Below are 72,089 nucleotides of genomic sequence, written 5' to 3'. Positions count from 1 at the left end.
CTATTCAGAAAGTACCCTTTGTTGACATTCCTCAGCCTGCCCACATAGGAAGATCACCTCTCTCTCTATAACAGGAAAGACAAGCTATGCGCGTATTGCTAATAGGTTACCAAGGGAGCTGACCCAACCACAGGAACCCCGGACGCGTTTAATGATGAATGTTATAGTAGGCACTCAGGGACTGCTGTAGACTAGCTTACTCATTGTGCTTATTTGTAACTGAGTCTCAGTTTCTTTCTCTTCAACATGAAATAGTACATTGCTTTCTCCTTTTTTTTTTTAATTGAGTAGGAAATTCTCATAACTGTCTATCAAATGGAACAGACACCTGAAAGCTTTTGTTTTCAAGTGTTATAAAATGTCACAGTTTCCCAGGCGTATAAGGTTTTAATAATTGGTTCTGTAATGTTGCTAAGAACTTCCCCACATTGCACAAATATTGGCAGGTTTCCACACCTTCCTCCCTTTCCTCCACTTAATCGAGATAGCTTCACACTGAGAAAGGACGAAGAGACCACAGTCTTATTTAACAGTACGACAACTTAACCATAAGCCAACACTCATCAGGAACGTTCACTGAAGGTACTACAGCTGGCCACATCACTGTCTGTCTCACCAACTGTGTGAAGGGTAGCCCTCAGATGATGGCTGCTTACACATTACACATTGTATGGGTAGAGCTATTTCCCACCTAGTACACGTTTACTCTAACTCATTCTTTACATTCTTCCCTGGAATAAACATTTTAAGTCCTAACTAAGTAAAAATCTTGCAGTAGCTTGTGATGACATGACTCCTTAGCTAGACATACATGAGTTTACAGGGAAGGACCCAAGTCTATGTTGTAGCCTCATCTCCTGACACTGGTCTCATGTAGTCCATGCAGCATCAGACTAAGCTACTCACTGTGACCGCAGTCTGTTCTCTTTGCCTGATGTTCTTCCCCTCCTTTTGTATTTGGTGAATTTTTGCTTACTTTCAGCTCAAATATTGACACCACTCTGAAGCCTTTCCTTTTTCATGCAGAATTAGTCACTCCCTCATTTCTGTCACCATATATATGCCCCTTATAGCATCACATTGCCATAAATAGTTACTTGCCTGTTCCTCCACCCAAGAGTCAAAATTAGAGCTTATACGTGGTTTGTCCAGCCCCAAGCACAGTGCTTGGATATCATGAAGGCTCCTCAATGTTTAGTGAATGGGTGGCTCCTGTTAGTATTTTTGTTTTAGTGTTATTTCATAAAATACTACTCCCTTATATCTGGAATACTTTTCTTCAAATATTTTATTAAATAAAATAGCATATAATTTGGGATGCCCTTTTTGTCTTAAGAACTTGAAGTTGACACATGGATGTAGAATTATGAAAAAAGAAAGGATGATGAATGATAATTGGCCAATTCCATGACTGTGGATTATACTATACATCCTATGTGGAAAAGCGCCCTCCCTGCAAGTCACATAAGAGGCATCAGTTCTCTAGAGAAGCAATAAAATATCCTTCCCTAGTGTTTAGGAACCTTGAATGTCACAAAGGTCTTCTTATGGGCTAAATGAAATCTTTCTTAATGAAGTTTAATTCTGTTTCTTGGTTCATTCCTCAAGGATAACTGATAGTGGCTGAGTCTTATCAGTCAATTAACAAGTAAGCAAGTGCTATTTATTGAGTTCTTACTACATGGTCACCACTGTAATTACAAAATTGGGAAACCTAAGATGTATAGGACATCATGATTTTCCTGTTGCAGTTTCAATTTTCTTCTGAGATGCTACATGGAAAAATCATTCAACCATTAATCCAAAAATGTTTATTGAGAATCTGATTTGTTCCAGGGACTGGAACAAAGGGACTAGAGTTACAGGAAGAAGACCTGATCTCTGCAAGAAATGCAGAAATAGAGTTTATTCTCTCCCCAAATTTACCCTTCCTATTATGAACACTTGCACTAAAATGTCATAAGTTTTGTTTGAAGCATGGTTGCTGACCATATTCTGTAGCTATAGTAGAGATCATGGGTATTAGAGTAGCATTGATTGCTGCATGTATCAGTTATGTGTTGCCACGATAATACTATATAACAAACACCCGCCAAACTTAGTAGATTAAAGCAATAATGATTTATTATTACTCTCAAATTTATGGGTAAGTTGATTCTGTTGAGCGGGGCACTCTAAGGCTTACCTATGTATCTTTGGTTAGCTGTAGGTTGGCTAGGTGACTCTGCCGACATTGACTGGGCTCTCTTACTTGTCTAGGGTCTCACCTAAGACAAATGACTAGGCTTTGCTTAATGTGTCTCATCCTCCAGCAACCTAGCCTGAGCATGTTGACGTGTTAGCAAGGCAAAGGCAGAAGAGGCAGATGAAGAGAGAAAGAGCAGAAATGTGGAAGGAATTTTTCAAAACTTAACTTGAATCGCATTTATTCCATTGGCCAAAGCAAGTGACTTGGCCAAGCTCAGCATCAGAGTATATACTAATGGGCATAGACACAGAAAGACGTAAAAAATGTGTCCACTAACACCATGAATCTACCACAATAGAGTAGCTAAGGCTTGAGAGGTGGGTTCCAAGCCAAAGTGACCAGAATGCTTATGTTAAAGATTTTCCAATCCTTTACCCCTTCGAATGCAGGAGGTATGGGAGGTTGAGTTGATCTTATTTATACAGATGATGATCTGGTGGATATGACTGAAGAATCACTAATTGCTCATGAGCATCCTTGCAACAAGTGAGTTTTCCGGGCAAAGACAGAGGCTATGGGAGTATGAAGAACCCACCTATATCACAAATCTGTTTTCGAAGTTCATGTCTATAGTTTAGCAATAAAGACATTTCTCTGCTCCAGCTGCTGCCTATATGGTTCTTTTTGGAAGAGCAATTTCCCATTATCACACATAGTTGAGGGGCCATCATGCCTAAAAGGCCTGAGTTACTGGCATTGTTCAAGTTACATACTGTTATGGGTTGAATTGGATCCTCCAAAAAGATATGTTGAAGATCTAACCCTCATTATTTCAGAAGGCTCTCTTATTTGGAAACAGTGTCATTATAGATGCAATTAGTTAAGATGAGATTATACTGGAGTAGGTACGATAGACTCTTATTTCAATATAACTAATGTCCTTATAAGAAGAGGAGAGAGGGATTCCCTGGCGGCGCAGTGGTTGAGAGTCCGCCTGCCGATGCAGGGGACACGGGTTCGTGCCCCGGTCCGGGAAGATCCCACGTGCCGCGGAGCGGCTGGGCCCGTGAGCCATGGCCACTGAGCCCGTGCTTCCGGAGCCTGTGCTCCGCAACGAGAGAGGCCACAGCCGTGAGAGGCCCGCGTACCCAAAAAAAAAAAAAAAAAAAGAAGAGGAGAGAGAACCATAGAGAGGAGAACGCCCTGTGAAGGTACAGAGAAACACAGGGAGAAGACAACCATGAGATGACAGAGGCAGAGGTTGGAGTCAAGGAATACCAAGGATTGCTAATAACCTCCAGAAGCTAGGAGAGGGGCATGGAACAGATTCTCCCTCAGAGGTCTCAGAAGGAGCCAACGCTGCTGACCCTTTGATTTCAGAAATCTAGCCTCCAAAGCTGTGAGAGAATACATTTCTGTTGTTTCAAGCCAACCAGTTTGTGCAAGTGCCTTTGGAATTGGGTCATGGGTAGGATTAGCCCCAGGAGAGCTGTTCTGGGTGAGGTACCAGTGCCCAAAGCTCTCCAGAACTAGAACTCCCAGTTCCTCTTCCTCTTCTGTGACCAACTCTCTAGGTATGGCATAGCTTTGAAAAAATTCTCAAAACTCATGTCTTAGTTAGGCTATTCTCCCAGGATTATTGGAGCCAATTGCTGTGCACCCCTGTTTCTAAGAGACTGCCAAACCCAGCAATCCCAGGGTGACTGACCCATCCTAACTTTACTGTGACATTTTTGGTTACTATTCTGGCTTTAAAAAATCACACATTTATTCTCTGAGCACCCCAGTAGGGCTGCTTGCTAACTACCCATCTAAATAATTTTACCTTGTGAGGCTTTAAGCACGTCCCATGTCCTTCTGCATCCCCTCAAGCACTGTGGGCACTACCGGATGCTTCTGTTCTCTAACTCCTTCAGCCTTTATTACAAGGACCCCCAGGAGCGCCTGCTGGCCCATCTTGTTCTCTCGTTATCATCAGGGATGAGGATTCTTGTTTTACACCCCCTAGAAGAAGCCTTCACTTCTATGTTCCCAAGGTGCCTAGCACACTGTCAGGAGGGTACTGGCGCTCTCCACCGGGTGATGAACTGATTCTTGACCTTTCTGTCAGGCAAGCAGTTGTCATAAATCCATGGAGAAAGTTCTCTGGAGCTTTATTGGTGGTGGTGGCGTGGGGAGATGAATTAAAGGGAGGAAAAGCATTACACAGAGCTGGCAAGGCAGCTGTCTTTATGCTCCAAGTACTATCTGTCCCAGCCATTGACCAAAGGGCCCTGGAATGATTTCCATTAGAGTCACTTCTCAGTGATGTTTGAGAGATACTGGATTCTAACTGGTAAATAGGAGATGGAACATATTGGGGAGTTGGCCCAGGAGACATGTTACCTAGTGTAAGTACTAACTCTTCCTTCTAGTTGTAAAGCACAGCCGCAGAGGGAGGGGGGATGGGGAAGGGATGCTTCCGGCAAGGGGAGGTAGAGGTCTGGGGAAAACAATCCCCCTTTGTTCCAGCAGCAGCCTCTGAATAACCGGAAGCAGTTGAGGGGTCTCTAGGGAGAAAGGAGTTCAATCAGTACGAAGGTATCAAAAGTGAAAAGGTAGAGTAAGACGTGGAGGAACCAACTTCGGCAATTTCTTAGGCTGATCTCTGGTGGGAGACCTGGGGTGTTTCTTTCCCCAGTTTGGTCTGACAGGTGAGCAGGTACGTCTGGATTTCTGCTTCATCCATGAAAGATTTCATATTATAGAAAATATACTACGAATACTTAAATTTTTTTTTTTTTTTTTTTTACAGAGCCCAGGGAGCTTTTCACAGAAGCGATTAAAAAAACCTCTCCAGCTTTGATCCACTCCTTTGCAATGTTTTGGTTTTAAATCAGACACGAGTCCTCTATAAAAATAGCAAGCAAATTTCATAACCACAGATATACATTTTAAAGTGTAAATGTTCCTAAATTATATTTAGACTAAATCAGGATTAGCTTCATGTTTTTAAGTAAAAAAGCCTCCTATAAATTATGAATATATTTTGATTTGGAGTAAGTAAATGACTTTTAAGCAAAGCAAAGTATTTTTATGCCAACATGAAACTTTACTATAAGAAAGGTACTTTTTGGTGCCAATGTTTTTCTTCATGTTTAAGTATGAAGAAATGTTACATCTTTGAAACAGCAGGTAACCCTTGAAGCACTGACACTGCTTAACAAGGGACACATCGAGTCATTTCAGGTTTGGATCGTTTGGAAATAATCTCACGAGGTTAAGGACTCTGGAAGTGAAGGCCTCTGATTTAAAGGGATTTTAGTGTTTGCCCAGGTCTCTGTTTCATGGAAACTGTGGTTTGAAACAACATTACTCAAGCAAGATAGAGAATCTGCAACCTGTAAAACCCAGGTGGATAAGATGCTCCAAATCCTTAAAAGAGCTGTGGTGAGTAACAAGCTCTTGGACATTCAATCATTTTATCCTGTTGATGTCATGTTACCTGGTAACCACCTTAACTATTTAAGTATCTATTTAAGTATCTATATAGATACTTAAATATAGATACTTAATTATCTATTTTCCTAGATACTCCGAGAAATTAGAAAATAACAACGGAACATTTCTTCTATGGTACTATTCAACCATCAGCCAAGAGATTGAAGAAATCTTATTTGAAGACCCTACCCCTAAAACCTCTAAGACCTCTTTATTGCTCCAAGTCTAAAACAACTGTGAAGGAGATCACCAAGAAAATGAACACGTCTTGCTTTAGAAATTATAAATTAAGATGCGAATGCTTACTAGACTGAGAGATGGATTTTTCAGTGACCAGCCCCTTAGCTAATAATATTAAATCACAGATGCTAAGTGGGCAGGCCATTTCCCTCCAAAGGAAGATGGCTCACCAGAAGAATCCCTCCTGGCTATTTTGTAAGCCTCACACAATTCCCTCTGTTTTCCTGACATTTGCTTTTCACACCTCAACCAGCTTCTTGTCTTGTTTAGGATCCCCGTGGAGTCAATGTGAAGGCAGAGTGAGAGGAGGAAGGTGCCCAGTTGTTAGGCAGTGGCCAGTAAGGATGACCTACATTTCTGCTCCCAACGGTTGGGCTTACCAACTTGGAGTGAGACTGTGTAGGTCATTGCAAAGAGTGTAAGACACAGAACTTGTCTACAAGAAAAGAATTTTCAAGAGGCTTTGGGAATAGTTTCTCCTACTGAAAGAAAGGCGCTATCTCTGAAGGAAAGAAAAGAGAAAGCTTTAGAAATAAAGAGTAAATTCCCTTCTATGTGTTTAGATTCTTAAGTCTGCAGGGAAACAAGGCAGCAGGGAGCATCTACACACAGGATGATGAAGAAGGCAAGCAGGGGGAGATTACCACTCATTACACCACTTGACATTAATTAAACGTCTTTTAAATAAAGAAGGTGTTAGATTACTTTTCTATTGCAGGCAATATTTACATTAATTATGCCAAATGCCGAAACTGTTTTCTATAACCAAGTCATCTGCGCTTGTAATCAACTCATGCATTTTGGAGACCAACAGGTTAGGTTAGCAGAGGATGCTAGCAGGCTTTCCTCTGTGCACGTGAAATTAAAACGCGCTGCTTGAGAGAGCTAGTCCTTCGTTTCCACAGCAGATAACCCTCCCGTTTCTTTCTCCCCTGTGGAATCATCGGTGAGCACGATTCTGCTAAAGCACACTGGGGTGAGGACTCAAGTCCTCCACTCTCAGCTTGTGGCCTGGAATGTTATTTCCTGGGGCTGCAACTCTGACCAAGGGCTGATGGTTTACATAAATTGCAGGTGACTCTGGCAGTGTCCTTACTGTTTTATTATTGGTCTCCTGTACCTATTGATTTGCAATGCTTCTAATTTTGCACCTGGTAAGATGGCAATGGATATCATTCCATAGAACCCATGCTCCCCCGCCCCCTCCTCCATCCAGGCACCTAGACCTCCTTCCAGGCACCTGTACCCACCTTATTCCTTCTCCCTGTAGATCTTTGCACATGCCAACTGCTAGACCTGGAAAGCTATTCCTTCCTCACTTTGCCTAGTTTCCTCTATTATATCTTCCCAAAGGCCCATGAATCTTATTTTACAGGACAGCACAATGACAATTATACATTTGTGGTGTGATTATTTGACAAACTCCATTTCTCCTATTAACATATGAGCCTCTCAGGGACAGAAGTGTGTCTATTCTGCTCCACCAACATATCTCAGGATCTCCCATTGATCTCAGAGGGCCTGGCATAAAGAAGGTCTATAAAAATACACGTGGAATAAATTTAATATATGAGTGGAGTGGATGAATGAATGAAAATGAAACCCACACATATTGCATCCATCCAAATTATTCTTCTGCTTATAATATCCACTGGTCTTTTGATATTTTGATTACCTTCTTCCCATCATTTGAGAGAGGCCAAGTCCCAGCTCCTTCATGGTGTGGTTTTTAACTATCAAATCCTCACCTAATCCCTTCTTTCTCCAAATTTCACATATCATGGATATACATGCCTTGCATTTATGGTAGGTTTTCCCCCTACATCTGTAAAATTTGTCTTCCTTAACAGATTGCAGGTTTATGATGACACAGAGATACTTTCTACCACGCTAAGCACAGCGTCTGACACATAGAAGATGCACAAATAAATCTGATCTATTTCTGGAATCATTGAGATTCTATCTCAAGCTATCTGAAGCAATATATTTATGGCTATGAGGATAACTACTCCACTCTTTCAAAAATGGATTGGGTTGGGTTAGGAAAGAAGGATGGGGATAATGGCACAGTGAGAAAGACTGTATCTGTCTAGGTCTAGTCAGGAAAACGTAAACCACACCAGTTATTTTAACAAATACCTGAACACAGGGAATTGGCTAAACAGGTATGAGAGAGCTGAAAAAGTGAAATGGGGGGCACTAGGATAGCACAGAGATAGTAAACACAGACAGCAATTACCATCCTCAGGGTTGGAAACAAAGTGAAAAAGTTGAGACCATTAGGATCTAGAAGCTTGGAGAAGGCGCTCAGTGAAGCTGGGACTCAGAGTCTACAGCTCATCTGGTGCTGGTACACCAGAGAGGTCCCAAGGAGTCTGGTTCTGGGTGTGAGAAGAAGGTTGGAAACTGGAACCAACTGCTCCTGGAACAACCAGCTGCTGCTGGGGCGACGCTGATAAGAACAGGGAGCATCCACTGGTTCCCTCCCCCTCCACCTGCCTTCTAGTCTCATCCCAATGGCAGAACTTAGCAGCTGAGAAAAGAGACATGTACTTTGTCTCAGCTGTAGCATCACACAGTAGAGTATAGATGGGAAGGCTTAGAGCTGAGAGACAACAGCTTCAAAACTGACACAGCAGGTTAGAGGAAGAACGAAAACTCCTGTTACGATAAACTGTCAAGAATGCAGATATTTGGCAAAATATATGTAACACAGTAATCCTTATTTAAGTGATAATTCAGGATTTTTAAAAAAGGACTTTTTATTAGCTAGTTTTAAAATTGATCACTCTGATATGAGAACAACCTAAGAATCCACTGATAGATGAACAGATAAAGAAGATGTGATATATATGTACAATGGAACACAATTCAGCCATAAAAAATGTAATTCTGCAATTTATGACAACATTGATGGACCTTGAGGGTATAATGCTAAGTGAAACAGTCATACGGAGAAAGACAAATACCATGTGATTCCACTCATAAGTGGCATCTAAAACCAAACCAAACCAAACCAAACCAATGAACAAACGAAGTAAAACAAAAACAAACTCATAGGTGCAGCGAACAATTAATGGCTACCAAAGGGAATTGGGGTTTGAGGGGTGGGAAAAATGAAGGAAGGGGGTCAACTGTAGGGTGATGGATGGAAACTAGATTTGTGGTGGTGATTACTGTAATGTATATAGATACTGAACTATAATGCTGTATACCTAGAACTTACATAATACAAAATTTTAATGAAATTGATCACTTCACATAATTATTATTTTGGGACTAGTTTACTACCCTTTCCACAGAATCATAATTAGTAAATTATCTCACCTTGAAGTATCTGAGGAAGAGAAGTTTCTAGTTTCTAGCCCCTCTAAGCCTTCCTGGCCATCCTCTGTTCCTGATGCCCTTCTACCCTCCATCCCTCAACATACTCACCCCAAATCCAATCTCCACCTTTCCCTGCTTTACCCTGTGCCCCAGAAGGTTGACAGCTAGGGACTTAACACCCATACTTTCTTGCCACGTGGATTCCAATTGGATTTGGCCAGTGGTATATATGAGCAGATCAGAGAAGAGGATGAGAGAGACATTGGGATACATTTTCCTGACCTTGAACCTCATTTGGTTGTATTTCTGGCAGTGGCTGCCATCTCTTCTTGATTACCACACCTGTTGTGTGGTCCCTTTCCATGGCTTCAGTACTCACTGGGTTCCAATTATATTATTTCTTCTCCTTAACCTTTTTCTTCTAAAGGTAGCAGTGGCTTTCTTCTCTTGGTTTCTGAGCACCACAAATTCTCTATCCATTCCCTTAGTACTGTCCATGCCTCTATAAGTTTTCCTTTCTTTAAAGTCTTTTGAATCATTGGAATTAGATTCTGTTTACTGGTAAACCTGAGTGATTCATAGGTGCACGGAAGCATCATCTAGGTGCCAGTTGCAACATCAGAAATAATGTATAGGCTTCGTATATTTATTTGTGTGACTCTTGATAAATGTTTGTTTTAATTATTGGAGCATAAGCTACATGAGGGCAGGGATGATGATTGTATCCCTCACTATATTCCCAGCAAATAACACTGCATCACACAGAATAGTAGATAAATATTAGTTAATGAGTGATTTCATCCATTCAATAAGTATTTATTGCATTTATTATATACTATGTACATTAATTAACATTGCACGTACTATAGTGGGGAGGCAAGGGGCTATGTGGAAGAGGTCTCATGATAAAGGAATTGAGAATTATGGTGGAGTAGCTGGCTGTGTTTGGAGTTACTTTGGATGGGTGGTCAGGGAGTGTCTCTTTGTGAAAGGTGATACTTGAACAAAAACTCAAATAAGGAACAAGCAAACTAAATGAAATGAGAGATGAACAGCTTCCACTAAAACCTGCAATAGCCAAGTGTACTACCATGGAAAATCATCAGTTCACAAAGAAAGACAGCAAGAAAAGAGGAAAGAAACAAGGGAACTATAAGACAGCCAGGAAAGAATTAATAAGATGACATTAATAAGCCCTTACCTATCAATAATTACTTTAAATGTAGATGGATTAAATTCTTCAGTCAAAAGGCATAGAGTGGCTGAACATGTTAAAACACAAGACCCAATTATATTCTGCTTACAAGAGATTCATTTCAGCTTTAAGGACTCTCACTGGCTCAAAGTGAAGGAGAGGAAAAATGTATTCCACACAAATGTAAACCAAAAGAGAGCAGGGGTAGCTATATTATATCATATCAGACAAAGTAGACTTGAAGTCAAAAACTGTAAAAAGAGACAATGAAGGTCACTACATAATGATAAAGGATCAATTCACCAGGTGGATATAACAATTAAAAATATATATTTTTTTCTTCTAAGTTTATAAACAAGAGAAGGGTCCTGACTATCTAACTCCTATTCAACATAATCCTGGAAGTCTTAGTCAAAGATATTTGGCAAGAAAGAGAAATAAGTGGCAACCACATCAGAAAGGAAAAAGTAAAATTGTCTGTCTGCAGACACTATGATCTTATATAGAGAAACATTCTGAAGATTCCACAAGAAAACTCTGTCACAACTAATAAACAAATTCAGTAAAGTTGCAGGTTATGAAATCAACATACAAAAATCAGTTGCATTTCTATACACTAGTAATAAATTTTCTATCTGAAAAAGAAATAAAGAAAACCATCCCATTTACAAGAGCATTAAAAATAATAAAATACTTAGGAATAAATTTAACCAAGGAGGTGAAAGACGTGTACATTCAAAACTTTAAGACACTGATGAAAGAAACTGAAGAAGGCACAAATAAATGAAAAGTATCCTGTGTTCATGGATTGGAGGAATTAATATTGTTAAAATGCCCACACTGCCCAAAGGCATCTAGAGATCCAATGCAATCCCTATCAAAATTTCAGCAAAAATTTTCACAGAAATAGAAAAAAAATTACCAAAATTTGTATGAAACCACAAAAGATCCCAAATAGCCAAAGCAATCCTGAGAAGGAGAAACAAAGCAGGAGGCACACACTTCCTGATTTCAATCTTTATTACAAAGCTATAGTATGGTATTGATATAAAAACAATCACACAGACCAATGCAACAGAATCAATAGCCTAGAAATAAAACCATGAATATATGGTCAACTATATGGTCAACTAATAGTTGACATGGGGGCCAAGAATATTCGATGGGGAAAGTTGATAATTGGTGTTAGTAAAACTGAATATTCACAGGCAAAAGAATGAAATTGGACTCCTATCTTTCATCATTCACAAAAAATTAACTGGAAACGGATGAAAGACTTAAATGTAAAACCTAAAACCATAAAACTCCTATAACAAAACACAGGGAAAAATACCTTGACATTGGTCTTGACAATGATTTCTTTGATAAGCACAAAGCAAAATCAAGTGAGGCTGCAACAAACTACAAAGTGAATGCACAGCAAAAGAAATAGTCAACAAAATGAAAAGATAACCTATAGAATTGGAGAAAATATTTGTAAATCATCTATTTGATAAGGGGTTAATCTTCAAAATATATAAGGAATTTGTACAACTCCGTAGCAGAAGAACAATCTGATGAAAAATGGGCAGAGGTTTTGAACAGACATTTTTCCAAGAAAGGCATACAAATGGCCAACAGGTACATGAAAAGATGTTTGACATCACTAATTGTCAAGGAAATGCAAATCAAACCCCAAATGAGCTATCACTGCACACCTGTTACAATGTTATCACCAAAAAGAACAAACATAACAAGTGTTGGTGAGGGTGTGGAGAAACGGGAACCCGTGTGCACTGTTGGTGGGAATGTAAACTGCTACGTTCACTATGAAAAAAGAGTATGGCGTTTCCTCCAAAAACTAAAAATAGAACTACTATATGATCCAGCAGTCCCACCTGTGGGTATACATACTGAGGAAATGAAATCACTATTTAAAGAGATATCTACACCACCACGTTCATTGCAGCATTATTCAAAATAGCTAAGACATGGAAACAACCTAAGTGTCTGTCACGGATGAATGAATAAAGAAGATGTACTATGTGTGTGTGTATGTGTATATATACACACAATGGAATATTATTCAGCCATAAGAGAGAAGGAAATCTTGCCGTTTGTGACAACATGATTAGAACTTGAGGGCATTATGCTAAGCAAGCAAGTCAAACAGAGGAAGAAAAATAGCGTATGTCCTCTTTTATATGTGGAATCTAAGAAAGCAGAAACCATAGAAATAGAAAGTGGAATGGTGGTTGCCAGGGACTGAGCTGGTGGAGGAATTGGAGCGATGTTGGTCAAGGTGTAGACCCTCCAGCTATAATATGAATAAGTTCTAAGATGAAAAAGGCATGCTGACTTTAGTTAATAATACTGTATAATATACTTGAAAGTTGCTAAGACTGTAGATCTTAAATGCTATAAACACACACCAAAGAAGTGGTAATTATGTGAGGTGATAGAGGTGTTGACCCATGTTATTGCGGTGTTTCACAACATATATGTGGATCAAATCATCACACTGTACACCTTAAACTTACATGTTATACGTCAATTATTTTTCAGTAGAGCTGGAGAAATATAATTCTTTTTTTTTTTTTTTTTTTTGCTGTACGCGGGCCTCTCACTGTTGTGGACTCTCCCGTTGTGGAGCACAGGCTCAGCGGCCATGGCTCACGGGCCCAGCCGCTCCGTGGCATGTGGGATCTTCCCGGACCGGGGCATGAACCCATGTCCCCTGCATCGGCAGGCGGACTCTCAACCACTGTGCCACCAGGGAAGCCCAGAAGTATAAATATAAAGCAAATGATTATGCATTTCTTTTACAGAAAACAATATATTTGATGGTTCCTGACAGGAGTAAGAGAACAGAATCGACATTAAGAACCTTAAAAAAAAAAAAACAACCAACCAATGAAAAAAAACCTGCAATGGCAAGATATTATGCTAGGCATTGGTATTGAAAAAGTACAAGAAATTCATGGCTAGTAACATAAACAGCAATTAGTATTAAAATGGCAAAGGCAAAGGTTATTACTAAATACTCAATAAGTGATGCAGACGATGTACGCTAGAAGAGTCTGAAGAAGGTAAGAATGTTGGAGAAATAATTGAGGCAGAGATATAACTCAAGCTTGACATTGCATTTAGATATACATATAGGAGAAGGATATCATCAGGAAAGTAAGAACTCCAGCAAAGATCTAGAAGTTGAGATGCTGTTGTTGTAGAGAGAGAGTGAAGAAAAACAGAAGGGCAGGTATACAGAGACAGGAAAATCACATGCCCTCGACTTAATTATGCATAATCATTCTTAGAAGTAGAATGTGGAGGAATACTTTGTGGTAGGATTGACAACTCTGCCTCAGTTCTTTTTTTGTCTTAATCCTAGTCATATTATTCTAGCTCACCCTTGGGCAAGTATATCTTGTGATCTAGAATAGCAAAGAGAAGGAAGAACCAGAGGAAGGAACCAAACCAGTGTCAAGAAAGTATGTAAGATCAAAACAAGGAAACCAAGCGGAAGGAGCAGGCTTCAACATTGAACACAAAGACAAGAAGTTCCAGAGCCAGGTTGCAATGGATGCTGCGGCATGCTTTCCAGATATTTAACCTTTTACTCCTAAAAGTAGCAGTGGCTTTTCCATATATATATATATATATATATATATATATTTTCATGAATCCCTTGAATGTGGGCTTGTTTGAAACGTACTTCTGGTCCTCTTCAGAAAAAGGATCTTCTATAAACCCTAATTGCCACTTTTGCATGGTTTTTTGTTTGCCAGGACCTGCGGGTTTCTATGTCTCCTGGGATATCCTGAGTGTGACGTAACATACTTCCCAAATTAGCCGTAAACAACCCAACCAGCCCTAGGCCTTCCAAGATTGTGGGTGAAATTTAAACCTGAGCATCACAGTCAGAATTAGAGCCAGAATATACTGAGTGTTATAAATTCTCCTATCCACAATATTGTTTCAGACTTTGCAAAATGGTATCTGATTTCATCATATGTCTTCCCACAGTGACAGTGATGTAAGGCTCTACATACCAGAATGAAAGGTAGACTGGATTTTAGAACTAGATAGAGAAAAAGCTTCATTGTATTTAGGGCATAAATCACAAGTGTGGTCTAAGTATTGATAATGCATCAGTTTATTTTATAATAAATAAAAAATGCTTAGAGGTGATGGAGTGCTTTTCATCCAGAGAGCATTTTATGAACATTGACTAATTTATCATTATTTGCAAGCCAATTAATTTTCACTACCCCAAGGTAGAAATTGTAATTACACCAGACTGGCAGACGGGAAAAAAGAAATTGGGGAGAGAATAAAAAAAAATTGTGAGTTTGATAGTCCTGAATTACATGGATATTTACTGTTCAATTTAAATACCATACAATAAAATTTGCAGTGGATATTTTGGTAAGACACTATTTCAGGTCTTACCTGAAATAGGTAAGGTCCCCAACATACTCTCATCTTCCCTTCCTCCTTCACTTTTTAATTTTATTTATTTTTTATTTTTGCAGCATGCAGGCCTCTCACTGTTGTGGCCTCTCCCGTTGCGGAGCACAGGCTCCGGACGCGCAGGCTCAGCAGCCATGGCTCACGGGCTGAGCCACTCCGCGGCATGTGGGATCTTCCTGGACCAGAGCACGAACCCGTGTCCCCTGCATCGGCAGGCGGACTCTCAACCACTGCGCCACCAGGGAAGCACTTCATTTATTTATTTACTCAATTAATCCCTTTAACAAATGTTTCTTGAGAACTGTGTTAGGTATTAAAAATATAAACTTACGTACGATATATTAGTAGTTCTTAAGAAGCTCACGGTCCTCTAAACGAAACAAGTATGTAAGCAAATAATGGCCAAGTGGTGTTGTAGGGACTATCAGATAAGCAAGAAGTGACTTACCAAATTGAAACAGGGAATTGAGGACAGTAAAATCTTCCCAGGTAAAGATGTTGCTTCCACTGAGTCTTGAGGGATGACTGATATTTATTATACAGATATGGTGGCAAAGGGTAGCCCAGACAGAAGAAACGTTATGCTTGAAAATTCAGATGTATGAAAGATCACAAACTTTTAAGGGGACACAAGCAATTCTTAAGGGCTATGATACAAGTATAGGTTGAAGGTGCAGGAGGATATAAAATTAGAAGGTAGACAGGAACAATATCATTGTAGCATGTGAGTTAGATGTTAACCTGAAGGCAAATGGGATGTAATATTATTATTTCAGAGTCTTTCAAAAATTCTGGTCCAGTAATCTGAAGCAGGATTTGAGAATCTATGTTTTAAACAAAAACCCCTAATTCTTCAGATGCAGGTGACCTTCGGCTATGCTTTGAGAAATCGATATAGGTGATGGTGACTTATTGAAGGAACTTCTGTAAGAAAACATAATCAGATTTATATTCTAGAACAATAATTCTGATAGTAATGTGAAGGATGGATTAGGAGAGGCTGCAAATGAGGCAAAAGTTGAGAGGGGAGACTGAAATCTACTTTAACTGTTCAAGAAGGAAAGAGGGCAGTTTGATCTAACGTAGCTGAGAGGGTTTAGGAAGGAGAGGTTAATTTTGAGGATATTTAGGAAGAGGATTGGGGATTGATTTAAGGTGAGGGGATGGAGAAAAAAGAGTTTAGGATTACTCCTAAGTTTTTAAAAAACAAGGTGATACAATCGTTCTGGAAGGAGAGAACATTTCCACTTATACTTACTGCCTCCTAAGTCTGTGCTTGAAGAAAACAAATTTGTGTTTAAAACTTAGATGTGCTCATGATCTGTGTGGGGCAAAATTAATGGCTACAATGGGCTGCAATTCCACCACTTGAATAATAAGAAAGATGAAGTCATTTTTTTTGTTGGATTGTAAAAGGGAGACACCAGAGTCAGGGCGACTAGTTAGTTGGCTGTTAGGATTATCAGTGAGGTTATGAATGTCATTGTAATAAACAATAGGAGGGGAATCAAATTTTTAAAATATTTCAAAAGAAGAACTGACAGGGTTTTACCGCTAGTTAAAGATGGTTAATGAGGGAGATGAAAGAGAAAATTAATATTTCAAGCCAAATATTGGAAAGAAGTTGAAGTTGATGATGAAACAGAGTAATTGATAAAGAGGAGAGTGGGATAAAGGGTGGGTGAGCAGCTGGGGTTAATTTTGGGTTCAAATAATGACCTTGAGCTGTTAGTGGGGTATTCAAGGGAATGAAGACTGAATAGGCACTTGAAGCTACTGAACCGGATCTCAGATGAAAGGTTTATGTACCAGTTGCACTGACCTCAGGCTCTAATCATGACACTGCTTCAGGATGAGAAGCTGGAATTACTACCAGTTACTGTACAGTGGCCAGCTAGTCTGTGGGTTTGTCAGAGGACACAGTTATTTACAACACTGGAAAATCTGCCTCCTGTTGATTTCCTTCCAATTGCTGAAATAAGAATAGTGTAGAATATTAATCAAGAATATGTGTGTAATATTCTTGGAGGTGAATCCTTTCTTGTTCTTATATAGAAAGTCTGTAACTCAGAGTTCTTTTTCTTTTGTATTCCACCAGCAGCAGTAACTAAATAACTGTCTTCAAAAACATATGTGTTTAGATGAGTTCTTCAGGGTGAAAGTTAACCTCAAACCTACAGGAATAAACCTCAAATGATTTCCTGTTTCAAATGAAAGAAAGGGTTGAGAGACTTATCTAAGCACAGGTCATTTAGAGTGGACTTACATACCAATATAAACATAGTTTTAACCACTTCTAATTTCTTTGCTTAAAAAATTCATATTCATCCTTATGCCAAGTTAAATTGTCTATCCTATATAGATTGAAAATGATAAAGAATGCTGCCAGAATCTAATTACTGATTATGGGACTTAGGACAAGCAGTTATAGGAAAGGCTATTTCGTAGTTACTTTATTTATTTATTTATTTTTCCAGAAGGAAGGAAACTTACTCCATTCTCAACCTGGTGAAACATTTACAATGCAAATGCATTGGTACTGTGGGTTTGCTAGTGATAAAATCTTCTCTAGTGAATTCCAATTATTCTTTTCCAGGCTATTTTGAAAGAACTGTAAGTCTGTTTCATGGTCTCCATGTTTTCAAAGTGGTTTCCACTAATTTATTTCAATCCAAATTAGAACTTTTTGACCTGGCTTTAGCTCTTTCAGACAATCAAGGGGCATAATTGCGAATACTTCAATTAGCAAATGAAAACAAATTACTGTAGATTTTAAAACTCACTTGTTTGTTATCTAAAGAATTTCTATGAATAAGCCATGAAAGGAATTTCTAAAAACATTTACAAGCTGAGCAAGTGCTACATGCTTGTTCTCTGATGACATCTTGACCCCAAAACTGCAATGGGAAAGCAATTTACCAATAAGAACCTATAGATCACTGTCTATAATCATGGGCTTGAAACCAGAGAACCCTCCTTTATGTGTATTAGAGTAATTTTGTTGAATGAATGAATGGATGAATGAATGAATCTTCCCCATTTCTTATTTAAAGAATTTACTAAAACTTTTTTGAATTTTATTTTGCTGTTTATACATTTCTGTACAAATCCCTAAATTAGTGAGAAAGCAATGATGCTACAAATCCCTATTTTACATTTCATATCACAGTGTAAACCACCTTCGCATACATGATCTCATTTGTACTTTAACTAGGCGCAAGATAGTCAATGGTACAAATACCACACTAGTGAATTTGTGTTTCAGATATGTTCCATATGCTTCACAGAAATCTTAATTCAGACTGATTACATATGTGCACTCCAGCATTAATCATTAGGCCATTAATCTTAATAACTTTGCTGTGTTGTTACTGCATGTCAAGTAGATAAAAAATGGTGACGACCACTTAATATAGGATAGCATGCTGCTCACCATGTCGTTTGGGCTCTGTCTCACGTAATCTTATAGTTGTGAATTCATATTGGAGGTTCTCATCATTTGAAAGAGAAAGAAACGATGGGTAACCCATTATTTGTATACCTGTAACTATATGAGCAATGATAAATTTTAATAGGATCATCCTTGGTATATTAGCTAAATATAAGGAATGAAATTTACTGGAAATTACCTATAGATAACTCTTGATTAGACTCAAAAGATGTTACAGTTTTTGCAATATTCCTGGACACAGACTACTACAAAGCAATGTGCTAAGCATGATGGGAAATATAAACTAGAACAAACCCCTTGATATTCTCGAGGTATTTACTCTGTGTCTATATAAACTTTAATTTTAGTGATAACTGTTTTTCTTATCTTGGGGCCCATGGGTTATCCTCAGGGATCTGTAAAATCTTGAACTTGTGTGAAAATTTGTGTTTATATATAAAAACAGTTTTCTGAGATGAGTACTGTTTCATCAATTCGCCAAAGTTTTCTTAATCTCAAAGGGGTTGAGAACTACTGAACTAGATATATAATTTCCTTCATAAAATATAAGAAATGACTTTCATACCTGTAATGAATATATAAATATGAATCTAAAGTAATTCAAATAACAAATACCAGGATTTTCTGTTGAATAATACTTCTGTCAAAGTAAGAAAACTCACAGTCTCAATTTTCTTTCCAGTTTTAGCTCTCGCTTGTTATGTGTTTACTGTTCTGGCTGCAGCACTCACTGTAACAGTTTCACAAATCTCTCGTTTCCATACAAAGTATATGGTACCCTATCTACATCATTGATTTGATTCACTATCAATTTTAACATTTCACTTCGTTTTTTAATCTAAAGATCTTGACTCTGTTTAAACTGGCATAAAGAATTGGTTTTATTTTCAAAATCATTTTAAAAGAATCACTTCACAGGAGTTTTTATATATAGGGTGATGGGTGGAGAACACAAAAACCTGCATTGAGATATGGATGCTGGGCAGTTATATAAGTTTCCTCATTACCTAAGTAATTTGCTTCTGCATAGCAATCTTACATCATATACTATTCAAATTTTACTTTAGAAAAAGTGCATCTCATGTGACTCATTACTTCTCTGTGTCTCTCATAATAGTTGAAATGATAAAGTTAAATCCAGGAAGACAGTGGTCTTCTGTAGTCCTAAAGTAATGAGATGACTGTAAATAATGACTGATTAAGAAATAAACAACAACTAAATGACAATTGGCAGTAAAATAAAAATAATCTCTTTCGGTTTTAAAATGAGCTCTGATGGCAATTCCAAAGTGGAATTTTTAAAAATGTTTTCAGCAATGGTAACCACATTATAATAAATATGTAGATACTCCCTAGGTTTTACTTTAAAGAAAAGTATCTATTGCATATACAAATACAATGTTTTGTTTAAAGGAAAATTATCCTAGAAAGGTTATGAAGAAGTACCACAGCATTTCAAATATTTGGGGATGACTTCCTCTGGTGAAATAGTGATGGTAAATATTGAGAGATACAATTAGGTCTGAGCTTTGAAAATTTCTAGGGTAGGGAGAGTGGAGAAGAGTATACAGAATAAGTACATGCCCAGAGGAAGGAAAATGCCAGACATTTCAACATGATAATATGTTTGCTTTGAGCTATTTGTGTAGGAAAGTAAGAAACAATTATTCTGGAAAATTAGGTTGAGATCACAAAGTCTAATTCCAAATCTTCTGGGCATTTTGTACCCACCAAAGTTAAGATTGTTTTTTTTCTTTGACCCCTAGTAACATTTTGTATCTGTACTATTCATAAGCATTTATTATTTATAGCTTTTTACCATCAGATACCTTTTCATATATGTCATTTCTCCAGCTAGATTGTAAGTGTTTTTTTAACGGAAGAGCCCCTTTTATCTTTGTTTGCAAGCTGTGTGGCCTAAGTTTTCAGCATATTATAGTTAACCAAACAAGTACGTGTGTGTGGATAGAAAACTGTCTTGTACTTTTGAAAAGTTATCAATGTTGTAGAATCAATCTACATAGCACAATCCCCACCTTACTCTCTTCAATCACATTCAGGAACAAGGAGGTATTACATGGTATAGGAGAAAGATTACTAGCTTAGGTTTATATTCAGGGTTCTAATTCCAGTTATATTACTCACTTTCTTCTGGACCTAGGCTTCCTGGATCCTCTGCTGTCTCATTTTTAAAGTTGGGTTATTACTATCTGTCTTTTATTTTAAAATAATTTTCTCACAGTTAGAGCTGACCAATAACAAAAAAGATAGAGTACTTTAAATAAGAGATGGATGACCACCTGCCTGACAGGGTGTAGAAAGGACTGCCCTGCACAAGAGAGAACCTCTGCAGTCCCAGCAAACTTAAAGATTGCATAATTTCATTATTTTAAGTGATAAACAGCAAAAGCTCGACAAATAGTGACAGTAGCTGCAGGTCAAAGGCTGATCTTTAATCCAGTACTGTGAAAAAGAACATTTGAGCACACTCTGGTCTGCTAAGCCACGTTGGTATAAAGACAACAGTCATAAAGATTCAGGGCAAGGAACTGTAACGATTAAACTCTCTGGATGGAAATTTCTTCACCTGTAAAATAGAAGAGATAGTGTGGCAACCATCAAAGACGCTTCTAGTTCTAAGCTTGTTTGGAATTCTTCAGCTCCTAAATCGTTTCTGCTGGAAAAATGGGGGAAAGTCTAATTTTGCCCTCTCTTGGTGGAATAGCAGAGCTGGCTTGCGCAGCCTGGCCAGAGGAGATTGTTAAATTACCACGAGTTTAGTAAGCCAGTTGACATCATGTTGGTAGCTGGAAATGAGCCAGATTACACCACAGGAATCAGCAGCTCTACAAATCAGGACCCCTCCCCAAAAGTTGGCTTTTTAAACTTTTACCAGCCCACCATTGGTCTTACTTGATCATGCCATCCTGAAAGTGAGAATTATTCAGCTGTGGAGAGCAAAAAGGATAGAAGACTGACATGACTGCTTGGGAATACTGTAGCATAAGAGAATACCCAACAGGAACAAGGCATTGTGGTCAGAAAACAGAAGGCATTTAGGTAGGGGAGAACAGACTTCTGACGTGAACGACTACAAAGTACGGACTTGTTAAGAGCCTCTGAGTAGTAGTCCTGATACCACAACGCAGATGTGGCAGGGGACAGTGAGTCTACTTAACAAGCTTAATTAATACAATATGTAATTGTTTATATTCAAATTAAAAGCATAGAGTCTATTGTTATTCATCTGAGTATGGGTATGATAGTTCTATCAACATATTTTAATAATTAGTCTGGTTAGCAGATATATATATATTTTTTACTCTTTTTTTAATCGAAGTATAGTTGATTTACAATGTCATGTTAGTTTCAGCATGAGTTCATGATTGCCACATCCGGTAATCTTATGACATTTTTTTCCCTCAAAATCTATTTCTTTATGGTCAAAATTACATTATAATATTTTTTCCTACAGTTTGTTATTTTATTTTCAAGAATACTTGAGTTTCGTTTGAAAATCTTAGACCATTATATTTTCAAGTGGAAACAGTCTGGGCCAATAGAAATCAATATAAATAACTAACTTTTAATATGTTCTTGCTACATCCCAGACCTTGTGCTGGATTTTATATAAATGTTATTTAATGCATACGGCAACCCAGTGAGGTAGGTACTTGTTATGTGCTGAATCGTGTGTTTCTCTAAATCATACGTTGATGTCCAAACCCGCAATACATCAGAATGTGACTGTATTTGGAGATAGGCCTTTAAAGAGGTAATCAAGGTAAAATGAAATCACTTGGTGGGCTCTAATCCAGCAGGAGTAGCGTCTCTATGCATTATCAACACACAGACAGGCAAACATGTGAAGACAAAGGGAGAAGATGGCCACCTACAAGCCGAGAAGAGAACCCTCAGAATTAAACCAACCCTGCTGACACCTTGACCTTGGATTTCTAGCCTCAAAAATTGTGGGAAAAAATTTTGTTATTTAAGCTACCCAGTCTATGTTATTTTGTTATGGTAGCCCCAGTAGACCAGTAAAGTACTATTATTATTTCCATTTACATATGAATAATCTAAGGTTTAAAGAGATTAGACAAAGTGTCACATGGATAGAAAGTGATTGAGTAGAGACTCAGACTATAGTTATTTGCTAAGCAAATATCTCTTTATCACATACCATGTACCAGGCACTATTATATCTAAAGGTACACATATTGTAAAAAATTCCAAAAATAGATCAGGATTAAGGCTTCCAAACTGTTAATAGTTGAAGAGTCCTTGCATCAAAGTCAAGCACTGTGTGAAATCATTGTACATGTGCCTGTTGACAGTGATGGTGTTCTCAGGATTCCTGCCATGTCCCTCCTGGCGTTACAGTGTATTTTTACTGACTGTCCCCATTGTTCTGAGAAACACAGGGAAGACAAACAAATCCTTTGCCAAAAAAAAAAAAAAAAAGAAGAAGGAATTCTTCACAAAGTTGGGACATTCTCTTTAACACTGTTTTAGAGCTTCCCATTATATATTAATTAACATATTAAAGATTCTAGAGTAAGGAAATGTCTTTATCTTGGTCTAAACCTGTGTTTCCTAACTTGACTGGTCATAAGAACTTCATTTTCTGCAACAGCTATTTACATTCTGTAGCACTAGTGTTCCTCAGTACACATTAAAAACATGCTCACCTAAAGGGAAGAGATATGGGAACATATGTATATGTATAACTGATTCACTTTGTTATAAAGCAGAAACTAACACACCATTGTAAAGCAATTATACTCCAATAAAGATGTTAAAACAAACAAACAAAAAAACATGCTCACCTAGAAGCCATGGAGGCATTAGCTAGAGCCACAGCGGTAATCACACTGCAATATATAAGTGCATCAAATCAACACATTGGACATCTTAAACTTATACAAGGTTATATGTCAATTATATCTCAATAAAGCTGGAAAAAGTGCTCACAGAGGTAACAGGCTCTTTGAAGTAAGAGGGTGTTAATACTGAATCTTCTATTTCACAATTAGGTATTTGAACTGAATTTAAAAAATTAGAAACCCATTATAATTTATATCATTATTTTAAAATCTCACAAATACCAAGCATACATGTTCAGTCCAAACTAAGAATTTCTAAATCTACAAACAATAAATTCTGGAGAGGGTGTGGAGAAAAGGGAACCCTCTTGCACTGTTGGTGGGAATCTACATTGATACAGCCACTATGGAGAACAGTATGGAGGTTCCTTAAAAAACTAAAAATAGAACTACCATATGACCCAGCAATCCCACTACTGGGCATATATCCAGAGAAAACCATAATTCAAAAAGACACGTGCACCCCAATGTTCACTGAAGCACTATTTACAATAGCTAGGTCATGGAAGCACCCTAAATGCCCATCAATAGATGAATGGATAAAGAAGATGTGATACATATATACAATGGAATATTACTGAGCCATAAAAAGGAACGAAACTGGGTCATTTGTAGAGACGTGGATGGACCTAGGGACTGTCATACAGAGTGAAGTAAGTCAGAAAGAGAAAAACAAATATCGTATATTAATGCATATATGTGGAATCTAGAAAAATGGTATAGATGAACCATTTGCAAGGTTTGCAAGGCAGAAATTGAGACACAGATGTAGAGAACAAATGTATGGACACCAAGGGGGGAAAGTGGGGGGTGGGTGGTGGGATGAACTGGGAGATTGGGATTGACTTATATACACTAATATGTATAAAATAGATAACTAATAAGAACAAAAATAAAAGAATTTCTAAAAAGCAGTTTATGTTTAAATGGGAAAAATATTAAGCATGGTTATATGCAGTACAAATTAGTTTTAACAAAACAAACTTACATCTACATCTAAGGATCAGCTGTATCAAACTCATTAATCTGAATGAAAAGTTAAAAATTTTTCAACACAATAATTTTCATGTTTTTCCATTGCATCTAAGATAATGCTATCTCTATGACACAGAGGATGAGGACATATTTTGTTGAAAGCTAAATATGGTAAAAAAATATGTGGGTATTACCTGGCATCTTATGCCTCATCTTTAAAATTGATTTTTAGAGAAAATCTGTAAGCTAACAGTAATTTTCTAAGCTATAACATGTTAGGGGTAGCTAGGCAAATGACTTGAAAAACCCAGAGAAATTGTGGTTTGGTAATTTTTTTAGAATCTGTAAATATCACATTCTACTTGTTTCTACATCTGCCTGTATTTACAAATACCAGCCCCATCTCACAGGCAGACTTAACCTGTGTTCTTTCCGAGGTTGGTGGGTCCAGCATCAGTCCTGTGCTCAATGATTTTGAAATGACATTACTTCACACATGTCTTATTTAAGAAAATTCAGAAATTTAAAAGGAGAAATTAAGACTCATTCATTTTGGGGACTTCCCTGGTGGTCCAGTGGTAAAGAATCCGCCTTCCAATGCAGGGGACATGGGTTTGACCCCTGCTCAGGGAACTAAGATCCCACATGCCACGGGGCAACTAAGCCCGCGTGCCACAACTACTGAGCTCGTGCACCTCAACTAGAGCCCTCCTGCTGCAAACTACAAAGCCCACGTGCTCTGTAGCCCTCGCGGCACAAGTAAAGAAGAGAAAACCTGCACGCCACAACTAGAGAGAAGCCCGCGCCACTGCAAAAGATCTCGCACACCACAAGACCCTGATGCAGCCAAAAATAAATAAATCTTAAAAAAAAAAGACATTCATTTTACAAAGAGATTGCAAACTCAAAAAAAAAATCATTTTATAGAGAAACCAATTGTAAGTTTTCCTTATATACCCTTTCAAATATAGCCCAATTTACACACAACTTTCCAAGAAAGTATTTGTTGCTTAGAGTGAGGTACATCATCGTAATATTAGATTTTCTCCCATAATTATTTTGCATATATTCAGTTATATTTAGCCTTTAGGGCACAGAAACTTACTTAGATGATTTTAAAGTTAAAATTATTTTGTGCCATAGATAGAATTTTAATTAATGGGATAACCCCATATAGTCTAAATTATGATATTTACTATATTGCAATGGTTATATATTTGAGGAAAGGACTAAAAGTATTTAAAAATAAATACCTTGATTAAGTAGAGATAAAATATTCATGTATGTAGAAGTAATTTAATGCCTTCTAAGGCAATGGTGTTTTTTGTAGATCAGAGAAGGCTAATGTGATACTAGTTATAAACAATTCTCTTATACATATTAATAGTCCCTAATAAGAAAGTAGATTACATGCTATTTAATAAGTTAAATAGTATTCTTTATATTACATAATGGTTAAATACAGAGAATAATTATTTTTTAAAAATGATTAAAATTCAGACATATTTCCTTAAAGTAATTTTAAACCTAATTACTGCGTTTTGAGCTTTCTAAAATTTTATTTTATCTATTAATGTGATTACCTAAATTTCACTTACTTACATGTAGGCAAAGAGACATATATAAATGAAAATACCTCTAGAGTATATAGAACTTGATAGAAAGCTAAGTCCTGTGTAACCTAATTACATTTTATGATAACATTTTAATAAAAAATTGGAATATACTCTGTTAGAGTAATTTTTTGGTTTTGCTAAGGAATAAAAGCTACGTCTTTTGCTTAATATATTTCAATGCTTACCTTTTTTTCCTGAAGTTGCAAAAAATGTATTTAAAATATTGTTTATTTTTTGGTTTAAGAATTTTTAGAAACATTTCTGATGGGGCATGTTGCTAATTTGAAAATGGAATTACTCAAAGCAGGATAGATTTTTTTGTTTGTTTGTTTGTTTGTTTTTTATATTAGATTTTCCATGGGCTGGATTTCATGTTAAAGAAAATAACAAAGAAACAAAAAAATCAATGTTTCCTAGGTCTTCCTTAGTTCTAGAGTAAATATAAATTTTTGTCTGTCCAGCATTCCATTTGGGGGAAATCACCTGTTCCCCTTCCTAGAGACAGCCTGCCCCATCCTGTGACCCTGATGTGTTTACACTCACCTCACCTCAGGCTCTTAGGGAGGGGCCCCTCGTTAGTTTAAATGCTAAATTTGGCTTTTAAAAAAATTCTCTTTCATCCTTTAAGACCTAGAACAAGAGCCAAACACTCCATAAAGCATTACCTGGCTCCCTCGGGCAGAAGGAACCACTTCTTCCACTTGTTTATGTGTCTCTAAATTCTGAATTTTAAACTTTAAATTCTGAATTCATTGTATGTGAAGCATAGCCTTGTGTAATCTTCATGCATGTCTTGGTGTGGTGTTTAGCTGATAGTAAGCTCTCAAATATTGGTTGGATGAATAGCTGCTTTGACACCAGCCAGGTAGAATGAGCTCACGGTAGATCTTTGGTATTGTAAAGGGCAGCTCAGAGAAAGACTTGCTCTCACCAGTGTTAGCAGATCAAAAGGGGAATTGATGCTGAGTTCAGACATGTATATCAGAGAGATCTCTGAGCAAGGACTCCTTCAAAAGGACCAAACACATCATTGAGGTTTGCTTCAGAAGTGTGACAACTCCTGTCCATTCCAGAGGGGGGGGAAAAAAAAGATGAAGAAGAAAAGCCCAGCTATGATGAAATGCTAATGGACAGCTGAACTTGACCAAGGACAGTTCTCAACTTGCAACTATTTCTTAGTAGGGTGGTGAGTATAAAGGCAACAGTAGCATAGAACTCTCCATGGGAAATTATGAAAAGCCAGCTGTTAAGGGGTGTGTGAGAGAAAGAGTGTTCTAAGACTCGTCAGAGAAGCCAGTGCAGGCAACCCTTCAACTGACAGCACTCAGCTTAAAAAGACACAGAAAGAAAATAATGTCACAATAGGAGATGCGCCTCAGATTAGAATTTGTACAACATTTTGCAGGAGCTATTTTAGCTTATCACACTCATAACAAGGCTCTCTAGTTTTTGGTGTGGTTTATTCCAGGTATAACCACCACTGGCGGATGTGATGAAAAGTGGGTCCCAAGTTCTCATCGGCTGGTTTTCCTCCTGTAATGCTCAGTAAGATGCTTGCTGCATGCTCTACTTGTCCTGAAAAACGGCTCAATTTTTATTTGAGTCTGCAGAACTTCATCTAATCTGAGTAGCCAATCCTGTTCCTACCTCTTGTCAGCTACACTCTGAGAGTTCACTGTTTATTCTAGCTTGGATTTTTAAAATCTCTTTTATTTAGCTCCTTTTGAATAAGCAGGTCACTTTTTCCTTGGGGTTCAAGCTAAAAACAACCTCCACCCCCCTTGGTTAATGCTATGACGCTGCCCATGAGCTAAGTTAATCATCCCAACCAGTGATGACAGCTATAATTTAGCACTTCACACCGACAGCAATACAGGAATGAACACATTTCCATCAGGATGCTAAAAGAAAACCATCAATCTAGTGTAAATTTTCATAGTTTTAAGCTTTGTATATACACTGGAGTTAAGAGGACAATTCTTTTCTTCAGTTTAGGTAGTTAAAGCTCTAAGACTCTACTTTTCCTAGAAGACTTGATTTTTCCTCACCTGCTGTTCCCTGCCACACTTAATCATGTTATTTCAAAATTGCTTAATTTTCTCAGTTTACTTTATCTACATTCATAGGACTTGTTAACTGAAGCTCAAGTTCAAAACACTTGCATGATATAAATTCCTCTCATATTTATTGAGTGCCTTCAGGGTGCACAGAATTATATTATGCATAAGCTGGTTGGGGAGGAGACTTGGGGTTGGGAGAGGAGAACCCTTACCTTTGCCTGGAGCCCTGGACTCACCACAAGTATACTGACATAAAAGAAGAAATAGGGAACATTACTAACGAAGATCAACTTTGATCATAGAAGTTCAGAAACTGTGCTGGAAAGGGAGAGGCTAAATTTGATAGCATGATGTAGTTTGACAGAATTTGATCTGGATCTTCTAAGTAACTAAGAAATTATTAATGCAAATTTCCCATAATATAGGTTCAGCTTTCATTGCATTTTAACAAGAGCTTATTTTTCTTCCACCTCATCTTTTGACGCTCCAGAAGCCATTCAGTTGCCAGGAAACAGACTGACAAATCACTAGCAAGCACATTTTACAAGACTATCACATACCTCACAGCTGATGATAGTTTTGTAAAAACACTCCTGAGTTTTTAAAGGGTTTCATTTATAGTAAGCTGTAATAAAATTAATGTGAGTTATTCTCAGATAGTTAATAAATAAAAGATATGTAAATCATGAAAATGGATACTAATCACAGCAGTATCTCTCCAGAGATTGATAGAAATGAAACAACCAATGGCATCACTGACCCTTACACTGACACACACACACAGACACACACACACACACAGACACACACACACTTCACATCATCTGTGTAACAGAAGGCCACAGATTCTGCTGAAATTAGAATCTCCCTGGTTGTATTAGTTGCTTGGGCTGCCATCACAAAATACCGCAGACTGGGAGGCTTAAACCATAGAAATGTATCTTCTCACTGTTCTAAGGGCTTGAAGCCCAAGATCTAGGTGTCTGCAGGTTTGGTTTCTCTCTGTGTCCTCACATGACCTGTCTCCTTAGTGAGTAGATTCCTTGTGTTTCTTCTGCTTCTTATAATATAAGGACCCAAGTCATATTGGATTAGGGCCCAACCCTTGTGACTCATTTAACCCTTGTCACCCCTTTAAAGGCTCTATCTCCAAATACAGTCACATTCTGAGGTACTAGGGGTGAGGGCTTGAACATACGAATTTGGGGGAGGAACACAATTCATTGCATAACCGTGGTGGTTGTTTGCATTGACCTGTAAATCAGTGAATACTCCCAAGCAGTTTTAAACATTATGTTGTAACATTGCATTGGGGTGTGTTTCTAAAGATGCTGAAGGGCAAAGGCAAATAAATGACCCCCTTGGAATGTGTGACCTCTTTCTCTAGCAGCCCATAAATATTTTGCATAAAAGGAGATGGAGTTATTCATTTCTAGAATAAGAGAAAAGTTCATTGTGCCTTATTGCTGTAGGACTTGCCTATACAACATCTATCCTAATGTTTTTTACTAGCTATTTTTAGCATGTACCTAGTTGTTGAGGGGAGGCGCTATAACGACAAAGAGACATTTGGCTGAGAACTAGAACTTGTGGAGTTTAGTGTCTGCCAAAACCACTGGGTAGGAGGTGACTGGAATTTCGGTGGGATATATCAATGACAGGGTAGGGATGCAATAGGGGTGGAGGGGGAGGAGGGGGGACTGCAGACTGACTTGAACCTGAGTCTTAAATCTTCCTGGTTGCGTGACCTTGATTAAACTAAGTTTCTTTAGTCTTCATTGCATCACACTGAATTTGATCTGGATCTTCTAAGAGCGTTAGATATGAGAAATGGTAAATTTCTAGAAAAATAACAGTAGTCTCTACCCCAAAGCGAGCTCATTATTTCTACCAAGCCCCATCTTAATATCCGTCTGTGTTTACTTCCCAAAGTATTTTGTAATCTCCCTTCATTAACTGTGAATTATAAGCATTTATTAAGTGTCTACTGTTTACCAGCACTAAACAGACTGTTGGATATATAAAATGAATGAATGCATATTTTCTGTTCTCAATAAGCTTGTCTATTCTATTGATGGAAAGGGCATATAGATAGTTTCCTACATATTGCTTGCATTGAACATTTACATATAGTACCTAAATTAAATTCAAATAACTAGTAAAACTTGAGTGTCTACTCTATCCTAAGCCCTATGTTAGGAGCCAGGGTTACAAAGACTGTGGCACTTGGGGAAGAATTTATTGACTTTGTTCTTATTCAAAGCACTAACATTAGATATTAAAAATTCTAAACTCATATATGTCAGTTTATTCTCTATTTATACACTTCAGTCAATCACATATTTGCATCATTTTTATTTTATGAAAATCATTTAGTCATTTCAAAGTGTTTCATAGTGTTAAGATATTTATAAAATCCCATTACATTTCTGGTAATATTCATTTTGTATGGATTTGCTCCAAAATTAGTCTACAGAGCATGATAGTAGAAATTAAGAGTGCTTTCAATTAGGTAAAGCTTTCTGTTCAAATTGCACTTTACAGAAATCATTTTGTACCATAGGCTATATGTCAACAAGTGACTTCTTGGATATAGTGGCTGCCATTCAATCATTCAACAAAGACTGAATACTTATTGTTTACTGGAAACTATGCCAGGCGCCCTCTTCTGGTGACTGCAAGATAGGCACAACCAGGAATGACATCTCCTTTCATGGAAAGTACAATGATCTTTTTCTGTTTTTAAATGACCACTGAATAAAATTATTAAAAGATAACATTTAATAATGTAACACAAAGTATTTAATTGTGTAATTCATTTAATATATTGGTATTTTCAAATTAATTTAATCTTCGCAGCTTTATTTTTTTGCCCCCTTCAATCTACACTAAACTTCATTCATGTGGTCCTGTACACAATTGCAGTGCCCAATGTTCCCAGTAGATGGCGATATGTGGAGAATGACAGCTGCACCTGAGCCAAGTCTTCCCTTTCTCAGCCTTCATTTCAACTTGGTCGCTTTCTAACAAGACTATAAACTTATCTCAGAAACTGACTAAATGCTTGGAGTATATTGAACTTATCTGATAGGGCTCATAAAGCTTTGTTTACATCTGTAAGATCCATGCATTTGAAGTGCCTAATATGAGAAAGGGGAATCAGATTTCCACTCTTTCATCTCCCTGAATTTGTTATAAAAATAATCAAAGTGCATTTAGGGAGGATTAAAATTTAAGCCTTCTGTACAATTCATTTTAAAGGTAGATTGTTTTTGCTTTTATTCTAACCGTACAAATCCATACAAGAAATGAAAAATATTATAGTGGCTAACATAAAACTCATGTAATTTTGTTTGAGAGAGAAAGATAGAATGACATTACTGAAAGAGCTATAAAATAAATATTATAAGAATACAGAGTAGCTATTTGATTAGAAATTGATCTTAGAAGGTTTGACCTACTTTTCTCTGAATTAAATGCAGCCCCCGAAGGTATTTTGGACATATGCAGTGCTTTTAGAAATACAGTTATCTATTCTTTTTCTTTAAAATCTTTAATGCTGCTTTCTTAAAATGCTATATTTTGAATTTCGTTCGCTTAAAAAAACCTCTGTCACAGACAATAGTATATCATTCAGACAGGTAAAAGAGAATGAGTAAATTATGGAAAGTAGAAATTGCTTGAAAGATAGAGTATTATTAAAATAAAACATTAATAAACTTTTGCCAGGATTTTTGCTGATTTGTGCTATTCAATTTTCCCACAGTTGGGAGTATAGGAGTTAGATATTGTACAAGTTCAAGTGGAAAATCAGGCTCTGGCTTGATCACATTCACAGCTGAAGGAGAGCAATGTATGCCTGTCTATGGAAGGCTTGCCTCTGAAGAGGACTCATGAACTGGAATTTATTACCTGATTTTATCAATATACCAAAAGAAGATCCATCTCTTTGAGATGGACTCATTAACCAAACCCCTGGGACAGAGGTATGAAAATCTAATGCCAATTTATTTCATTCACAATGAGAAGTTCAATTCTCACAGAAACTGGGAAACTTGTAATGGATCATATAATTTTCTCTCTGTAGGCAGAATTACTTGAGAGGCCAAATTATAATCAGAAGGTTTCCTCGTGATTATGCCTTTTAAGACATTGTTTAAGACATTTTGGTTCTTCTAAAATAGCAATAAATTTGAAGCTTCATGGTAACAAGAAATCTGAAGATCAGTCAAAAGGTAATGATGCTACTTCTTCATTCTCTATTCAGAACAATATTACCAGATATCAATCAACAGCAAAATGCGTAAATCAACTATTGTACATTCATACCATAAATTATTACATAAACCAAAGCTACATGTAACACATGATAAATCTCACAGACGCATACTGTCACGTGTATTATGACTCCATTTTCCTAAAAATAAAAATAGAAAATACTGTATATTTATGGACTACATACTTAGATGTCAAAGCTTCCTTTATGTATAAAGTAAGTAGGAAAATAATCATTTCAAACATTAGGAGAGGATTTGCTTCTAGGGAGAAAGAGTCCAAGGTGGGGAAGTGTGTGTTGGCAATGCTTCTTTTTTTTCTTTTTTTAACTGAGTCCGGGTTACATGGATATTTGTTAAACTGTACATTTTTGTTTTATGCTCCTTTCTGTATCTAACAGATTGAGCCATGTAAAACATCATTTTTTGATACACAAAATAGCAATTTTGTATAGTTTGACCTAATAAGTTATATTTTATCAATTAAAACATATTATTTAATATACTATCTGCATCTATACAGATGGTTAGGTAAATGAATAGTAATAGAAATGTATATATACATGATTTTCTTGTATACATACATATTTCCTTGTTCTGTCGATTGAGAGGGTCTAGAAGCAACAACACCCCAGTAGCAGTGAACACACCTAACACTGTAATCAAGGTCTTTAACACCATTATCCAATAAAAGTAACCAGGGATCCCTGGAGAAATAGCTGATTATAGGACCAAAGCTGGAAATATACAAGATGAGCCTAGAGTATCTTACAGTGCCAGAACATAAGGAAATGCTCAAACACACACACACAAACACATACACAGTGATGGGGTTAAGTCAAAGGGACACAAGAGTCAACTAAAATAGCTCCCAACGGCCAAAACTAAAACAATTTGAGCAACAAAATAAATTAAGTCATATTGGATTATAACCCTGATTATAAAATACATATACATGATCCATGCTCATATAAATGAATGATTGAATGAATAAATAAATGAGAGAGAATAGACAACTACCCCATTTAGAAGAATTACAAATACTTTATGCAGATACTCCACCCTCAAGGGGAGGGGGAAGCATAACTCCCCATTCCCTAAGTACTGCGCACAAAGGTTTTAAAATATTGTTTAACTCAGAGGTAGTCCTAATTTTGGTCCTTTTAAAATAGAAATGAATTTGATCCCTCAGCCTGGTGATCAAGGTCGACATCAACAGTAGTAAGTTGTGTGGGTAGCATGTACCCTTGACAGGATGTGATGAGAATGGTACTTTATCCCTGTATTCTTCCTTTCCCAAACCCATAATCCCAGTCTAACTATGAAAAAAAAAATCAGATAAATCCCAATTGAGAGATACTCTACAAAGTATCAAAACTGTCAAGGTCATAAAAAACATGAAAAGTCTGAGGAACTGTCATAGTCAACATTAGCCTAAGAAGAGATGATGACTAAATGGAATGTGATATACTGAATGAGATCCTGGAACAGAGAAAGGGCATCAGGGAAAAACTAATGAAATCTGAATAAAGTATGGACTTTAATTAATAATAATATATTGGGGCTTCCCTGGTGGCACAGTGGTTGAGAATCTGCCTGCCAATGCAGGGGACACGGGTTCGAGCCCTGGTCTGGGAACATCCCACAGGCCGCAGGGCAACTAGGCCCGTGAGCCACAACTACTGAGCCTGCGCGCCTGGAGCCTGTGCTCCGCAACAAGAGAGGCAATGATAGTGAGAGGCCTGTGCACCGCGATGAAGAGTGGCCCCTGCTCGCCGCAACTAGAGAAAGTCCTCGCACAGAAACGAAGATCCAACGCAGCCATAAATAAATAAAATTTAAAAATAATGATAATATATTAATACTGGTTTATTGATTATGACAAATGCACCATACTAATTGGGTATTTTAATGGGGGAATCTAGGTGTGGAGTTTATATGAATACTCTGTACTACCTTTGCAATTTTTCTGTAAATCTAAAACTGTTCTAAAATAAGAGTTAAATAAGTTGCCATATGCTCTTTTTTTCCCCTGAATAGCTGAACAAATTAGTACTTCTCACTTTTGGGGGTACTACACAGAAAGCATTGCCCATAACTGGACATATTTTTCAAAGCAGGGAGGAGTTTTGACATTATTTGTAAATTATTTGATTGGTTGTGATAAAGTCCAATTGAAACTTCATTACAATGCAATGGGCAGAACACTTACTGATTCTTGTCAGCAAAATTAAACAATTCATTCAGTCAAGTCATGGTCAAAAAGGATTGATAACAGACCCATTCTGAGAGGGGGATTGATCAACCCAGAGGGCTTCTGTGATAACAGGGCTGGGAGAAATAGGGTCATTTTAGTGTCCCTTCATTGGCTCAGCAATATTGGGTGGAAGTAAATATTTCAAAAGGATCCAGAGCCTCTGAATGAAAATATTCAGGCAGTGGGACCAAAGCCAGTTTTTCTTACTTGCAGATAGAATTTTGTGTACCTAGGTGGAGATAGCTGAAGTGTGTTGCCAGTTTTCAAATTCACCTCAGTTGATATTATATCTCCTCAAACTACTGCAAGGAGTGTGGGAGGGGATGGTCAAGCTGGGTGGCCAGAGTTTATCATTATTAGATGTGACCATGAGGACTGAAATACCCTTAGAAAAATGAGTATCTGTGTAGGACATACAGTGAGACTGAGGATGCTTATATGCAGGAATTGGAATTGTCACAGGGAATATATAAATAGGTGATGAGTCCCATGAGGAGATGATCAAAGTGGTACAGAATTCTTTAGATACAAGAAGAGTTGTTCTTCATTTTGCATTGGTCAGACCATAGCTGAGGCCGTACAGGCCTCACTTCAGGGCAACACTGTTTAAAAAGGCCACAGACACATTGACCTGTGTTAAAGGAAAGCAAATGGGGAAATAAGAGAACTAGGAACCATGATATTATAGGAGGAAACATGAGGTATTTCTAGTTTGAAGGAAAGGCATGGTTTCTATTTTCAGGAGTTTTAGAGTTGTTATGATAAAGAAGGATTAGACTTATCTTACGTTGCCCCAGGTAGATCCAGGTAGTAATAGGTCAAAGTTACCGGAAAACAGATTTTGGAATCCTGTAAGGAACCAATTTCTAATAGAACTTTTGGGAGATAGGTTAGGCTATCTTACAATGTAGTGAGATGCTTGTCTCTGCAACTTTCTAGGCAAAAGCTAAACGACTTCTTGAGAATGTTGAGAAAGGCAGTCACTCAGAATGTAGCCAGGTGATGGTATAAAGAAGGACAAGAGGTATGTGAAGTGCAGGGGACAAGAGGTATGTGAAGTGCAGGGGACGAGAAGGCATGCTTCTGTATCTGGAAGTCACTGTGAATGGGCGATTCAGCAACCATGACTCACGAGGGTAAGGCAATGCAGGATACTGTTAGTTAGGGTTCTCCAGAGAACAAATCCTAAGATCTGCAGTCGGCAAGCCAGAGACCAGGAGAGCCAATGATGTGGTTCAGTCTGAAGGCAGGCAAGCTCAAGACCCAGGAAAAGCTGATGTTTCAGCCTTCAACTGATTGGATGAGGCCCACCCACATTAGAGAGGGCAATCTGCTTTACTCAATCTACCAATTTAAATGTTAAACTCATCTAAAAACACCCTTACATAAACACCCAGAATAATGTTTGATCCAATATCTGGGCACCTGATGGCCCAGTCAAGTTGACACATAAAACAAACCATCACAGAAACCAGCCACTAGGAGATGAAGTTCTGGATCAAGGCAATAGGCAAGAGTCCTAGACCAGCTAATCGTCCTAGAGTGAAGGAGGCATAGAGGTGATGATGGAGGAGGGAGGTGATGAATATCAGTTATGGATTTGGGGCCAGCTAGGCAAGAGGGCTGTTATTAATAACCTCACATCCTTTCAGGTATTGTGGCTGGCCACCACCAGAGGCTTGGGTTTAACAGAGGGAACAAGTGGATCTAAGAAGTGAAAGTGGTGCATTCTTGTGAGCACATACCAAATCCTCTTAGCTTTTCTCTTACATCCACCACTCTTGGGGAGACCAGTATTACACAGCTTCATGCACGTACAACATGACACCTCCTTGTGGTTTCTTTGTTGCCATAGCTTAGATGCCCACAGCAACCTACCTGGCACTCTTACACACATAAATAAAAAAGGCAGGTGAGTCAATGCCCTGAGGCAACTCTCAACCAGTTGGGGGCAGGGGCGGGGACACTGATGGATAAATGCTTTTCCCTTTTATTTCCCTTATGAGATGTACTTCATAAGCCTCCTCAGAAGAATTCTCAGGATTCAGCATGAGCCCCCAAGAGTTGTGGCCAACTTGAAGGCACATTCTTCCCTGTTTTACTCACCTTGACCTTTACTATTGCTCCCTGAAATCACTTGGCTCAGGTTCTGCTTTCCTAGGGAAGCCAGACCAAGACACCACCTTCATTCTTACAACTGTGTGAAGAACCAAACTGGTTTCCTTATCGTTTTCTGAATATATTTGTCCTACATTTCTTCCAGGTATTCCACCATTTGCATACTTCTTCAGTTTTCTGAAGGTAAGTACTGCCCATGCCAAAGTAAAAATGGTCTAAAGAGGGTAAGACTGAAGCAAGAGCCATTTACCTTCTCTGGTCTCTTTTCATCTGAACTCTCCTCCAGCTTGGAATCATTTGCGGTGGGCGTTATGTAAATTCAATACCCCATATTCACCAGAGAGGCTAGAGATTCTAAGCTTCTGATATCCTTTTAACATTCTTGCCTATTAGGGTCTGATCCAGTGAATTTGTTATTTCAACCCTTCTATCACCCTGGCATACCTTGCATTATTTCCAAACTCCAGAAACAAGAAATATAGGATCTATCCTGAAAGTTTGGTAGCATTTTCTTTCAGTGTATTTTGGTTCATGTTCTAGGGCAGGGATGACAGTTCAAGCTGCAGAACCTGCAAAATTATTGTTTTTGTTAAAGTGTTCAACAGCTCAGTTTAGAAGGAAAAAGGGCTTTAGGTTTTTCTGTAGGTACCTTGATACTGCCTGCCCCCCCCCAAATACTGTCCACTTTATATTCACAGATTTCTTTCTAAAATGGTTGCCATTCTCAAGACAAGGATTAGCAACAATGTTTATAGCAAATAGTCAAAAATAGAATCCATTATGTAACTATATAATAGGGAAATTTGGAGTGAAGATGGCATATGTTTTAAATCTGAGAGCTATCCAAGTGTAAATGCCTTATATTTATGCTATACTAAAATACCCTTTCATGGGGAATTCTGTGCAACCGAACTGATCAACAGTGTATGCATTTAAAACTGATACACTTATAGCATAATTATTATAAGCGTGTCATATACAAAATGAATATCTCTAAATGTAGTATCAAATTCTTAATGATTCCAAATCTACTTTCTCACTTTGTTCTGTACACTTGTAAAGATTTGTTGACTTGAAGCTTGGAAAAGAAAGGCAGAAACTGTTTAGTTACCAGGTTATACCAACTAGAAGTGCTGAGTCAGTAAAAGAAACTCTAAAATTCATGACTAGTTTGTTGTCCAATGAGCTCCAGGACAGTATAATTTTGGAGGGGGGGAATATCAGGGTAAGAAAAATTCATATCAATAAAATCAAAAATCGATTGCTATCTTTTGATATTTTGGAAAGCAATGCCAATTTTGTGCCAAAAGTTCTGTCTAGCAATATCTAAGTAATCTAGGTAATAAGCTGCATATTTTTCAGTGTCTCATTAGAATAATTCTAGTTACACTTTCCTTGGCCTAAACACCAGATTTTAAAATATTAATAAAAGCTCTTTAAGTGAAACTCATATTGGAACATTTGAAACTCAAGTTTTAATTAAATATTATATTCTAACGTAAGGGGAAAGAGCTGGTAAAGTTGGACCATTACTGTGATCTATGAATGAGAATTTAGCAGTATTAATTTTTCTCCTTCCTCCCCTCCCTCCCATACTCTCTCCTTCCTACACTTTTTCCTGCTGGTGGCTTCAACAACAGAGATTTATAGTCTCAGTTCTGGAGGCTGGAAGTCCAAGATCAAAGTGTTGGCAGCGTTGACTTCTCCTGAGGCCTCTCTCCTTGGCTTGCAAAAGGCAGCCTCCTTGCTGTGTCCTCACATGGCCTTTCATCCATGCACAAGCATCCCTGGTGTCTCTTCCTCTTCTTAAAAGGGCATCAGTCCTATTGGCTTAGGGCCCCACACTACGACTTCATTCAACCTTGATTACCTCTTTAAAGGCCTTATCTCCAAATACAGTCACATTGGGGGTTAAGGCTTCAACATACAAATTTTGGCAGGGGGAACATAATTCAGCCCCTAATATATATGTAAGCAGGAGTTCATCAATAAGTTTTCTGTTCCTTTATGACTACATAATTTTCTCTAGCAAATTATGAAACTGAAGAAGTAAATGCAACAGAATTTTTACTGAAGGAAATAAAATCAATATCCTAGATAATGTATGTTGCTATGTTCACAAGGCCCCAACTTGGCTGATCTGTGAATTAGGTAAAGTTTACTTCTAATGTTCTTCTTCTCTTCTTGCACCTTCTTTCAACATTGGTCTGTCCAGTAAACTTGTTCTTCTGCCAATGCCTTATTTTCTTGTGACTCATCTATTTTGGCTTTCCAATTGAGGACCTAACTTGTCCCCAGCCTCTACAATCAGTGTCTACCAATTTTTAAAAAAATTTCCAGTTGAAACAAATCTTTATTTTCTATATAACCATTTAGCATTATTTGACAATCTTCACATTTCTCTCTCTTGCCCACTCATTCATTTTTCTTTCAGTTCCCCAGTCACATCTTTGCCTCCTTCCTCTCTTCCTACAGCCAATCTACTCTGTTTCATTCATTCCACAGTGTACAATTCCCCCCACATCTTACATCTCTGAAACTGTGCTTCTTACAATCAATGGGTGTCATATTTTATTAACTGGCAGGTTTTTTGTTCTAGTGCTATATAAAATGATATACTTTAAATCAATGGAATTGTAGATTCCATGAAATACAATACTGTCACATCTAGTAGATTGTATAACCTCATATCTTTGAAATATGCCCCCTTTTCTCCATTTCTTCTGTCACTTCTCAAGGTCACACTACTATCATTTCTCCTGAGGATGATTGCAAGAGTCTCATCACTTCTAGTATAGTTCACTAGTCACCAGGGTTACCCTTTACCCCCAATTGTCTATTTTGAAACTAAAATAATCTTTTAAAATGAAATTCTAATTTTGTCTTCCCCTTCATTTGAATGACTTCCTGTTGCTCACAGGGAAAAAAACAGACTCCTTACTATGGCTTACAGGTTTCTGCGTCAATCTAACCTATGTGTAACTCTCAATAGTTTATCTCATTTTGTGATATGCAGATGCACTGAATTTATTCCAATGTTTCAAACATGCCTTTTTGCTTTCTTCAGAGACTACACACACTAGCTTCCCACCCCACTCCCCTTTCACTAGCTATCTCTTTCTCATCTCTCAAGTTTCACCTAGACATTAGTTCTTCCATGAAATTCCCCTGACCTCCCCAAGTTCAGGTTAAAGATGCCTCTTCTATAACATTTGATAATTCTCCAATGAGCATTTACTTCTGTTTGAATTCCCTATTTGTCTCTGGAATAGGATAAATTGTATATTTATTACTATGATTTGTATTTCTTTTGTTTCATTTCCCTTCTTTCAGTAAGAAGTCAGATCCTTTGCATATTCTTTGCTTTGGGCATTTTTATAGGGCTAAAAAAGCTTCTGTTTTGTAAAACCTAAACTCATTGAAGAGAATAAGATATAAATTACTTTAGGAAAGCCTTGGGAATGAAGGAGATTTCCCTCTGTGCATGCTGCAAGAAGTGAGGACTTGCTCCTTATTCACTGAAAGCATCCAAGAAAAGTGCCAATTTCAGAGGCTTGCACTGCGACACCTAGGAAAACTGATTCCTAGACACAGGGGTCCCCAGCCTCATCTAAAATTCTAGGGCCCAAGGAAGATATATACGGATACATTAGAGTAGGGGACATGAGGTGGGAGACCACATGGAATGAGCCAATGGGACCTGATGCACGTGGCCAGATATAGAAAAGAGGGTTACCTCTGGAGATGGGGTGGGAAGGTGGATGGGAGCAATGACATACTGAGCTTCTTGCCACACTGTTGAGGTGAGGACTATGAAACAGATTTAGCCTGATTAAAGAAAATTAAAGAATGCTATGTATCTTGCATGGTCAACTTTGTGGACTGAGATTCAAATTCATAATGTCTGCATCTTCTACCACACTTTCAGGGCATTTTTCTTCCGCTCCTCTATCTTGTTATTTATTTATTTATTCCTTTACTTATTTTTCAAATCCTTTTTGCATCCACTGATATGATCATGGGATTTTTCTTTTTTAGTCTGTTGACGTAATAAGTAACATTAGTTGATTGTTGAAGGTCGAACCAGCATTGCATACCTGGGATAAATCCCACTTGTTCTTGACGTATAAATCTCACTACACTTTTTTGGATTCAATTTGTTAATATTTTGTTGATTTTCGCGTCTATGTTATGAGAGATATTGTCTGTAGTTCTCTTTCCTTAAACTGTCTTTGTTTTGTTTTGTTATTAGGGCAATGCTGGCCTTATAGGATGAATTAGGATGTATTCTCTCTGTTTCTATTCTCTGAAAGAGACTGTAGAGGACTGGTATATTTCTCCCCTAAATGTTTGATAGAATTCATCAGTGAACCCAGCAGGGCCTGGTGCTTTCTATTTGGGAAGGTTATTACGTATTGATTTAACCTCTTTAATCAATAGAGGCCTATTCAGATCATCTGTTTCTTCTGAGTTCTGGAAGATTGTGTCTTTCAGGAAATTGAAACTGAAATTCAAATATCAAATTTGTGGGCAAAGAGTAAGTCAACTTGGTTGATAGTGTTGATCATCAGCTCACTAGAGCTCTGTTTATATTTTTTCAGGCTTTTTTTTTTCTTATCTATGTTTCATTTTGGATAGTTTACTTTACATTGTTATGTCTTTCAGTTTCATAATTGTTTTTTCTGCAATTTCTAATCTGCTGTTAATCTCATCTAGTTCATTTTTAAAATTAATTTTTAATTTTTAAAGCAGTTTTACTTTCATAGCAAAATTGAGCAGAAAGTACAGAGAATTCCTCTATGCCCTCACCCCTCCCTGAAAGCATACATGTATATACTATAAAACAATTACCACAGTAAGTTTAGTTAATATCTCTAATCACACAGTTACAAAATTTTCTTTTCTTGTGATGAGAACTTTTAAGATCTACTCTCTTAGCAACGTTCAAATATACAAAACAATATTGCTAACTATAGTCACAATGCTGGACATCACATCCCCAGGACAAATATATCTTGTAACTGGAAGTTTGTACCTTCTGACTGCCTCATGCATTTTACCCATTCCCCACCCCTTGCCTCTGGCAACCACCCATTTGTTCTATCTATGACCTTAACTTTTTTTTTATTCCACATGTAAGTGAGATCATACAATATTTGTCTTTCTCTGTCTGACTTATTTCATTTAGCATCTGCTTATCTATCTTGAGAGCTTTTCTTGTCTTCCTCCCTCCCTCCCTCCCTTCTCCCCTTTTTATCTACCTCAAGAAAAATCTTATAATTCTTAATTCCTGAATTAAAAAGTATTTTAAAAGATTAAGGAGATATCCCAGGGTTGCCCCTGGTTCCAGACATATTTCACCCTGACTGGACTGGATGTTGGAACAGAAAAAGGACAATAGTGGCATAACTGGTGAAATCTGAAAAAGCTCCATCGTTTAGTTACTAGCACTACACCAGTGTTAATTTCTTGGTTTTGATTATTGAGCTAAAGTTATGTAGGTTGGTAACATCAGAGGAAGCTGAATGAAGAGTATATATGAACTCTCTGTACTATTTAAAAATTTTTTCTTTGATAGATATAGGGCTTTAGTGTTTTTCTATTAGATTCTGTGTTTTTTTTTTGCTAACAGCTTTATTGAGATATATTTTATATAACATAAAATTCACTCTATTAAAATGTGCGATTCAGAATTGTATCTGATTCACTATCTAATTTACTATCTGATTTCAGAAGCTTCTCCTCACCCCAAGAAGACATCCTATATCTATTAGTCATTCCTCATCTCCTCCCCTGCCCCCATTTCCTGGCAACCACTAATTTACTTTCTGTCTCTATGGATTTGCCTGTTATTGACATTCATATAAAATGTGTCTTTTTGTGACTGGTTTCTTTCACTTGGTGTAATGTTTTCAAGGTTCATCACTATTGTAACATGTCTGAATACTTCATTCCTTTTTACAGTTGAATAACACTCCACTGTATGGATATACCACATTTGTTTATCCATTCATCAGCTGATGGGCATTGGGCTGTTTCCTTATTTTAGTCATGATGAATAATGCTACTATGAACATTCGCATGAATGTTTTTGTGTGGAGATATGTTTTCCATTTTCTTAGGTATATACCTAGAAGTAGAATTGTAGTTCATGTGGCAACTCTATGTTTAATACTTTGAAGAAAGTTCAAACTCTTCCAAAATGGCTTCACCATTTTATATTTCCACTAGCAACACGGAGGTTCCAATTTCTACGTATCCTTCTAAGCACTTATAATTTTCTGTTTTTTTACTTTTAGCCATCCTACTGGGTATGAAGTGATATATCTCATTGAGGGTTTGACTTGCATTTCCCTAATGACTAATGATGTTGACCATCTTTTCATGTACTTATTGGCCATTTACATATCTTTTTTGGAATAATGGCTATTCAGATCATTTGCCCATTTTAAAATTGGATTACTTATTTCTGTTTTTGAGTTGTAAGGATTTTTTTATATATTAAAACAAAAGTCCCTTATCTAATATATTACTTGCAAATATGTTCCCTCCTTCTGTGAGTTTTTTCATTTTCTTTATGGTGTCTTTTGAAGCACAAAGTTCATAATTTTTAAAAAAATTTTTATTGGAGTATAGTTGCTTTACAATGTTTTGTTAGTTTCTGCTGTACAACAAAGTGAATCAGTTCTACATATACATATATACACTCTTCTTTAGATTTCCTTCCCATTTAGGTCACCACAGAGCAGTGAGTAAAAAGTTTGTAATTTTGATACTAATTTATCTATTTTTTTATTTTTTAACTTGAGTTTCAGTGTCATATTAAAAAAAAACATTGCTTAATCCAAGGTCATGTAGATTTACTTCTATGTTTTCTTCTAAATGTTTTATAGTTTTAGCTATTACATTTAGACCAATGATTCATTTTGAGTTAATTCTGGTATATGGTGCGAAGTAGGGGGTCCAATTTAATTCTTTTGTATGTGGATATCCACTTGTCCCAATGCCATTTGTTGAAAAGATTTCTCTGTGATATTTTTTCAATTTTTCTGTTAGTGTAAAATTATTTCAAAATAAAAAGTAAATAAAAAGATAAATAAATAAAATTTTGACTTTACGGACTACCTCTTGGCTCAGATTCTGGAATCTGATCTCCCCAATGATTCTAGAGAGTCCAGAGTCATGAGAGTATGTCCTATGGGCATCTCAAAGATACTCATGTCTGCCTCACCAGTACAACCTTTTCTTTTGCCCAACCAAAGGGCCATCCATGAAACATAAGAGGGAAGGAGAGAATCTTCCACTTTTATGTAATAAATCCATTCTCACAATCCTGCCTCTCTGAGATTTTTGATCTGTTTCTTAGTGCTCTACTAAGCAATTCTCCAATTTCTACCTCATTTACTATAGCCCATTATCATGTCCAAGCTTCAAAAAGCCATATCAGCAGTGTATTAGGCTATGTTGCAAGTATTCTTGCTATAAGGTTGAACACTGAATTATTTCAATAAATTCTCCCTTAACCAACCTATATTCTACACCTACCTAGTCGAAAGCCGTCTCACATACATTTCCAAGGATCCTGCTGGTGTGTATTAGCCAGGTCCTATGTTTCTTTCATTTTATAAACATTTCCTTCTGTACTATAAATTGTTTTCCTGCTCAGGCCGTGCTGAGCCCTGATCTTGGTTATTTTCCTGGAGGCAGTGGGGAATTCTGGAAGCAGATGCTGAGGAGGATTAGCATTACATCTCAAGATATTTGCCAAATGTTTAGATTTCCAGGTAAGGGGAGGCTATTCTCCTTTATTAGGAACTAGGTAACTTAATTAAATAAATAATTCGTTCCCAGCTGCTCTGCGGCATGTGGGATCTTCCCAGACCGGGGCACGAACCCGTGTCCCCTGCAACGGCAGATGGACTCTCAACCACTGTGCCACCAGGGAAGCCCCAACAAGTACTTTTGAGTCATTACAACTCCCAGGAACTGTTTTTTTCCTTTTTTTTTTTCCCTCGTTTTCTGGAGATTCACGTCTTCTGTTAGAGGTAACAGCTTTTTTTTCTGCCTGCCAAAATTCCCTAAGAACAATTAACTATTGATTTCATCTTTTGTAACTGGATTTACTCAGTGGTTTAAACTTTAAAGTTAATGTAGTCCTTACAGACGAACAGGAAATCAAATAGAAATGTGGTTTTATCAACATATTTAACAAGACCTTACCCCTGGTCAGTCTTAACTATTGTTATGAATTCATAGTGTATCCTGTGTGTTCATTAAGGAAGCAATTGTGTAACAAGAGAAAATTAGTTGAGAAAAGAAATAAGAGCATTAAACCCTTGTAAACATATGATTACTGGACTGATATGGAAAAGACATAATAAATCCAAGACTCAGATATTGATAAGAAAGCAGCTATTCAAAGTTAACTCTGGGAGTGTTCTAGTTTTCAAATGCCTTTTTCTCCTCTTACCATATCTCTAGAATTACTCTCAAATAGTGAAGGAAAAGAGGTGGGGAGGGGGAAAAATCCTGTATTGGAGAAACAGAAGAATTTACGAAAGGATATTCAATGTCATCCTTACTTTCCCTCAGTAACCTAAGAAATATGATAATGTAAAAGGGGCCAGTATTCTTGACTTATTTTTGACCCATGGGAATAATTTTCTTTCAGTACAGTACTCATAGTCATTTTTTTCCATGTATCTAAATTGGAGAATTAATGATAACCTATGCAATAAGCAGTTTCTTTTCAGCCATAGGGTGCATTTGAGGCTATACTTTGAAGAGTTCAGAAGATTCATTTTTCTGTTTTTGCTTCTGGTTGTCATCAAGAGTAGCTCTCTTTATCACTCTGGCTCACACTGAAGTTTTCACTTCAACCAACTTTTGAAAGGGTCATAGATGGAAGAGCAGCAATGTTAACTACACCAGCTTACAAGGGATATAAATGTAAATCTCTCACTTCATAAGAAATAATCTATTTGGAAATTTGTGTTTTCTCTCCCTGCAACCCTGCACTCTTCTGGGGTATATGTCTTTACTTCCAAGGAAGAAACACTGTCATCAGGCTACACAACAATGGTCCAGGGAATTGGATGCGGACCACCCCCGTGCCTTTTATTACTCCTTGTGTACTAACTGAACAAATTACAAAGAGGGCTACAGTATAATTCTGACTAGCAGAAAGAAGTAGGTTTCCTTATACATAATGGGAGAAGAAAGAAGTTTGTCTAGTTGCAGTGCATCCTCTGGGGCACTTTCTAATTTTTCCATGCCCAGGGAATGTAAATTAGAGCAATCACAAGCAAGCAAGTCTACCAAAAATTCATGTCTTTTAGAAATAAAAATTTGAGTTACTCTGTGAAAGCACACTGACTGGCTAGATGCTGATTGAAGACAAATGGAATGTAGAATGGGAAGTGGAGGATAAAAGTAGTGAACGTTAGTAATTATGCCAGATAATAGGAATCAGTGACATACCTAGGATTTTGAAACCCAGAGCAGACAACTTGCCAGCATTTATCATGTGGTAGGCAGCCTGGAAGATGGTACCCAATGGTCCTGCTTCCCCTGGTATTCATACACTGTGTATTCTCCTTCTCTATTGTACCGGGGGTGGTACGTGTGACCAGTAGAACATGGTAGAAGTGATGTAATGTACTTCCAAGATTAAGTTATTAAAAAAATAAAAGGCTTCTGTTTTGGACATTCTCTTTGTTGTAGAGCACTTGCTCTGGGGAAAGCCATGCAGTGATCATCCTAAGATGAGGCCCACATGGGGAGAAACTGGAGTCTCCTGCCAACAGCCAGGTAAGTGAGCTTGGAATGAGATTCTCCAGAGCCAATCAAATTATCAGAAATTGGGCCCAGTCCAGCAGTTTCACTGCAGTCTCATGAGAGACCGTGAACCAGAAGCACCCAGCAAAGCAGGGACTGGATTTCTAACTCTTAGAAACTTTGTGAGATCATAAATTCTTGTTGCTTTTAAGCTGCTAAACTGTGGGGTCATTTGTTATGCAGCAATAAACTGTGTATACCCCTCTTGTATTTGACAAATTATTTTTAGTAATAATAATGAAATAAAAGAAGAAATAATAATGACTGGAAAGAAATATAAACAATGAAAAATTTTCTGTTTTGAACTTGTCTATGTAATTGTGCCAGTTTCAAACAAAAAAATAAAAATTTGAAAAATAAAATGAATATCACAAAAAAAGGAATGAAGGGATGGTTAATATTTTTAATTGCATTAAAGTATTTTTTTCTAAAAAGGGAATAATTTGTATCTATGTTGAAGTAATGAATATATTGTAATTTCTGTTTTGGCGACCTCTGCAAATATGTTGATAATTTTGTTAAAATTTATCTTTTCTGCATATTTATGTTCAATAGTATAGTCATATTTGTCCATCTATCTTAGATTAGTTGTTTGACAAGTACTTATTAATTTATTTTTGAAAGTTAGTTTTTTTATGTAGTACAAAAGATACAAAATAGTTAAGAAAAGTCTTAACCAGTGTCTTTTTCTTTTCCATTTTTATTATTTTTAATTTCCTTAGTAGTGAATCATGCTAAAGTTTGTTTACTCTTTATCATATCAATGCTTATAAAAAGAAGGTGATTTCTAGTCATCTTTCAGCCCTGTGTCACTGAAATCTTGTTGCATTTCTAGTATGGGTTCTCTGGATAGGCTAACTTGGTTTTCTTTACAATTTTTCTCACCATAGGTGATGTTGGAGACATTACATGTTTCTAAGTAGATCTGACCCTATTCATATATTGCTTCAATCACGTCCTTTTTTGCTTTATAAAAATACTTCTTTGTTGAGATCCACACTGTTTCTGGTCAAAGTCATTTCATGTTGACATACGTAACCAATTTCAAAATGTTTTCAAGAAATGTATTGAGAATAAGTATGAACCAGTTGTTCAAATTATAGAAATAGTGCAAAACCCAAGTTCCTGCAGGATAAAGAGGCACAACTATTTACAATTGCTTTTATCCCCAACAGTTTGAACTTTGACCATTCAGTAATAGTCTTATATAATATAAATTTCACTAAAGCCAAAATATCTGCAAAAGGGACAATTTAGGCAATGAATAAGTTGTAATCCTGATATAACACTTTGTTTTGCTGATTTGCACTTTAGTTTTAAGATGAAAAATTAACAATTAATAAAGGAAAAAGTTCAATTTTAAATACTGTAAAAGAGAATCAATCAACCAGAGAAGCCTTAGCATAAGGCTTTATTAGAAAATGTCAGGCATGTCTCCTTCCCATTCTTGGTTTACCACTGACAGGCAAAATCCAGCACCTTCCAGGCAAAGCCAAACAGAGTCACCCTATCACAGTGATTCCTCTTGATCTGTAAAAATGGAATTTTCTTCAACTCAGAAAAATTTTTATCTATTAAATCATGTTTTCTTCTGTTCCAATTTTTATTATACATTCCTCAGGAATTCCTACTACCCATGCTGTCAAATAGCTTCATTCTGTTTTCACATATCTTCTCTTCTTTCTCATTTTTTAATCTTTTCCCTCTATATTCTGGGGGAAAGAATCTCACTCATAATAATGCGCTTTTCTTTCAAAATTGCTGCAGTGTATATTCTCCCACTGCATTTCTTTCATTCTGTCTTTATTTCATCACCTTTCTTTTTATTCCAGGTGGTCTTTTGATTGTCTTTTCATTTCAGTATTTTGTCATATCATCTCATATTTATCATGTTTTGCTTACAAATTTCATTTTTTTATAGAATTTTGCATGAATGCACATAATTTATTTCCTCTTATACATTTCTTATGAAAGTGTGCTCTATAAATTCTAAAGTCTCCTTTTATTTTTGAGAAACTTTTGGCGGGACACATGTGTATCTGTTGTGAGGTCTACCCAGGTTTGGTATTTTCTGTAAAGTGGAGAACGTGGGTTCAGCATAGATTTTCAAAATGTGTTCCTGAGCAGTTTCAGAATTTTCCTCCCAGAAATTTACATTATTAGCTTAATGATTCAGAGACCCAACAGAAAAGAGGTTAATCCCAGACTTCTGAGTAATCCCAATAGAAATTTCAAGTTTGTCTAACTTCTCCTCTGTGTTCAACAAAATTGCTCTACTAGAAGGCAGTTTTCTTTGGGAGCTGTTAAATCAGAAACTGTGTGAATGGACTGAGATTTTACCCTACTTGCAAGCTAACAAGTTAGCCTGCCACAGTTCTACAGTAAAGATATAGATATGTAGGTATGTGCATATGTATACATACGTGTGCGTATATACATACACACACATCTCTATCTTCATCTCCATCTCTGTCTGCTGACCACCCCAGTTCAGAGAAAGAGACCATTTTTACTAACAGCAAAAATGGCAGTCAGAACAACATCTTGCATCAAATTCCCATGTCCTAATACCCATCAGAGTGATGTGATAAGGACTTACGATATAGCAGGTTTAGGTGAGAGGGCCTAAAATTGGCAGACTCTGAGTTTTATGGGGCTGCTGGAGGTGGATATTATTCAGGACCTTGGAATTTAAGAAAGTATGCTCTAAGGGAATGGGGAGAGAGGCATCTCTAGATTTACTACCCTAGAATACAGGGTATTCTTTCTGGGAAGAGAAAGAAGGCTTATTCTCAGCTCATTAACTCAACCAAGAATTCTGTTAAATGTTGTAAAACGTGTATCTATCTTAAGAAAAAATTGAGTAAACTGTTTGAAAAACTTCTATATATTTTTTCTTATTGCATTTCTGTTTTCATTTTCTTTAAAAAACAGACCCACGATTGGTTCTCAGTGAGGCATGACCATGCAGATTAGATTAAATTCAATAGTTACTGATTATTTACTACATCTAGGTGATATAGGCTCTAAACTTATAAGTATTTATAATATGTTCCTTGTATGCTTGTAGGCCAAAATACAAGGATAAAAGTATGTAATTCTATAAAGTTTGGAAGTTCTTTTTCAATTAAACACACAAAAAAAATAACACTAGAGAGCAAGCTTAAGAATACAGAAATGCCAGTTCTTGAGTAAACAAAGACAAAATTCAGACCATTTTATGTGGAAGTTTTAGAAAGTACTTATTTCTAGAGTATGAGATTTACTCTTTGACTTATTTAAAGATACCATATGTTTATTACACAATAATAAATTCACAGTAGGCATATTCAAAAGAACGTTTATGTATGCACTACAAGAGGTTGTTATCATAGGCGATTCTAACCATATTATCAACGTGTAATATGATTCTGAATACAGGCATCCAAGATACCAGTAATGTATAATCTGAAAAGAAGTTGTAACTTATAAATGTTCATATTTCTTTAGTAGTGACAATTTACAGATGTCACTGCTGTACTATAATACTAACATAATGTTCTCATTTTAAGAGTTTCTTGCAAAGCTCTCAATAATTTTACTATTTCATTTTTTAAGATGTATTTGCACTTTAAGTTATATGTTTAAAAATGATTTTTCTATAAAGTCACAATAGCTTCAGAACAAAGCTGTATAAAATTCTTTGAACTAATTGACAATTAAATCCTAACATATTTACCGTGGTAGCAACAAAGTGCATAGATATAACAAAAAGGCATGATACATGGTATTATACTTTTGGGAATTCTTGTGCAGGCTCATTGGAAAGTAATTTGGCTCAAATCCCTTTTCTCTCACTAGCATAAGCCTGCATATTTTAGCATTTAATAAGAGTGTTCAACAAGTTCCCTTTTCACACAATACAAGTTAAATGATAACAATGACTATATGTATCAACTTATTAATGAGATATTTTCATTAAATTCAATAAATTTAGTGGATTGTATCTAACCAGCAGTAACCCTGTACCTCACTTTCCTTACTCAGTAAGACAGAGACAGAAAGGAAAACTCCTATAAAGTCACAGAAAGACTTCCTCAATGTTTCTTTTTATATTTTCACAGAAAGATGAAGCAAACGGAAACTGTACTTTAATCTGTGCCAGGGTATCCCAGGGTATCCCCAAGGGATTTGCATATGAAATCCTGTTTAATCCTTTGATGTGTCTACAATATTATGTGATCCTACAGACCAGGAAATTGAGGGTTCAAGAGGCTAATCATCCCAGCCAATCTAGGTAATGGAAGTCATCCTAGATTCCCCCTACTTTCCTCCACATACAAACAATTAGGCTCTATCTATTTTCATCTCCTCAGTAAATTTTTAACCCCTATTCTCCTATTCTGCTAGTTAGGTTTTTATCTTATTTTGTCTCACGTAATGCAATAGCTTCCTATCTAGTCTCTCTAACTCCAGTCTTCATCTGCAAACCAACCACTAAAAATATTGATAGAGTACTTTATTTAAAATACAAATCAGAAAATGTCATTTCCTTTCTTATACCCCTGTAGTATCAAGCCCAGGTTTCTAGGCATGGCATACAAATACTTCCACGCATGGATTCTAACAATCTCTTTACAACTACTCTCTCACATTGTATGCTTTAATAAAATAGAAATGATGGTTGTTCCTGTTCAACAAGGGCAAGGAAAACTACTTTATCCTTGCCCTTGGTACTCACTATGTGCAACAACCTTTCTTCTCATATCTCTGTACTTAGATAACTCTTAGACTTCCTTTTAGATGTCATCCTCTCCAGGAACATGTGGATCCTTTTTTAAACTAAGTGTTCCTCCTATATATTTCATAGCATCCTGTGACTAGCTCTACAATCACACTTACTGATTGTTCCAAATTATTCTCTCTATATAAAATAAAATAAAATAAAATAAAATCTCCAAATAAAATCTCTCTATATATAATTGAAAATCCGTGTTATTGAGAAATGTGCAGTTAGGGATATAACATTATTATTATTCAATGTGATTATGCTTTCATAAATCCGTCATGGTCTTTATTAGGATTCCCTCTGGGTTCAGTAAATTTAGGACTCTGACTACCTTCTGACTACCTGAATAAAAATGTCAGTAACTCATAAAAATTAATAAATCATTAGCTCCTTTACATGAAGAGAAATCCAAGTTATTTTAATTTTTATCATTATGGAAAAACTGTATCAGTTAAAAATATTGAAATGTCGTTGACTTCTCAAATATTTTTTCTAAGTTATATTTAATGTAAAACTGAATATCTAAATTGGAAAGAAAAAACTTGTCTCTTTGATTGGATCTAAGATTGGGAATCAATAGGTCCATTTGTCTCCTAAGGCCACCCATGGAGAACTTTCAGGAAAACCTAGGAGTCCACAGCATGTTTGAGAATTATTTGAGAATTATTGATTTATTGCACTTTCTGCTTAAATTATAATGCATCTTAAAATAATATTTTCTTATTTTCTAAATATTGCCATTTATTTTATAATAGTTTGACACATGGTTTATGTAAACTCAGACTCATATCTTGAAAGAATATATGGGGGTGATGTCAGGAAGATGGTGGACTCCAGGCCATTGTTCCCCCATGGAGATATGAATAAACAAAAATAAATGGACCAAAACACCTTTGTGAGAACTCTAGATACTAGTTAAAAAGTTGTAGCAATCAAGTGAACACTACATAGTAGCTGAAAGCTTCCAGAAAAAAAAAAAAAATATATATATATATATATATTTATTTATCATAAGTCCTTCCTATCAGTGATTACTTTAAGTGTAAATGGATTAAACTCCCCAATGAAAAGATATATTTTGAGTAAATGGATTACAAAAACCGACTCTAACTATACTCTTTCTACAGGGACTTGCTTTAGACCTAAGGATACACATAGGTTGAAAGTGGAAGGATGGAAAAAGATATTCCACGCAAATAGTAACCAAAAGAGAGTGGGCTGGCTATACAAATATCAGACAAAATGGACTTCCAGTCAAAAACTGTTACCAGAGACAGGACATTATATAAAAAAGGGGGCAATTGACCAAGAAGATATAACAATTATAACTGTATATGCACCAAACATCAGAGCTTCTAAATATATGAGACAAACATTGACATAACTGAAGGGAGAAACAGACAACAACACAATAATAGTAAGAGAATTTAATACTACACTTTCAAAATAGATAGAATAATCAATAAGGAAATAAATTTGACTAATACTAGAGAACATTCCGACCTAACAGGCATATAGAACACTCCACCCAACAACATCAGAATACAGATTCTTCTCAAGTGCACATGAAATATTCTTCAATATAGACTTAACAAAGCTGTTAATTAAGTCTTAATTAATTATAAAGCACTAAAAGCATGCAAGCTATCTTTGCCGACCACAATGTATTGGAACTAGAAATCAGTAGCAGAAATAAAACTGGAAAATCCACTGTCAAACAACCACTGGGTTAAAGGAGAAATCACAAAGGAAATTAGAAAATATTTTGAGACAAATGATATGAAAACATAACATATCAAAACTTATAAAATACAATGAAAGCAGTACCAAGAGGGAAATTATAACTGCAAATGCTTACATTAAGAAAGAATAAAGATCTCAGATCAACAACCTACTTTACACCTTAACTAGCTGAAGAAGAAAAAACTAAGCCCAAAACCACCAGAGGAAAAACATAATAAATAATAGAGCAGAGACAAATAAAACAGAGAAAATAAAAACAACAGAGAAAAAACAATAAGAGGAGGAAGTAGGTTTTTGAAAATATCAATAAACATTTAGCTACATTAACTAAGAAAAAAACAAAGAGTAAAATAACTGAAATCAAAAATTAAAGATGGGGCCTTACAACTGATCTTAGCGAAATGAAAAGGATCATAAGGGAATACTATGAAATATTATAACATATGCCAAATTAGATTACCTAGATGAAGTGTATAAATTCCTAGAAAAACACAACCTACCAAGACTTAAATCCTGAAGAAAGAAAACTACAAACAGACCTACATCTAGTAAGGAGACTGGATCAGAAATCAAAAACCTCCTAACAAAGAAAAGCCCAGGAACAGATAACTTCACATATTTAAGTGAGAATTAATACTAATCCTCCTCAAATTATTCCAAAAAATTGAAGTGGAGAGAATATTTACAAACTTATTCTGTGAGGTTAGTATTACCCAGATACCAAGGCCAGAAAAGAGTCTGCAACAAAACTATAGACCAATATCCCTATGAACAATGATGCAAAAATCCTCAACAAAAATACTAGCAAATTGAATTCAATCACCCATCAAAAGGGTTATACACCATAACGAGTGGGATTTATTGAAGAAATGCAAGGATAGTTCAACATACAAAAATCAATCAATGTAATTATAACATTAACAGAATAACAAAAAAATGATCATCTCAATTGATGTAGAGAAAGCATTTGACAAAATTCAACAGTATTTCGTGATAAAAGTGCTCAACAAACTAGCAATAGAAGGAAACTACTTCAACATAATAAAAGCCATATATGAAAAGTCCACAGCTAACATCATACTTAATGGTGAAAGACTGAAAGCTTTCAGGAACAAGACAAGGACCTTTGCTTTTGTCACTTCTACTCAACATAATATTTGGAGGTCCTAGCCAGAGCAGTTAGGCAAGAATAAAGAAGTATTCTAAATTGGAAAAAAACATAAAATTGTTTCTATTCATAGATAACATGGTCTTATATGTAGAAAAAATGAATTTAGCAAAGTAGCAGAATACAAAGTTAACACATTAGAATCCATTGTATTTTAATACACTAACAATAAGTAATCTGAAAAGGAAATTAAGAAAAGACATCCATTTATAATAATATCAAAAATAATGAATTACTTAAGAATAAACTTAAGCAAAAAAGCAAAAGACTTGTACACTAAAAACTACAAACCTTGCAGAAAGACATCACAAATGGAAAGACATCCTATGTTCATGGATCAGAAATCTTAATATTGTCAACTTGTCAGTACTTCCAAAAGTGATCCACAGATTTAATGCAACCCATATAAAAATCCCAATGGCCTTTTTTTTTACAAATTTCCTGTGTAATCGCAAGGTACCCTGAGTAGCCAAAACAATCTTGAAAAAGAAGTATAAAGTTGAGAGTCTCACATTTCCTGAATCAAAACTTACTGCAGATCTACAGTAATCAAAAAAGTGTGGAACTAGCATAAAGACAGACATACAGAACAATAGAACAGAATTAAGAGTCTAGGTAAACCCTCACATATATGGTCAAATGCTTTTTTGACAAGGGTGCCAAAACCATTCAGCAGGAAAGGGTAGTCTTTTCAACATATAGTTCTGGGAAAATGAGACATCCACGTGAGAAAAAAATAAGTTATATTCTTATCTCTTATCATATATAAAAATTAAAAATGGGTCAAAGACCCACATGCAAAACTTAAAACTATAAAACTCTTAGAAAAAAATAGGGGAAAGCTTCATGACATTGGATTTTCACTGATTTCTTGAATATGACACAAAAGCACAGGCAACAAAGGTGAAAATAAATCGGAATACATCAAAAGAAAAAAAAATTCTGTGAGTCAAAGGATACATCAACAGAGTGAAAAGGCAACCTACAGAATGGCAGAAATATTTGCAAATCATACATCTGATAAGAGGTTAATATCCAGAATATATATAGAACTTCTACAATTCAACAACAAAAAATATCCTTATTAAAAAATTAGCAATGGACTTTAATAGATATTTTTCCAAGGAAGACATACAAATGGTCAACAAGCATATGAAATGATGCTCAACATCACTAATCATTAGGGGAATACAAATCAAAACCACAATGAGATATGTCTTCACTTCCATTTGGATAACTGCTATAAAAAAAAAAGACAGAAAATAACAAATGTTGACAAGGATGTGGGAAAATTGAACCCTTGTACACTGTTGTTGGAAATGTAAAATGGTGCAGCTGCTATGGAAAACAGTATGGCAGTTCTTCAAAAAATTAAAAAAAAAATTATCTTATGACCTAGCAAATTCTACTTCTGGGTTGTAGCCAGAAGAATTGAATTTTGAGTCTCAAAGAGATATTTGGAAAACTATGTTCATGGCAGCATCATTTATAACATCCAAAGGGTGAGAGCAACCAAAGTTTCCACTGATGGACAAAATGTGGTATATACACATAATGACTATTATTCATCCTTAAAAAGGAAGGGAATTCTGACACATGGTACAATATGGACGAACCTTGAGGACATTATGCTAAGTTAAAAAATCTAGTCACACACAAATATTGTATGATTTCACTTATATGAGTTATCTAATACAGTCAAATTCTCAGGAATAGAAAGTAAAATGGTGGTTTCCTGAGGCTGGGGTGAAGGGAAAATGAGGAGTTGTTTTAAATAAGTATAGGTTTTTTAAGATGAAAAAGTTCTAGATATCTGTTATACAACAATGTGAATATACCTAACACTATTGAACTGTACACTTAAAAATGATCAAGATGGTAAACTTAAGATGCGTGTATTTTATCACAGTAAGAAAATTAAGATGTATAAATCCACAGCCTATATTAAACAGTACATCAGAAATAACTAACATATTATTTATGTATCTTCTAAATAATTTACTATAATTTATAAAATTCCTAAACAGCATTTAATAATTATTATAAACAATTTCATAGGGAGTTGGAGATATGCAATATATCTTTGTTTTCAAATTTCTGAATCTCCATTTCAACTGGGAAATCTATAATTGCTTTTGAGACACTGTGGGCTTCTTTATGGCCATTTGAATTTGGTCTTTTTCTTACTGTATTCTACATTCTGATTGTTTTCCTGTATTCATTATTTGTACTTATTCAAACTGACACACTACTCCAACTCTGAATACTGAATTGCCTATCCTAGGTTTCTCACCTTTTTTTTTGCTTATCTATACTCACTTTTCACTTCAAAATATTTGACTTTATATTACTAGAAAATTTTCCTCTACTGTAACCCACGTGACTGTCCTTAGGTTCTCTAGCTTTCTTTAGATCATTTTCACTTTCCCATTTAGATGAAGATATCCTGATTCCTCATCACACATATGGTTGGAAAACTAGCATTTTTTCCAGTAACTCTTAGGAATTTCATTGGCAGCATGATTTTCCTAGTCCCATTTTATTCTGGTATCCTATTCATGCTGAATTCTCTGTTAAGTATTCTACCTGGTGTTGTGCTTTCTCTCCGCTAAGTGGAAGCAGATAAGCAAGGCTGTATTTCTTCGATTTTCACAAAATCACGGTCGTAAAGCAGTTTCATACAGCAGATTTTATAGCTAACTCGTAAGTCACACCCAGCCACTTCACACCCAGTGAAGATTCATTACTGCTCTTCTTAAAACTCCTTCGGCTGTTTCTGCTAAACAGAATTTACTTTTGGATAAATTTCCTTACACCCTTTTTGTCCTTGCAGGGACATGATCCCTGCTCCCCACACATTTTTCCTTCTCTGGTCTTTCCTCCTTCTCATTTGTCAGGTCCTCATACCTTCAGGCTGAATCCTACAAGCACTTACTCTCATCTAACATTTTTTGCAACATCTAATTTTAGTCATAATTTTAAAAATACTGAAGTATAATATATGTATAGAAAAGTGCACAGATCTTTAAAGTATAGCTCAATGAATTATCATAAAAGGAACACATCTGTGTGACCACCACTTAAGTCAAAAAACAAAATGTTATCAGTCCCTGAAAGCCCCCATTATATTCAAATTCCTCACCCTTCCTCCTCCCCTGAGGTAACCACTACCCTGACTTTTAACACTGTGGAAGATTTATCTGTTTATTTAATCTTTTAACTTGGTCAAAATGAAGTCATCACTATGTATTCTGTTTGTCTGGATTGCTTTGATCAATATTTTTTGTGAGATTATTCCATGTTTTCTGTTTGTTTGTTTGTTTTTTTGCGGTACGCGGGCCTCTCACTGCTGTGGCCTCTCCCGTTGCGGAGCACAGGCTCCGGACGCGCAGGCTCAGAGGCCGTGGCTCATGGGCCCAGCCGCTCCGAGGCATGTGGGATCTTCCCAGACCGAGGCACGAACCCGTGTCTCCCGCATTAGCAGGCGGACTCTCAACCACTGCGCCACCAGGGAAGCCCTATTCCATGTTTTTGTATGAAGTTGTAGTTCTTCCATTTTCTTTGCTCAACATAATTTATTTAGCTATTGTGCAGTTGATGGATAGTTGGGTAGTTGACACTTTGGAACTATTATGAATAATGACACATGGAATTCATTTTCATATCTTTTGGTTCACATATACAGGCATTTCAGCTCAGTATAGGCCCAGAAATGGAATTCCCAGGCCCTACGGTACATATAGGTTCACAATTACTAGCTAATGCTAAACAGTTTTCCAAAGAAGTTGTACAAATTTACTTCCATCAATAATGTATGAGATTTCCAGTTGCTCTGCATTTTCTCCAAACACTTTATATCTTTCATCTTTCTCAATTTATTTATTCTGGGGGGCATACAGTAGTATCACTTTGTGGTTTTAATTTGTATATCTCTGATGATTAATGAGGCTGAGTATCTTTTCATGTACTTATTGGCCACTTGGATAACCTCTTCTGTGAAGCATCTGTTCTTATCTCTTGTCCATTCCTCTATCAGTGTGCCTGTTTTTTCTTATTGTTTTGTAGAAGTTCTTTATATATTTTGAACATTACTCATTTGAGAGTTTTACATGTTTCAATATCTTTTATCCATAATTTTCCTTTTAAATAACTTTTTATTAAAATAGCATATACATAGAAAAAGTATATAAATTGCATCTATACAGCTTTCTGAATTTTGACTATGGAACACAACCATATTACCAACATAATATTTAAAGAACAGATTATAGCCATCTGTGTATGCAACCAACAATTTATGCTGTGACATGTTTTCATTCTTATTTACTTTCTCATTTTCATTAAATTTCTCCCTTGATGTGTTATTTATAAGTGACTAATTTCCAAATGTTTGGAGATTTAATATTATCTTTTTGTATTGATTTCTAGCTTAATTGCAGTGTGGCAAAAAATATACTCTTTCATGTTTTCCTTTTGAAATTCCCTTTGAATCCAACTTTATGAACCAGATGATAATTAGTTTTTGTGATTGTTCCATGTGAACTTGAAAAAAGTATATTCATTCTGCAATTGTTGGAGCAGCGCACTATATATCAACAAGGTTCATTCTGTTAATTGTGTTGTTCAAGTTTCCTATTTTTTTCTTGCTTGTTCTAACAGTTGCTGACATGGGTGTATAAAATGCTCACTGTGATTGTTAATTTGACTCTTTAATTTCTAAGTATGTCAATGTTTGCTTTACATGTTTGAAATCACATTGTTATTCATGTATATAGAAATTTATAATTATTTTATTTTCCAAGTGAATAAAGTATTTTATTATTATAAAACATCTCTTTTTATATCTAGTGGTGACTTTTGCCTTAACATCTACTTTGAAATTTGGAGAGTTCAACCACTTGTGGATGCTGTTTTCATCCTTTTTTCTATGTGTATATGTGTGTATGCATGTGTATGTGTGTGTATTTTTAAATCATAATAAATTATTATAATTACTTTATATAATTATTGTTCACTTAAATTTAAACACAAAATCCTTCTTTCTTTTGCTATTTGTCTGACCCTGTATCTTTGAGTTTTCCTCTAGGATAAATTTTCTTCTGAGAACACTTACTACAGACTCATTAATACAAGTGTATTTGTTAAAATTTCCGTCAGCTTTTATTTGTTTAAAGTGTCTTTGTTTCAACTTCCTTTTAAAATGGTATTTTGCTCAGTATAGAATTTTAGATTGGCAATTGTTTTAGTTCATCACTATCAAAATATAATTCCATTGGCTTCTGACTTACTTGTTTTGAAGCATCAGCTAACAGTTTATTTCTATGCAAACTTTCAAGTATTTCTCTTTGTCATTTTTTCCAGCAATTTTATTATTATATATATCTGTAGCAGATTAAATAGTGTCTCCCCGAAAATTCATATCTACCCAGAATGTCGGTATATGATCTTATTTGGAAATAGGTCTTTGCAAATGTAATTAGGATAAGGATCAAGATGAGATCATATTGGATTAGGATAGGCCCTAGATGCAATGGGAATGTCCTTATAATCGACAGAAAAGGACACACAGAGGCAGAGAGAAGGCCATGTGAAAATAGACAGATATTTTAATGATGAAGCTATGAGCCAAGGAATGTCAAGAATTGCTGGGAGACATCAGAAGCTAGGAAATAGCAAAGGAGATTTTCTATAGGGTCTTCTGGGGGAGCATAGCCCTACTGACACCTTGATTTCAGACTTCTGGCGTCAGTAACAGGGAGATAATAAATTTATGTTGGCTGAAGCTACTAAGTTTGTGGTAATTTTTTATGAAAGTTCTAGGAAAATAATTCAATACTTGAGAGAGTGTGTGTGTGTTTATATGTGTGTTTTCTAATAGGAATATGTGGATACCTCTCGAAACTATAGTTTAATGACTTGTCAGAATTAATACATTCTCGGGCATTCTTTTCAAATATTTCTGATCTTCTACATTTCTTCTCAATCTGGGACTCTAGTTGCACTTATGTAAGACATTTCCACCATACCCACATATGACTCAAACACTTCCTATATTTTGTATACATTCTGTTCTCTGTGTTTCACTATGAATATGTTAATCTTAGAAATCTTCCAGTTAACCAAAGCTCTCTTCAGTTGTCTAATCTACTAAAACTATCCATGAGCTTTTAATCTCAGTTTTCACATTTTTCAGTTTTGAGTTTACACTTGGTTCCTTTCTATAGCTTTGTAGCTTACAGTACTCTGTGAAAATTCTTAATGATATATTTTAATTCCTTGGGCATATTAAGCAAAATTGTTTTAAAATTCTGTGTGATATCTCCTTTTTCTGGATTCTTTGTAGGTGTGATTTCTGATTTCTTTGTGGATGTGATTATATGTCATGTTGTTTTCTTTGGTTTTAACTAAATGGTCTTATCTTCTCATATGCTGGTATTTTTTATTGAGTGCTCACCATGGTATAGGAAAAAAATTAGAAGTAATTTGAGGCTCTGGATGATGTTTTCTTTCTCCAGAGAGCAATGGTGTTGGCTTCTGGTTGGCTGTTACTTAAGGGAGAGTTGTAGCATAGATAATCTTAATCAATCAACACTTGAGATTCAAAACTAGCTTTTAGTTTTGCTTATTGAATTTTCAGGTCAGCCTTTCTTAAATGTTTAACTTGTTGGGTTTATCAACATCTTTTTGGTGGCTCTAAAATGTACTTTTTCTTCTTCTAGTTCCATGAGTCTTTTGAAACCTATGGTCAACTTCTAGTCTCTTAGTATCTGCTTCAGTTTCAGTAGAAACATCTGGAGGAAAAGCAGCTCCAAATGCTGGGTTAACTTCTCTGTGTTCTTTTCTCCTGCCTGATTTGCTCAAAATATGTTGCATAGTTTCTCTCAAAAAAGGAGGTTGGTCTGAACTATCTCATCTGCCATGCTTGAAGTGAAGCTCCTGCCTTTTCATTTTACAGTAATACAAAGTAATTTTTGCCTCTGTCATCTACTTGTCTAAGGGTTTAACTTCACATTGCCAAAAATTAATTAACATGCTTTACTTAAAAAATACAAAAAGTCAATTGTTTCAGACTTTACTCTTTAGCAGCACTAAGTCTCTGATATTTCAGATATCACATCTATGTCCATCTAAGTGGAAGGAAGACATACAAGCCTTTATTTATTCCATTGATATGAATTATGCTATCCATACAGGAAGCAGAAAGAACTAGTTTGTTGCTTTTTGGCGCTAAAAGAGTAACCAGTTTTTTCCTCTGGCTAGATCAATGGTAAATTTATCAAGAGCAAGGGTAGTTATCTTAATGCTTCTTTTTACATATTAACCATCCAATAAGTAGTTGTTGAATGAATAAACACATGAAACAAAAACTGAGCAGTGCTACCTGTCAAGAGCACCACTGAAATAGTATTTTAGAGTTCTAGAGCACAAGGAGTTGGAGGTTACTTGACTGTCTTTGAAATGCTACCCATGAAAGGCAACCATTTTCTTCTTATTAGGAAATAAAAGAGAAATCAGGAAACATTTGATAATCTGACAATTAGACAATTTGATATTTGTCATGTGCTCAGTTGTATCATGTGAGTGATATGAAGAAGAAAGTTTTTTTTTTCTCTTCTTAGGCTCAATGAAAATTATATTTAATTTCACATTATGTTAGGCATTAATTTATTTCCACATCATGATTTCATAAAGCATACAGTTATAGAAAGAAAAAGAATTTTCAAAAGTTTTGGGTAGGTTAATACATAACTTTATGTAGATAGGGTTATACAAACTGGGTTGAATATAAATTTACTGCGATAATAAGAAGGGATATCTAACATCTTCTAAAGTGAGGCAAATAATATATGTGAAAGTACATGAAAAGAATAAATCTCAGACATTAGTCTGAGAAGAATTTACTTTGCTAATGTCATACATATACATATACATAAATATGTATGTCATGCATACATATTTACTTTGCTAAGGCACACTGTAATGCAATTAAATAAAAGAACACTATTTCAAGCTTACTGACAGTTCAATTCATTTGTTATTTTAAAGTCTTCAAATTAGAATTTGGATGCATTGACAGGCTTAGGGGTAAAATTACGGTGTTGTATCATTTCTTAGAGAACACACAAAAAAATCCAAAACACGACAGCACTTAGTTAAATGACATAGTACCCTACTTAAGCTTAGGCTTGGATATGTTGTCAGTTATTAAAGCTTGATTTATGATAACTATGCCTCCCCACATACCCAAATTATCTTATGGTTTTTTTCAACTTCCTTTCTACTGTGATATGCAAACTGAAGCTTGTTAAGTGACAAGAGAAATTCAAGGACAGAAAACCAACACATGTAGAAGCACGATGTGACAAAAATACAACCTGAGATTTTCTCGAGGATTACCTCTAACTTAGATGAGATAACTGAAGCAAAGAACACGTCTTTGGATATTAGCCACCCTAAATTAAAATTAAAGATAAACCAGATGATTTTAGTGTTCTCTCCACTTGTGGAGAATCTCATGACAAGACTAAGCTGAGTACTGTTCCCAGGACTGAGTATGTGAAGAGGCGGAGAGAGGCCAGGAGCTACACTCATAGCTTTCTTTGTACACGGGAGGAACGTCCTCAGAGGTAGTGAAGAAACATCTCTCTCTTTTTTTAAATTGACATTATTTCTACTGAAATTTTATTTTATTATTTTTATACAATTTTTCAAGATTACACTCCATTTACAGTTATTACAAAATATTGGCTATATTCCCCACGTTGTAAAATACATCCTCATAGCCTATCTTATAACCAATAGTTTGTACCTCTTACTCCTGTACCTCAATATTTTCCCTCCCCCCTTCCCTCTCCCCACTGGTAACCACTAGTTTGTTCTCTATATCTGTAGAAGTGTGCTTCTTTTTTGTTATACTCACTAGTTTGTTGTATTTTTTAGATTCCACATATAAGTGATACCACAGTATATGTCTTTGTCTGTCTGACTTATTTCACTTAGCATAATGCCCTCCAAGTCCACCCATGTTGCTGCAGATGGCAAGATTTTGTTCTTTTTTATGGCTGAGTGGTATACCATTGTATATGTATACCACATCTTCCTTATCCATTCCTCTGCTGATGGACACTTAGGTTCGTTCCATATCTTGGCAATTGTAAAGAATGCTGCTATGAATGTTGGGGTGTACATATCTTTTCAAATTAGTGTTTTTGTTTTTTTCAGATATATATCCGGGAGTGGAATAAGAAACATCTTTCTTTAATATCAGCTTCTGCCCCGCTCCAGATTTCCAATTCCACAGCTGCGGAGTATTAATTGGACACTGTATTTGTAAATTATTTTTTACTCTCTGCTGGTTTATACGTTTCCATAAACTTCCACTCTCGAAGTACTTACGGGGTGATTAAGTACATGTAATATGTATTTTTAAAAATTCTTTTTGGGGGAATAATTACCTAGCAAATGGCTCTGTTAAGGTACAATATTAAAAAGTGGTGCTTCATTGCAACAGTTATTAAGAAAAAACCAACACTGTCCTAAAAATGTGCTCTACCAAAAAAGCTCTTATAGTTCATTTGGATAGCCTCTATCTTGCTTAGTTTGCAAGATTTGCTCTTACACACTAAAGCATTAATAACATACAGTAAATTTCCACTCATTTGCAAGCCTTTCTAGTAAGTAATAATGTATTTGTGATTTTAATTGCAAATTGTGCCCTTAGAACCCCCCATAAATATTTTCTTAGTGAAGTGCTGCAAGACAATATGCATCTATTTTGCCAGTCAGTATAATATTTGCATTTAAGTAATACTATATGTGATAGAAGCATGCAAATTTATGCACTGAAATTTTCATTTGTCCTCACTATTTTTTCTAGGAAGACAAGTCATACTACAAATCTCGATAATTTAACTCAAAGAGACACTGCTCTTCTAAGAAAAAACACCTGTCCCAGATGTGACATATGACTAGGTGACTAGACATTTTGGTTTGCCCAGGACAGGTCTGGTTTTTGCCAGTTGTCTTAGCATAATTATTAATAGTCCTCTCTTTCATTCATATAAAGTATCTAGGGCTTGAATAGTAAATTATACAGTCATCCTATATACAAATATAGTATCTGAACAAGATTTATGACAAATCATATATGAAGGTCTACACTCACAAATAGTTAGATCTCAGGCTTAAATCATAGTAAATTTAACTAAAGGTAAGCATTTCTTGGGAGAAAATATTTGCAAATTATATGTCTGATAAAAACTATATGCAAACTATATGTCTGATAAAAACTGTATGTCTGATAAAACTGTATGTCTGATAAAAACTATATGCAAACTATATGTCTGATAAAACTATATGTCTGATAAACTATATGTCTGGTAACTATATGTCTGATAAAAACTATGTGCAAACTATATGTCTGATAAAAATATTTGCAAACTATATGTCTATATGTTTGTAAAGGAGACATATAAATGGCCAATAGGTATATGAAAAGATGTTCAACGTCACTAACCATCAGGGAAATGCAAATCAAAATCACAATAAGGTATTATCTTATTCTTGTTAAGATAGTTATCAAAAAGTCAGAAGTAAAATGTTGGTAAGTATGTGGAGAAAATGAGTATGTGAGTATTTTTTCACTGTTGGTAGAAATGTAACTTGTACAGCCGTTACGGTAAACAGTATGGAGGTTCCTCCAAAAATTAAAAGTAGAACTATCATATGATCCAACAATCATATCCAGAGGAAACAGAATAAGGAACTCAAAGAGATACCTGTACTCCCATATTCACTGAAGCATTATTCATAGTAACCAAGACAACCTAAGGGTCTGTCAGCAGATGAATGGATAAAGAAAATGTGATCTATACATATACATATATATAATTTAATATTATGGAATGGAATTTATAATGTATATATAATAGAATATTACTCAGCCTTTAAAAAAAAGGAAATCCATTTGTTGAAAATATTACCCTTTCCCCATTGAATGGCCTTGATATCCTTGTTGAAAATCCATTGGCCATATACCTGAGGTTTATTTCTGGGCCTCTATTTTATTCCGTTTGTCTATTTGTCCTTATCCTAGTACCACACTGTTTTTGATTACTTTCATAATCTTTTATAACTTTGTAGTAAGTTTTGAAATCAGGAAATGTGAGTTTTCCAGTTTTGTTCTTTTTTAAGATTGTTTGACTATTCAGAGTCCTTTGATATTCCATATGAAAATTAGGATGGGTTTTTCTATTTCTGCAAAAAACGCCATTGGGATTTTGACAGGAATTGCATGGAATCTGTAGAGTGATTTGGGTAATACTGTCATCTTAACAATATTAGGTCTTCCCTTACAGAAACACAGGCTGTCTTTCCACTTATTTATGTATTCTTTATTTTATTTCAGCAATGTTTTATATTTTTCAGTATAACAAGTTTATGCCTCCTTGGTTAAATTTATTCTAAATGTTTTATTCTTTTGGATACAATTGTATAGGGAGTTGTTTTCTTAATTTCCTTTTTGGATTGTTCATGTATAGAAATGTATCTTTTTGTCTGGGGGTGTGGGGATGGTGGTGGGATGAATTGGGTGATTGGGATTGACATGTATACACTGATGTGTATAAAACTGATGACTAATAATAACCTGCTGTATAATAAAAGAAACGAATCTTTTTTTTAAACACCTTTGTTGGAGTATAATTGCTTTACATTGCTGTGTTAGTTTCTGCTGTACAACAAAGTGAATCAGTTATAATTATACATATATGCCCATATTTCCTCCCTCTTGCGTCTCTCTCCCACCCTCCCTATCCCACCCCTCTAGGTGGTCACAAAGCACCGAGCTGGTCTCCCTGTGCTATGCGGCTGCTTCCCACTAGCTATCTACCTTACGTTTGATAGTGTTTATAAGTCCATGCCACTCTCTCACTTCATCCCAGCTTATCCTTCCCCCTCCCTGTGTCCTCAAGTCCATTCTCTATGTCTGCATCTTTATTCCTGTCCTGCCCCTAGGTTCTTCAAAACTTTTTTTTTTTTAGATTCCATATATATGTGTTAGCATATGGTATTTGTTTTACTCTTTCTGATTTACTTCACTCTGTATGACAGACTCTAGGTCCATCCACCTCACTACAAATAACTCAATTTCATTTCTTTTTATGGCTGAGTAATATTCCATTGTATATATGTGCCACATCTTCTTTACCCATTCATCTGTCGATGGACACTTAGGTTGCTTCCATGTCCTGGGTAATGTAAATAGTGTTGCAATGAACATTGTGGTACATGTCTCTTTCTGAATTATGGTTTTCTCAGGGTATATGCCCAGTAGTGGGATTGCTGGGTCATATGGTAGTTCTATTTTTAGTTTTTTAAGGAACCTCTATACTGTTCTCCATAGTGGCTGTATCAGTTTACATTCCCACCAACAGTGCAAGAGGGTTCCCTTTTCTCCACACCCTCTCCAGCATTTATTGTTTGTAGATTTTTTGATGATGAGAAATACATCTTTTTGTATTGATTTTATATTCTGCAAGATTGCTAAATTTATTAGCTTTAATAGTATTTTTGTGGAATCAGGATTTTCTACATAGGAGAGCATGTTATGTGCAAACAGGATGATTTTACTTCTTCCTTTCCAATCTAGTTGTGGTTTTGTTTTTCATGCCTAATTTCTCTAGCTAGAATTTCCAATACCACACTGAATATTAGTGGCAGAAGTGGCACCCTTGTCTTTTTCCTTATCATAGGGTCTTTTACCATTGAGTATGATGTTAGCTGTGTGAATATAATTTAGTTTTAAAAATTAACTTTATAATTCTTAGAAAAAGAATTTTATGATGCTTAAAATGAAGTTGAAATATTATTCATAGTTTCAGGTTGAGAACTCTTTTTGTAGATTTGTCTAGATTTATCAAGAAAGAAATAATTAAGCTCCTGGTTTCTGGAAAACACAACTGGACAAATAATACTTACAAAAATACTTGTTGGTGTCTGAGAAATTATCAGATAACATTGACCTGGGATAGCAATAAGTGTCTTTTCCAGTTGACATTTGCCAGAAAATTTAATCTGTGAATGGGACAAGAATGAAGGATGAATTCTAGAAACAAAGCACATCAAACACACACACACACCCCAAAAAATCCTTCTTCTTACATTAAACATATTTTAAGAAAAATTTTCTCTTAAGTTATTGGAGGAAGCCTCTGATACTAAGAGCAATAAATAGCTTAATAGATTTTAATGTGTAAGGGGAGTTGATTTAATAGCTGTTTCCCAGCCATTACTATCACTATTTCAATACTTTATCATTAGGCACTCTTCATATAGGGGCTTGGCCATCTTGCTGCACACACTGAGTAGTTTGTCAAACAGTGAACAGTTGAGAAAATATTTTCTCTATGTCTTTGGACTGTCATAAAACAAAACCAAAAACCATCATCATTTGAAGTAATGAAGGAACTCAACCACAGTTCTTTTGATTTTTAAAAAATAACTATTTTTGCCTACATTAAGAAAATACTAAAGAAACCAGGCATTTTAAGCATGATCTTATCTTTAACAGATAAATGCATCGTTTTTGCGGTACGAGGGCCTCTCACCGTTGCGGCCTCTCCTGCTGCGGAGCACAGGCTCCGGACGCGCAGGCCCAGCGTCCATGGCTCACGAGCCCAGCCGCTCCGAGGCTTGTGGGATCTTCCCGGACCGGGGCACGAACCCGTGTTCCCTGCATCGGCAGGCGGACTCTCAACCACTGCGCCACCAGGGAAGCCCAGATAAATGCATCTTTGAAGAAATCATCCTTATTGTATTACCACTGAATTAAAGAAGCTATTTTTTATATGCCTCTGGTTAATTTTTTTTTCAGCTTTATGTATGCAGTGAGAAGACTGAAGAATTAAATACACTTTATTAATCAAAAAAAATAAGTTCAAGCTAAAAAAAAAGCCATGTTTAAATGTTTGGATGTTGAAGAAGTGATTTATCATTGTGTGGAAGGTTAAACCGCATGACCTCTTTAAATCATTCCAATTCTAAATTCCGCAATTTAAGAAATTGCCATTGTGTTTAACTGTTTGGTAGGATCCAATTATCTATCCTGTCAGGACCTTTGTGAACCCAGCAAAAATTATGCAAACTTGTAATGAGTGTTAACAAGGAGTTGGGTAACCCCTTTATCTGGCATGAGGAAATTCATTTTAATAATACTAGGGTGATACAGTTGCCTTAATTGCCTGAGCAATGTCATTTAAAGTTAACCAAGTGCATATGAACATATAAGGCACTGCACAGAAAATAAAGATGAACGAACTACATCCTAGACTTGTATTATTCACAGCAGGCTAAATACAGACCACCAGTTTCCTGAATTTACTGCTAAGTTTCCAGTTTAACTAAGTGTCAAGAAACAAGATGAAAATAATTACACCTTTAGTCAAAATGACTCTAGAATGTCTATTTTATGCAATCCATGCAGTTTTCCTGACACATACAATTATGTGTATATATGCATATAAAGCTATTGAATAAAATAGCTTTTTAAAATTACTTTTATGTACATATATATGGTTCTGTTTGTATAACACATATGGGTAAATTAGTCTTCAGTTTCTAAAATCTGATTATTGTATGAGTTATATTAGACAGAGTAACCATGTCAAGTTTGGCATAATGAAATAATACTTTGTCAAAAAATGGTAATCCATTAAAAATGAATATAAAATGAGTCTGTCTCATACAGGAGCTTAAGTATCAATACCAAGTAGAGAAAGATGGAAAAAATAGCAACTTGTGTCAGTGCAGATCCTATAAATTATTAGTTTAAAATCATTACTATTGTTATTGCTATTTACCACCAGTGAGTAGAAAGGAGCTTTAGAGTGCCATTTTACATGTTGATTTTGATCACATGATGGTGATAGCTGTTGTGATAATGCTGTAGTAGGTGAAAGACCCAAAGATCATGAAGATAGAATCAGTCAGGAAGGTGCTTATGGGTGAGACTGACCTTCATCTGGACCTCAAATAATTGGTAGAATTTGGATAACCACAGAAAACTCAGAAATCCTACCACTCTGAATGAATTTAAAACAATATTTTTATTTTTCAAATGGCTTAATTTCTTATCTGATTATAAAAGTAAGGATCACATAAGGACATGGGTGGTGAGGCTATGAGTTTGGTGTGTATGTGTAGGGGAGAAATAGAAATTTTACATTTCAGACTACTTATACATGAACTCTGTATTGATGGATATCAAATAATTACTGGTCAATTGAAAAAATTATATATAGGCAATGTAATAATTTGATCATATTTTCTTATCTAAAGTATACAGGATTATACTATATTATAGTCAGGATATATAGCTGAGAAATCAACATAATTTTGCAGGACTGAAAGAAGTGCAAGTTCACCATCGCAAAAAAGATCTCATTTGGGAACCCAGATTTATGGACAGCAACTTCAATTGAGTGACTAAGAGTCATATGAAATCTCCTGGAATCATTACTTTCTACTTACAAGTTCAGTCTTATACACATAAATTTTAAATTCATGAAGTTGGGAGTATTTCTGCACAAGGCCTTGTATGACAAGGTACTGAGCAACACTTTACCTGGGCCTTGAGTACCTGATAAATTTTGTAATTTATGAATGCAACATGTGATTGCAGAATGCAGTACATAATGTATTAGGAGCCATCAAAGTGGTAATGCAGGCTCATTTAGCCTGATCTGAGTCCATTTCTCAGCATGGTGCTGTGGAATCAGAACAGAGGATATTTCCCCAGATACCTTTGGGCATCATGTAGGAAACTATTTGGATCAGTTGCAAAGAAGCATCCTAAAATAAATAAAGAAAGAAAGAGATTTAAAAAGTAATTATTAATAATTTGGTGTATGTTCTTTTACTTTCTCTGCCTGTCTCTGACTCTATCTCTCTGTCTCTCCCTCTCTGTCTCTCTACACACACACGCACACACACACACACACACACACACACTTATACCTAGTCACATATGAATAGAAATAAAGTGGATAAAATGATACAGTCTGTTTGCTAAATAGCTTTAAATGATCAAGGGCATGTTTCAATGTTAAAATATTGGGGTCTGCATCATTTAAAAGTAATTTTGAACTTCTCTTTCCTTCCATCATACTGGCCTGATAAAAACCCCAACCTTGGTTTAATGCATAATTATCTGCTCTGCATGTGCACAATGTGTTTGGAGAAAACACAACCACGGGGACTGTGCTTACTTTAAATGTATGGCTACAAATCTCAGGAAGGTACTCAGTACTGCCTTCGCACGTGTAACTGTACTGCCTTGGTTAACTCAGTCTTTTATTTTGATGAATCCACTATTTTGCACGTTCTTCTCTCTCCAGCTTCCATCCACTTCTCTTTAGAAACAATCAGAAGAAAACCTCGTATTCCTTCTACCACAGATGCCCAAACTAATAGCAGTTAAATCCAAATATTCTGTTTCCTCACCCATCACAGTGGGTCATCATTATGGCCAAACTCCACTTGAACACTGGATCCCTTGCCCTGCTTTCTGTTTAAGGTCTATGCTCCTACAATTATCTTTTTTTTCTCCGGTATCATCATTTTTTCCCCTCCCTAATTAATGGATCATTTCCACCAACATATAAACCTGATGAAATGTTTTCAATCTTAGGAAAACACTCCTCCGTTTCATTATATCCCCTACTCCAGCTACCACTTCATTTTTCTTCTCCTCTTTCTAGCAAAATCTCTTGCAGAAATTGTCTATATTATGTCTCTACATCCTCAATATCTTTTTTATTTTTAACTTGAGCCCACTCAGTTTGAGCTTTTCTTTGCCCATCTATTGTTTGAAGTTCACCAATGGACTTCATGTTGCCAGACTGCAGGTTCAGTTATGAGTCCTCACTAACTTGACCTCCCATTGACATTTGATTACCCCTCCTTCCTGGAGCACATTCTTCAGTTTGTTAAGAGTGGACATTGCCTGCTTCTGTTTCCTCCCAGCTCACCTGATGCTAATTCTTAGTCTCATTGCTAGAACCTCTTCCTTTTTCTCTCTTCTAAATGCTGGCTTGCTCCAGGGTCGCATTTCTCCACAGGAGAAACCTTCTCCATAGGCTTTCTTATCTCCACTTATTCCTTAGATGACTTCATCCATTCTTAAGGCTTTACCTATATGTATATGCTAAAGATTCACAGGAATCTTCTTCTTGAACTTTAAACTCAAATATCCAGCTGTCACTTGACATGTCTCTTTGGATAGCCCACAGTTTACATGTTTCAAACTGAACTTTTGATGTCTTACCCTTTCTCCCTCACTAAATTTTTTGGGCAGACACTGATAATTTCTACTCAGTTTCCATTCAGCCTTTTTAACCTACAGAATCTTGATTATGTTCAAGACTGGCAATGTGCTCAGCTAAAATTTCCCACTTGCCCAGAACTATGTCATATAGGCAACCCTAGCCTCCGTAAAAAGGATGAGGGAAGAGTCCATTTTATTCTAGTCTCTGGAATAATGTGCATAGTACAGGGATTAACTGTTCACTGAATGATATGATAAAACTAACCCATAAATCTGATTGCACTTCGTTGGGTATGCATGTGTTTGTGGTAGAGAGTTAAATTAGATTCATCTTAAAGGAGAATATGTAATAAGTATCCATTTACATTTGGGCGCAAAACATTCATTGTGAATGACTAAAACATGAGGAAGAAATAATTTTTTCAGTATATTTGTGAAGAACAGCTAAACTGGTTAGAGAGGGTATACAACTGTTTGGAATTACACACATAAATGGTGTAATGTGCCCATTTCCTGGTACAGTGGACACTCAATAAGAACTTAACAACCATAACATGGTTTACCTTAATATCTTCAAGGCTACAATTGTCCACAGAAACGGTCATTCAGAAGTTTACTTCAGTTTTTTAAGATTTTACTTTTTTAGAGCACTTTTATAAGGAAATTGAGAGGAAGTGTGGAGATTTCCCATACACCCCTGCCCCCGCACACGCACAGCCTCCCCCATTATC

Source organism: Neophocaena asiaeorientalis, unplaced genomic scaffold (genome assembly GCF_003031525.2).
Source record: "Neophocaena asiaeorientalis asiaeorientalis breed wild unplaced genomic scaffold, Neophocaena_asiaeorientalis_V1.1 scaffold326, whole genome shotgun sequence".
NCBI lineage: Eukaryota > Metazoa > Chordata > Mammalia > Artiodactyla > Phocoenidae > Neophocaena > Neophocaena asiaeorientalis.
The sequence above is the reverse complement of the archived record's forward strand: the minus strand, read 5'-3'. Positions refer to the sequence as shown.